The 70,476-nt window shown below is 46.7% G+C and overlaps 3 protein-coding genes, 1 long non-coding RNA gene and 1 pseudogene across 12 annotated transcripts; 3 read left to right on the plus strand and 2 right to left on the minus strand.

The window, feature by feature from the left end:
* The first annotated feature begins 15,600 nt into the window (after positions 1-15,600).
* LOC125517528 (secondary thiamine-phosphate synthase enzyme) lies at positions 15,601-18,307 on the plus strand. 2 transcript variants are annotated; one of them, XM_048682734.1, is made up of 7 exons: positions 15,625-15,911; positions 16,031-16,091; positions 16,928-17,022; positions 17,106-17,139; positions 17,295-17,349; positions 17,446-17,488; positions 17,935-18,307. In XM_048682734.1, exons 1-7 carry the CDS (start codon positions 15,837-15,839, stop codon positions 18,004-18,006), a joined length of 435 nt encoding a protein of 144 aa, XP_048538691.1. In that variant the 5' UTR covers positions 15,625-15,836; the 3' UTR covers positions 18,007-18,307. The 2 variants fall into 2 exon arrangements, with proteins under 2 accessions (XP_087383549.1, XP_048538691.1); XM_087527423.1 differs by having other exon boundaries at positions 15,601-15,911; positions 16,928-17,139.
* Positions 18,308-18,452: 145 nt separating this feature from the next.
* On the plus strand, positions 18,453-24,727 carry LOC125517526 (glycerophosphodiester phosphodiesterase GDPDL7). 3 transcript variants are annotated; one of them, XM_048682727.2, is made up of 10 exons: positions 18,453-18,745; positions 19,526-19,643; positions 19,774-20,070; positions 22,007-22,116; positions 22,213-22,711; positions 22,900-22,938; positions 23,031-23,318; positions 23,403-23,542; positions 23,628-24,108; positions 24,278-24,727. In XM_048682727.2, the coding sequence occupies exons 2-10, from the start codon at positions 19,544-19,546 to the stop codon at positions 24,571-24,573; spliced, it is 2,250 nt and encodes a 749-aa protein (XP_048538684.1). In that variant the 5' UTR covers positions 18,453-18,745; positions 19,526-19,543; the 3' UTR covers positions 24,574-24,727. The 3 variants fall into 3 exon arrangements, with proteins under 3 accessions (XP_048538684.1, XP_048538686.1, XP_087383545.1); XM_048682729.2 differs by lacking the exon at positions 18,453-18,745 and adding an exon at positions 18,973-19,126; XM_087527419.1 differs by lacking the exon at positions 18,453-18,745 and adding an exon at positions 19,115-19,253.
* Positions 24,728-26,965: 2,238 nt separating this feature from the next.
* Positions 26,966-35,384, minus strand: LOC125517529 (uncharacterized). Of its 4 annotated transcripts, XR_015607874.1 has the most exons (6): positions 35,060-35,384; positions 34,022-34,198; positions 33,681-33,837; positions 30,150-32,241; positions 29,423-30,049; positions 26,968-28,124 (listed from the first exon to the last, which is right to left on the minus strand). It is a non-coding gene; the product is annotated as an uncharacterized LOC125517529 (long non-coding RNA). The 4 variants fall into 4 exon arrangements; XR_015607873.1 differs by having other exon boundaries at positions 26,966-28,124; positions 33,681-34,198; positions 34,957-35,384; XR_015607875.1 differs by having other exon boundaries at positions 26,967-28,124; positions 30,185-32,241; positions 33,681-34,198.
* A 594-nt stretch (positions 35,385-35,978) lies between these two features.
* On the plus strand, positions 35,979-47,171 carry LOC125517527 (uncharacterized). 3 transcript variants are annotated; one of them, XM_048682733.2, is made up of 10 exons: positions 35,980-36,250; positions 36,624-36,953; positions 37,370-37,442; positions 45,703-45,815; positions 45,911-45,995; positions 46,075-46,147; positions 46,295-46,350; positions 46,446-46,511; positions 46,689-46,754; positions 46,842-47,125. In XM_048682733.2, the coding sequence occupies exons 1-10, from the start codon at positions 36,126-36,128 to the stop codon at positions 46,923-46,925; spliced, it is 1,071 nt and encodes a 356-aa protein (XP_048538690.1). In that variant the 5' UTR covers positions 35,980-36,125; the 3' UTR covers positions 46,926-47,125. The 3 variants fall into 3 exon arrangements, with proteins under 3 accessions (XP_087383548.1, XP_048538690.1, XP_087383546.1); XM_087527420.1 differs by lacking the exon at positions 46,295-46,350 and having other exon boundaries at positions 46,842-47,171; XM_087527422.1 differs by lacking the exons at positions 37,370-37,442; positions 45,703-45,815; positions 46,295-46,350 and having other exon boundaries at positions 35,979-36,250; positions 46,842-47,171.
* On the minus strand, positions 42,710-45,605 carry LOC147964700 (uncharacterized; annotated as a pseudogene).
* Positions 47,172-70,476: the final 23,305 nt, after the last annotated feature.

Genomic DNA, 70,476 nt, shown 5'->3' on the forward strand with positions numbered 1-70,476 from the left:
CGCCTCGAAGATGAAGATCAAAGGCGCAAGATGATATTGGCCATATCATGTCACTTTATGATTTGCATGTGATGTTTGTCATGTTTACATCTTATTTGCTTAGAACGACAGTAGCATAAATAAGATGATCCCTCATTAAAATATCAAGGATTGTGTTCCCCCTAACTGTGCACCGTTGCTAAGGTCCGTTGTTCCGAAGCACCACGTGATGATCGGGTGTGATAGGTTCTAACGTTCGCATACAACGGGTGTAAGCCAGATTTACACACGCAATACACTTAGGTTAACTTGACGCGCCTAGCATGTACAGACATGGCCTCGGAACATGGAAGACCGAAAGGTCGAACATGAGTCGTATAGTGGATACGATCAACATGAAGATGTTCACCGATGATGACTAGTCCGTCTCACGTGATGATTGGACACTGCCTAGTTGACTCGGATCATGTTTCACTTAGATGACTAGAGGGATGTCTAGCTGAGTGGGAGTTCATTAAATTATCAGATGAACTTAATTATCATCAACATAGTCAAAAGGACTTTGCAAATTATGTCGTAGCTTACGCTTTAGTTCTACTGTTTTAGATATGTTCCTAGAGAATATTTAGTTGAAAGTTGATAGTAGCAATTATGCGGACTGGGTCCGTAAACTGAGGATTGTCCTCATTGCTGCACAGAAGGATTATGTCCTTAATGCACTGCTCAGTGTGTTGAACCTCGAGCGTCGTTTGTAGATGTTGGGAAACATCTGACATACACGTTTTGATGACTACGTGATAGTTAAGTGCGTAATGTTGACAGTTTAGAATTATGGCACCAAAGACGTTTTTGAAACGTCGCAGAACATATGAGATGTTCCAAAGACTGAAATTGGGATTTCAGACTAGTGCCCATGTCAAGAGGTATAAGACCTCTAACAAGTTTCTTAAGCCTGCAAACTAAGGGAGAAAAGCTCAATCGTTGAGCATGTGCTCAGATTGTCTGAGTTCTGCAATCGCTTGAATCGAGTGGGAGTTAATCTTCCAGATGAGATAGTCATGATTCTCCATAGTCACTGCCACCAAGCTATTGGAGCTTCGTGATGAACTATAACATATCAGGGATAGACATGATGATCCTTGAGCAACTCATGATGTTTGACACCGCGAAAGTAGAAATCAAGTAGGAGCATCAATTGTTGATGGTTAAACCACTAGTTTCAAGAAGGGCAAGGGAAAGAAGGGATACTTCATGAGACGGAAAATCAGTTGCTGCTCTAGTGAAGAAACCCAAGGTTGAACCAAACCCGAGACTAAGTGCTTCTAATAATGAGGGGAACGGTCACTGAAGCAGAACTACCCTAGATACTTGGTAGATGATAAGGCTGGCAAGGTCGACAGAAGTATTTTGGATATACATTATATTAATGTGTACTTTACTAGTACTCCTAGTAGCACCAGGGTATTAAAATACCGGTTCAGTTGCTAAGTGTTAGTAAATCGAAATAAAAGGCTACGGAATAAACGAAGACTAGCTGAAGGTGAGATGACGATATGTGTTGGAAGTGTTTCCAAGGTTGATGTGATCAAGCATCGCATGATCCCTCTACCATCGAGATTGGTGTTAAACCTAAATAATTGTTATTTGGTGTTTGCGTTGAGCATAGACATGATTGAATTATGTTTATCGCAATACGGTTATTCATTTAAGGAGAATAATGGTTACTCTGTTTATTTGAATAATACCTTCAATGGTCTTGCACCTAAAATGAATGGTTTATTTAATCTCGATCGTAGTGATACACATGTTCATGCCAAAAGATATAAGATAGTAATGATAGTACCACATACATGTGGCACTGACATTTGAGTCATGTTGGTATAAACGCATGAAGAAGCTCCATGTTGATGGATCTTTGGACTCACTCGTTTTTTAAAAGATTGAGACATGTGAACCATGTCTATTGGTAGATATGCATGAAGGAACTCCATGCAGATGGATCGTTTGGACTCACTTGATTTTGAATCACTTGAGACATGCAAATCATACCACATGGGCAAGATGACTGAAGGGCCTCATTTTCATTAAGATGGAACAAGAAAGCAACTTGTTGGAAGTAATACATTTTGATGTGTGCAGTCCAATGAGTGCTGAGGCACGCAGTGGATATCGTTATGTTCTTACTTCACAGATGATTTGAGTAGATGCTGAGTATATTTACTTGATGAAACACAAGTCTGAATTATTGAAAGGTTTAAGTAATTTCAGAGTGAAGTTGAAGATCGTCGTGACAAGATGATAAAATATCTATGATATGATCATAGAGATGAATATCTGAGTTACGAGTTTGGCACACAATTAAGACATTGTGGAAATTGTTTCACAACTAATACCGCCTGGACCACCATAGTGTGATGGTGTGTCCAAACATCACAACTGCACCCTATTGGATATGGTGCATACCATGATGTCTCTTATCGAATTACCACTATCGTTTATGGGTTAGGCATTAGAGACAACCGCACTCACTTTAAATAGGGCACCACACAATTCCGTTGAGACGACACCATATGAACTATGGTTTAGAGAAACCTAAGCTGTCGTTTCTTAAAAGTTTGGGGCTGCGATGCTTATGTGAAAAAGTTTCAGGCTGATAAGCTCGAACCCAAAGCGGATAAATGCATCTTCATAGAATACCCAAAAATAGTTGGGTATGCCTCCTATTTCAGATCCGGAAGCAAAAGTGATTGTTTCTAGAAACAGTTCCTTTCTCGAGGAAAAGTTTCTCTCGAAAGAATTGAGTGGGAGGATGGTGGAGACTTGATGAGGTTATTGAACCGTCACTTCAACTAGTGTGTAGCAGGGCACAGGAAGTTGTTCCTGTGGCACCTACACCAATTGAAGTGGAAGCTTATGATAGTGATCATGAAACTTTAGATCAAGTCACTACCAAACCTCATAGGTCGACAAGGATGTGTACTACTTCAGAGTGGTACGTAATCCTGTCTTGGAAATCATGTTGCTAGACAAGAATGAACCTACGAGCTGTGGAAAAGCGATGGTGGGCCTGGATTCTGAAGAATGGCTCGAGGCCATAAAATCCGAGAGAGGATCCATGTATAAAAGAAAGTATAGACTTTGAAAGAACTACTTGATGGTCGTAAGGCTGTTAGGTGCAGATGGATTTTAAAAGGAAGACAGACAATGATGGTAAGTGTCACCATTAAGAAAGCTCGACTTGTTGTTAAAATGTTTCCCGACAAGTTCAAGGAGTTGACTACGATGAGACTTTCTCACTCGTAGCGATGCTAAGAGTCTGTTGGAATTATGTTAGCAGTTACTACATTATTTATGAAATCTTGCAGATAGGATGTCAAAACATTGTTTCCTCGACATTTTTCTTGAGGAAAGGTTGCATGTGATACAACCAGAAAGTTTTGTCAATCCTGAAAGATGCTGACAAGTATGCAAAGCTCCAGCAATCCTTCTAAGGACTGGAGTAAGCATCTCGGAGTTGGAATGTACGCTTTGATGAGATGATCAAAGATTTTGGGTTTATACAAAGTTTATGAGAAACTTGTATTTCCAAAGAAGTGAGTGGGAGCACTATAGAATTTTTTATGAGTATATGTTGTTAACATATTGTTGATCAGAAATGATGTAGAATTTCTGGAAAGCATGCAGGGTTATTTGAAAAGTATTTTTCAATGGAAAACCTGGATTAAGCTACTTGAACATTGAGCATCAAGATCTATAAGGATAGATAAAAAATGCTTAATGGTACTTTCAAATGAATACATACCGTGACAAGATTTTGAAGGAGTTCAAAATAGATCGGCAAAGAAGGAGTTCTTGGCTGTGTTATAAGGTATGGGTATTGAGTAAGACTCAAGACCTGACCACGGCGGAATAGAGAGAAAGGACGAAGGTCATCCCCTATGGTTTAGACATAGGCTCTACAGTATGCTATGTTGTGTACCGCACCTGAAGTGTGCCACGCCATGAGTCAGTCAAGGGGTACAAGTGTGATCTAGGAATGCATCACAGGACAACGGTCAAGGTTATCCTTGGTAACTAGTGGACTAAGGAATTTTCTCGATTATGGAGGTGGTAAAGGAGTTCGTCGTAAAGGGTTACGCCAATGCAATCTTTGACACTAATCTGGATGATTCTGAGTAGTAAACCGGATTCGTATAGTAGAACAGTTATTTGGAATAGCTCCAAATAGAGCATGGTAGCTGCATCTACAAGATGACATAGAGATTTGTAAAGCATACACGGATCTGAACGGTTCAGACCCGTTGACTATAACATCTCTCACAAGCATAACATGATCAAACCCAGAACTCATTGAGTGTTAATCACATGGTAATGTGAACTAGATTATTGACTCTAGTAAACTCTTTGGGTGTTATTCACATGGGTATGTGACCTTGAGTGTTAATCACATAGCGATGTGAACTGGATTATTGACTCTAGTGCAAGTGGGAGACTGTTGGAAATATGCCCTAGAGGCAATAATAAATTAGTTATTATTATATTTCCTTCTTCATGATAATCGTTTATTATCCATGCTAGAATTGTATTGATAGGAAACTCAGATACATGTGTGGATACATAGACAACACCATGTCCCTAGTAAGCCTCTAGTTGACTAGCTCGTTGATCAATAGATGGTTACGGTTTCCTGACCATGGACATTGGATGTCGCTGATAACGGGATCACATCATTAGGAGAATGATGTGATGGACAAGACCCAATCCTAAGCCTGGCACAAGATCGTGTAGTTCGTTTGCTAAAGCTTTTCTAATGTCAAGTATCATTTCCTTAGACCATGAGATTGCGCAACTCTCGGATACCGTAGGAATGCTTTGGGTGTACCAAATGTCACAACGTAACTGGGTGGCTATAAAGGTGCACCGCGGGTATCTCCGAAAGTGTCTGTTGGGTTGGCACGAATCGAGACTGGGATTTGTCACTCCGTGTAACGCAGAGGTATCTCTGGGCCCACTCGGTAGGACATCATCATAATGTGCACAATGTGACCAAGGAGTTGATCACAGGATGATGTGTTACGGAACGAGTAAAGAGACTTGCCGGTAACGAGATTGAATGAGGTATCGGGATACCAACGATCAAATCTCGGGCAAGTATCGTACCGATAGACAAAGGGAATTGAATACGGGATTGATTGAATCCTCGACATCGTGGTTCATCCGATGAGATCAGCGTGGAACATGTGGGAGCCAGCATGGGTATCCAGATCCCGTTGTTGGTTATTGGACGGAGAGTTATCTCGGTCATGTCTGCATGGTTCCCGAACCCGTAGGGTCTACACACTTAAGGTTCGGTGACGCTAGGGTTGTAGAGATATTAGTATGCGGTAAACCGAAAGTTTTTGGAGTCCCGGATGAGATCCCGGACGTCACGAGGAGTTCCGGAATGGTCCGGAGGTAAAGATTTGTATATAGGAAGTCCAGTTTCGGCCACCGGGAAAGTTTCGGGGGGTCATCGGTATTGTACCGGGACCACCGGAAGGGTCCCAGGGGTCCACCGGGTGGGGCCACCTATCCCGGAGGGCCCTATGGGCTGAAGGGACGTGGGAACCAGCCCCTGGTGGGCTGGTGCACCCCCCTTGGGCCTCCCATGCGCCTAGGGTTGGAAACCCTAAGGGGTGGGGGCGCCTCCACTTGGCTTGGAGGCCAAGCCACCCCTAGGGCTGCCCCCCCTAGATGGGATCTACAAGGGGCCGACGCCCCCCTAGGCCCCTATATATAGTGGAGGGGAGGGAGGGCAGCCACACCTGAAGCCCTGGCGCCTCCCTCCCTCCCGTGACACCTCTTCCTCCCCGCTTGTGCTTGGCGAAGCCCTGCCGGGATCCCGCTACTTCCACCACCACGCCGTCGTGCTGCTGGATCTCCATCAACCTCTCCTTCCCTTGCTGGATCAAGAAGGAGGAGACGTCTCTCCCAACCGTACGTGTGTTGAACGCGGAGGTGTCGTCCGTTCGGCGCTAGGATCATCGGTGATTCGGATCACGACGAGTATGACTCCATCAACCCCGTTCACTTGAACGCTTCCGCTTAGCGATCTACAAGGGTATGTAGATGCACTCCCCTTCCCCTCGTTGCTAGATTACTCCATAGATTGATCTTGGTGATGCGTAGAAAATTTTAAATTTCTGCTACGATCCCCAACACCCTATGCTTCAGCCATAGGCTCTATCATGTATGCAATGCTGTGTACCAGACCTGATGTGTGCCTTGCTATTAGTTTAGCAGGGAGGTACCAAAGTGATCCAGGAGTGGATCACTGGACAGTGGTCAAGAACATCCTGAAATACCTGAAAAGTACTAAGGATATGTTTCTCGTTTATGGAGGTGACAAAGAGCTCATCGTAAATGGTTACGTTGATGCAAGCTTTGACACTGATCCGGACGATTCTAAATCGCAAACCGGATACGTATTTATATTGAACGGTGGAGCTGTCAGTTGGAGAAGTTCTAAACAAAGCGTCATGGCGGGATCTATGTGTGAAGCGGATTACATTGCTGCTTCGGAAGCAGCGAATGAAGGAGTCGGGATGAAGGAGTTCATATCCGATCTAGGTGTCATACCTAGTGCATCGGGTCCAATGAAAATCTTTTGTGACAATACTGGTGCAATTGCCTTGGCAAAGGAATCCAGATTTCACAAGAGAACCAAGCACATCAAGAGACACTTCAATTCCATCCGCGATCAAGTCCAGGTGGGATACATAGAGATTTGCAAGATACATTCCTCTTCCACGAGCAAAACATGATCAGCACCAAGACTCCATGGGTGTTAGAATAATTACTGTGTAATCTAGATTATTGACTCTAGTGCAAGTGGGAGACTGAAGGAAATACGCCCTAGAGGTAATAATAAAGTTATTATTTATTTCCTCATATCATGATAAATGTTTATTATTCATGCTAGAATTGTATTAACCGGAAACTTAGTACATGTGTGAATACATAGACAAACAAAGTGTCACTAGTATGCCTCTACTTGACTAGCTCGTTAATCAAAGATGGTTATGTTTCCTAACCATAGACATGAGTTGTCATTTGATTAATGGGATGACATCATTAGGAGAATGATGTGATTGACTTGACCCATTCCGTTAGCTTAGCACTTGATCGTTTAGTTTTCTACTATTGCTTTCTTCATGACTTATACATGTTCCTATGACTATGAGATTATGCAACTCCCGATTATCGGAGGAACACTTTGTGTGCTACCAAACATCACAACATAACTGGGTGATTATAAAGGTGCTCTACAGGTGTCTCCGATGGTAATTGTTGAGTTGGCATAAATCAAGATTAGGATTTGTCACTCCGATTGTCGGAGAGGTATCTCTGGGCCCACTCGGTAATGCACATCACTATAAGCCTTGCAAGCATTGTAACTAATGAGTTAGTTGTGAGATGATGTATTACGGAACGAGTAAAGATACTTGCCGGTAACGAGATTGAACTAGGTATTGAGATACCGACGATCGAATCTCGGGCAAGTAACATACCGATGACAAAGGGAACAACGTATGTTGTTATGCGGTTTGATCGATAAAGATCTTCATAGAATATGTGGGAGCCAATATGAACATCCAGGTTCCATTGTTGGTTACTGACCGGAGACGTGTCTCGGTCATGTCTACATAGTTCTCGAACCCGTAGGGTCCGCACGCTTAAAGTTTGGTGATGATCGGTATTATGAGTTTTTGTGTTTTGATGTACCGAAGGTAGTTCAGAGTCCCGGATATGATCACAGACATGACGAGGAGTCTCGAAATGGTCGAGACGTAAAGATCGATATATTGGGCGACTATATTCGGACACCGGAAGTGTTCCGGATGGTTTCGGAGAAAACGGGAGTGCCGGAGGGTTACCGGAACCCCCCGGGAGAAATAGTGGGCCTTATGGACCTTAGTGGAGAGAGAGAGGGCTGGCCTAGGGCAGGCCGCGCGCCCCTCCCCTTCTGGTCCGAATTGGACTAGGAGAGGGGGGCGGCGCCCCCCTTTCCTTCTCCCTCTCCCCCTTCCTTTCCCCCTCCTAGTAGGAGTAGGAAAGAGGGGAATCCTACTCCTACTAGGAGGAGGATTCCTCCTCCTGGCGCGCCTACAGGGGCCGGCCGGCCTCCCCCCTTTCTCCTTTATATATGGGGGCAGGGAGCACCTCTAGACACACAAGTTGATCTATTGATCTATTCCAGTCGTGTGCGCTGCCCCCCTCCATCATAATCCACCTCAATTATATTGTAGCAGTGCTTAGGACGAAGCCCTGCGTCGGTAGCATCATCATCACCGTCATCACGCCGTCGTGCTGACGAAACTCTCCCGTGAAGCTCTGCTAGATCGGAGTTCATGGGACGTCATCGAGCTGAACGTGTGCTGAACTCGAAGGTGCCGTGCGTTCAGTACTTGGATCGGTCAGATCGTGAAGACGTACGACTACATCAACCGTGTTGTGCTAACGCTTCCGCTTTCGGTCTATGAGGGTACATAGACACACTCTCCCCTCTCGTTGCTATGCATCACCTTGATCATGTGTGTGTGCGTAGGATTTTTTTTGAAATTACTACGTTCCCAAACACCAACCCCCCACCGGAAACTGTTCATTCAAACCCCCCCAACAACGCTCACTGTTCATTCAGAGGCAGCATCGGTCGGCTTCAGTTAGCAGCAGTAGCGAAGGAATCACTCGGGTTCAGTTTACAGCAAGGGATCGATCACTCAGGTTCAGTAACGTAGCTAGTGCAATCGCTCGGGTTTAGTTAGAGCCCAACGCCTTGCTCGGGTTCAGTTAGAGCGCAATGCCTCACACACACGCGCGTACGTACGAGAGAAACGCGCATCGCTCGGCCTCCGACCACCCACCGTAACCGGGAACTTCCCCGATATTTTCCTCGCCCTCGCTTCTACCACGGTTTTTCCGTCATGGACGGCCTAAAGAATGTCATGCAGCTGCGGCTCCGGCCTGCCCAGGACGAAAAGCCCATTTTCTGTCATAATTTTTTTGTCATAGAAGTAGGAGCCCACTACATCTATGATGATACCGGGTTTTGTCACAATTATCGTCACAGAAGTGTCATAAGCATGACAGGAAAAAAAATTCGTTCGGCCCAAAATGTCACGGATGTGTCTTTTTTTGTAGTGGTAGGACAAAAGATGCCATGCAAGTTCTTTTCCATAAACACGTATGACTATATTCGGAATACATGCCTACATTATATTGATGAATTGGAGCTAGTTCTGTGTCACCCTAGCTTATAACTGTTGCATGATGAATGCCATCCGACATAATTATCCATTATTGATCCATTGCCTAAGAGTTCGTTTCATATTAATCTTTGCTAAGTTACTTTTCCATTGTCATTGTTATAATTGTTACAAAATTGCTACTATTACTTTTGCCACTATTACCGTTAATTCCATATTACTTTGCTACTAAATATGTTGCTGCAGATATTAAGTCTTTCAGGTGTGGTTGAATTGAAAACTCAGCTGCTAATACTTGATAATATTCTTTGGCTCCCCTTGTGTCGAATCAATAAATTTGGTTTGAATATTATACCCTCAAAAACTGTTGCGACCCCCTATACTTGTGGGTTATCAGTGACCAATTCCCCCTCCGGTAGAGTACCGAAAAAGGCCTCCAAATGGGGTCGCGGAAGAACAGAAGGTTGCGGCCGCGGAGAATGTGTTTCAGATGGCTCTCTGTTGGTGTGGGAATATTTGGGATTTTATAGAGGTGGAATTAGGTCAAACGGAGTTGCGTGGGAGTCACGAGCTCAGGGGATGCGCCCCACCCCCAAGTCGCCCCTGTGAGTTTGTGGCTCTCCCGTAAGTCTTCTAGCCTCCTTCCGAACCTTCTACGGCCCCTTCCAGTCAAGAAAAAATCACCGTAAAGTTTCATCGTGTTTGGACTTCATTTGATACTGATTTTCTTAAAAGCCAAAAACAAGCAAAAAAACAAGAAGTGACACTGAGCACTGCGTTAATAGATTAGTCCCCAAAATAATATAAAATAGTATAAAAATGCATATAAAGCATCTAAGATTGATAATGCAATAGCATGAAACAATCACACATTATAGATACCTTGGAGATGTATGAGCATCCCTAAGTTTAATTCGTACTCATCCTCGAGTAGGTAAATGATAAAAACATATTTTTTGATATGAAGTGCTACCTAACATGTGTATCATATAATTTCTTTACGGTATAAATATTCAGAAACGATGAAGTACAATATCAACATTATTGCATGAATATAAGAAACATAATCATTACTTTTTCAAAATATACGATTATTAACGAATGATAAATAAGGGAAGTAAAAAAGAAATAAAGTCTCGCATCAACACAGCTGATCAACGGGTAATGGAGAAGTATTCACAATATTAAAAGATTGTCTTGAGTTTTAAAATTATCCATGGTTTTATTTTGAACACGCCATGCATGACATGGGCCGACCCAATAACCGGAATCAGTCCAATTTTGTTTTTCTTTGATTTATCATTTTAAAGTAACTTTTTTATTTAACATATTTAAGAGAGATGTGAAAAATTCACAATCTAGAAAATGTTCCAGAAATTCAAAAAATGTTTGTGAATTTTAGTAAATGATTGTGAATTAAAAATATTTGCAAAATTAAAAAATATTCATGAATTTAATAAGTGCTATAAAATCTAAAAACATTCAAAATTTCAAACGATTTTCTTGAATTTTACAATTATTCATGATTTTATTTTTAAAAACTGTTCATGAATTCAAGAAAGTTCCTAAATTTTTTGTTTAAAAAATGACTTAGGAACAATGGGGCCGGAACAGAACCCGCGCGTGTTTCCGATTTGGAATTGGAGTTAGGCTCAAGGCCGTGCGCGGCGTCCTTTTCTCCTTCCTGAATTCTTGTTGCCTCCAAATTCACTACGATTCAGCCAGCGTTCACCAGCCGGCGTCGATCGAGGTGACACGCATGGTCAAGCCGGAGCACCAAGCGAGGCAGGGGCCAACGAATCGACAGCACCGTCGAATGCGCAGACGGAAGGCGCCCTCGGCGCCGCGGCGGCGCTCCCGGACGCCATGGAAGACAGGGGAGCTAGCGCGCCTGCGACTTTGACGTGAAAGGGGCCGGATTCGACTCTGCCAAGATGTACTCCACCGTGAGGCTGCAACTCCGGTCGGAGATTGGCGAGGTGCGTGGCTCCCTCAAGAGGATCAGCGTAGCAGAGCTCCTTGCCCACGAAGCTGCAGTCCAGGGCGGTGCCGCGTGTTGGAACCGCAGCCCTCTCTCTCACTCAAGACTAAAGGTAGAAGATGGATACACTGAAATTTCACCCGGCTGCACACACAGTCCCGTTTTTCTATTCGAGAGTATCAAGACTCTCGTACTTCATCGCCTGGCCTTTATATTCGAGATGACGCAGCGGCCAAGCATGCATGACTCCGCATGCACTACTAGCTACGGCCTAAACTCACTTCTTGACCCAAGTGACTCGGCAAGCACTTAACTAGCTGGCTATTGCACACATGTGCCACACACGCACACACGCTACACACATACGCCACGTTGCTGCGTCCCGCACGTCTCGTCCGCCGTCCCGCGCGCCACCGACGCGCCCGACGAACCCGACGAGCCCGACGGCACCAGTGTGTCTCGCCCGTCCCGCGCGCATCCGACGCGCCCGACGAGTCCAACCACACACGTCGTGGCTTATTCCAACATACACCCCCTAAGCCACGACCTAGAGGAGTGTGTCGTCGTCAACGTTGTAGCCGCCACCGTCCTGATGTCGCTGCCAAGCCTGCCACCGTGCCGCTGTGCCCTTCGCGTGCAGTCCCCACGTCCCCACACTCCCGGCCCGCGCTCCCGCCGCGCACGTACGCGATCTGCGCAACCAGGTCCAGCGCCTCGACGCGGTCCACTCCTGCGGTCCCGATGCGTCCGGTGCGCACCCATAACATGCACCGGTCGCATCCGGCTCGCCGCCGCGCTTATTGCCCTGCACCGCTGCGCCGTCAACCGCAGCGCAGCGCCTCCACGGTCGTCGCGCCGAGCCGCTGCGGCCTCTGCGACACCACGCAGGTCCTCCGCGACCTCCTCGTCTCCGCGACCGCCGCTGCTCGTCGCGCGCACGGCATCACGCCACACCGCCGTGGACTCGCCGCGCACCCGGCACCATGCCACACCGCCGTGGACTCGCTGCGCGTTGCCGACGCCACACGCTCACCGCACGCCGTTGCCAAGACCTTCATGTCCGCCGCGTACCGCGGGCACCGCGGACGCCGCCGTGCGCCACAGCCGTACGCCTGGCCTTTATACTCGAGGTGACGCAGCGGCCAAGCATGCATGACTCCCATGCACGCATCACACGGCCACCACTACCGGCCACTAACTCCAGGCCGGCTAACCAGCTAACTACCAATGCATGCACCCGCTACCAACTACATGCACGCAACAACCCAGGCATGCACTACTAGCTACGGCCTAAACTCACTCCTTGACCCAAGTGACTCGGCAAGCACCTAACTAGCTGGCTACTGCACACATGTGCCACACACGCACACACGCTACACACATACGTCACGTTGCTGCATTCCGCACGTCCCGTCCGTCCCGCGCGCCACCGACGCGCCCGACGAACCCGACGAGCCCGACGGCACCAATGTGTCTCGCCCGTCCCGCGCGCATCCAACACGCCCGACGAGTCCAATCACACACGTCGTGTCTTATTCCAACACCGCGGCGGAGCCCTTGTCGTCGCCGTCATCCAAGGCAGCAACGCGTGACGCGAACCCACCGCTCTCGGTCACGTGTGACTCTGCAGTCCATGCTGGCGCCGGAAAAGGCCCCTCGCCGTCGTCACCAAAGGCCCCTCCGCATGGGACGAAAAGACTGCTCCTGACTGCCGCCGAGCCCCGACCGGAGGCCTCCGCCACGCCGGTCTTGAAGAGGAGAAAGACGATTCCAAGCACAGGGCCTCCGACGAGCACGCCGCACGCTGCAGCTTTCAAAGCGTTTCACGAGGTACCACCAGAACGGCCCGATGCTGAACCGGACGTGCTCCTGCGGGCATCGCATCTCAAGGTCCGGTTCGCCGGCATCATCGCCAAGGCTAAAAAGACTCTCAGCATCCGCCATCGGCAGGACCTCGAGAGGCTGCCGGCGGCCGACATCGACGAAGGTAGCCGCGCGCTGGAGGCTGACACGGAGGGTCAAGCAGCTCGCGAGGGCGAGGCTCTCCTGCGGCAGGAGGAGGAGAGGAACGCCCGCGTCGCCGGGCTCAGGAAGGCGGCTCGCGAGGCGCTGCAGGAGGTGGAGAGGAACGCACGGCTCACGGGGCTCAGCAGGGAGACTATACACCCAGTGCACCTCATGGAGCTCGGCATAACTGCCGTGGAGCGTGCCGTGAGCCCGGAACGGCCTGGGGCGCCCAAGCATTGCCGTCCGTCCAACCCCTTGGAGGAGCTCGGGCTCTTCGTGAAACCGGTCGACGATGACGGCGAAGAAGAAACATAGGAAACGAGGCATGCGGTCCGCTGGTTCTGGCCTCTAGGAGATGCTCACTGAACGTAGGAAGCTCTCAACCTTCTCTTGATCTGTTTGACACTTTTCCAAACATCGTATGTGCCTAAGCCTTGCTGATTTAGGGAACATGATGAGACTAGCCGGACATGCGCAAGTAACCACATTGCTGAAATTTTATTCTCTAAAAATCAACAGATTTTTATGATCGTTACTAGAGTGATACTATTACTTTTCATCTCTGTTTTAGTTTAACACATATTGGGTTTGAGGTATTACTTTAGCCGGCGGGGCATTTCCATTTTTGGTCCATCTGTCCATGCTTGTGCTGTTGTGGGATCCTGCAATATGTGGCTATTTTAGATGCTGCTCCTCAGGTTTCCAAAATTCACGTTTTCTCTTAATGCACCGGAAAACACTAAAATCATTGACCATGCTAAAACCTAAAATCAAATTGTGCAGATCAAAATAAATATGCTTTTTTTCTATAACTGGTTAGTTTGGTAACCTTGTTGTATGGATGTCTGCTTACGGTCTTGCTATGATCAAATGTGCTAGCCTAGTGTTCGAATGGTAACCTTGCTACATGTGTTCATTTTGAATGGAATGCTAGAAATGAAATGCATGATCATACTAGGACAATGCACGCGCATGCATGCTTATAGTAGGACAAATATGCATGCATGATAACACTAGGACAAATGTGCATGCAATTAGGCATTGGCGCGATGCACTGGTCATGGCAGTTACAATAAGGCATTGCTGTCATCAGTGCATCATGGCATTGGTACTGTTAATTACGATGATCCTCTTAACTAATAAGGTTGTGAAGATGGAGTGGGATACTGCCAACCAAGGGATCCATTTCATAACTAACGCGAAGGACGTTGAGGACATGATTCCGAAGAACAGGTGGCCAAACAGGGTGGACGTGTCTTGCAGGATCGCCGAGATGATGAAGCCTCTAGGAATTGGCTACAGGCCAAGGGTGGGCCATGAGCCAGGAGCAAGGGAGCCACTCAGGTTTTACGCGCCCATCAAGAATGCTGAGGTACATTGTCATGCTCGTCAACCCCAAGGCCTTCCAGCCCGTGATGAAGAAGTGGCCCGTCATCAAACCTCCATGCCTCGCAAGCTGTCTCTGCCAACAAGTGATGCGAGTTTTCTTGAGATTTTGTTCTCTAAAGATCAACAAATTTTTATGATCGTTACTAGGGTAATGTTGTTACTTTTCATCTCTGTTTTAGTTTAAACATGTTGGGTTTGAGGTACTACTTCAGCCGTCGGGGCATTTTCACATTTGATCCATGCTTGTGCTGTTGTAGGATCCTGTAATATGTGGCTATTTTGGATGCTGCTTCTCAGGTTTCCGAAATTCCCGTTCTCTTAATGCGCTGGAAAATACCAAAATCATTGGCCATGCTAAAACCTAAAACTAAATTGCGCAAATCGAAATAAATATGTTTCTTTTCTGTTAGTTAGTTTGATAATCTTGTTATGTGGATGTCTGCTTACAATCTTGCTATGATCAAATGTCATGTAGGCACTATGAAAGAACATAACAGCACTTCCCTTCGGCCCTGACGACGTGCAGGAGTATCTAGAGCCAAAGCACTTTCCTGGTATGGGCTGGTGGTCGGCGTACAACAACGTCAGATCAGACATGAGTAGGATGGCCGCCGTGCTCATCAACACCCTGGATGGTTCGATCTCAGGGGGGCTGGCTATGGTGCACCAAGTTTTGGGCGGCGATGTCATAGTCTTCTAGATCTGCCCCCTCCTTGTTGCGGTGACTGAATTGGATAAGTGGCAACCCTAACAAATAATAGCTACGTCCACTTTTCGTGCCCCCTAATTACGGGCAGGTTTTAATGATGGTTTGCATGTTCTGTTTTTTTATTGGACGTATTGAGGGTACTAATCAACGACAAAACTGGCATGCGAGGTGGAGCCGGACGAAACGGGGCGGGGTGAAGTGAGGGTGAGCCATAAGCGGAAGTGGGACTAAGCGACCTAAGACAGGAGATGGATCCTTACTCTTTTTTTGGTAGTAGAGAAGAGATAATTTCACTAAAACTATGCGAGGAGCGTTGATCAGCTCATCCGACGGCCACGAATCCTTGAAGGCTGAATTGGTTCATCATCGGAAGCAGAAGCAGGGAACGAGCGATCCCCTCCCGGACACGACGCCCCTATCGCTCGCTGCTTCCGGTGCCGCGTGTCAGCGTGCGCAAAGCTCGCCCTCATCGCCGCCGCCACCGCCGCCGCCGCTCAACCCCATCCCGCCGGCCCCGCCCCGTTCCATGGCCGCCAAGTGGGCCCAGAAGACCGTCGTCATCCCTGCCCAGCGCCGCGGCTGCCACCTCATCACCCCCAAGGTTTATTCGCCCTCAATCTCACCCGAGCCGCGCCTCACCTCGCCGCCTCGCTCGTACAATCCAGAGCTTTCATCCTTTTGCTGATCGCGATTCTACTGCTGTTATGTCGAGCGCTGCAGGTTTTGAGGGAGATTGAGGGCGATCTCTCCGGGTTCAAGTGCGGCTTGGCGCATCTGTTCCGTACGTACAGATACACCTAACTGAATACGATCTGCTCCTTCTCGTTTAGAGACTTCAGCGTCCAGCAAGCTGTATTATGCTAGACGGTTTTCTATGTAGAAAGTGAGGTTTTTCTTAAACAGAAATAGATGTGATGGAAAGTTGCTGCACTGGGCTTCAATAGCTTGGTCAAATTTACTACCAGCCTTGGGGTTTGGTGCTTACTACTCCCTCTGTTCACAAATATAACATGTTTTGGATATTTCAATATGGACTACATACCGACTGAAATGAGCCAACGAACACACTAAATCATGTCTATGCATATCTGATTCACAAAAAAGCTAGAACATCTTATATTTGTGAACGGAGGGAGTACAATGTTAATAAGATTATGTTAGCTTGTATAGCATCATTACGTGTTTTTCGGGCCTTAGGGAGGGTTTCTTGTCTGTTGTACTGTAAAGAGTGTGTGTGCACAATTGTTAGGGAAGGAAAGCTTTGTGTGTTTGTCGAGAACTCAGACCTGTATCAAGGTTTCTTGTTTTGAACATGGCTTACATCATTTGGCACTGTTTTGTTTTGAATAACTTTATGGAAGTTCAGTATCAATAAATAGCACCATAATAAAATGGAGCACGATAATTAAACCAAAAGTGAGCACAGGAGCAAGACATCAGGATTCAGGAGTGAAACTTTATTGTAGACAGGTGAAACTAAAATATCAAATTGTCACCAATTAAGCATGTAGAGAACGATGCAATATTTTTTTTGTATGCATGTCGATAAGCTGATAACCGTGTAGAGCACACATACTCGAGGTATTTTGGCAGTAATGAAATTCCTTCGCTCTGCAGTGCAGCACACAAGTGCTTCCCTGACCATCAATGAGAACTATGACTCTGATGTACAGGCTGACACCGAAACATTCCTTAACAAAATTGTCCCAGAGGTCAGTGCTTTGATTTTTTTTCTTGTCTTATTCCAAAGTGTGAACACTTGCGTGTTGCTTAACTGTGTGTTGATTATTGCCAGGGCCGCTCTGCTCCTTGGAAGCATACTATGGAAGGTTAGTATTGTTATGTGTTTGGGTTCAGCTAAACCAGCAGAGGCTGCTGCACTTTAAATTACAGTGGCATGGCGGTGATTTGATTAGTGGAGACCGTACTAGTCCCTTTATTGCATTCAGATGATCAGATCATAATACTTCAGTTCTATTTCCAGGACCGGATGACATGCCAGCACATATTAAATCATCAATGTTTGGTTGTGCTCTGACGTATGTGTTTGCTACCTTCCTTTTTCTCCCATTTCATTTCTCTGCTACTTTGTCTAAAATAATAATAAGCTCTATTCTTGCTCTAAATTTCTTCAGAATTCCTATAACTGATGGACATCTCAACCTGGGCACTTGGCAGGTAAGAAAAATAAATATACATGTTCCAGAATTTATCATCTCTTACTATCTGGCCATTTCAGCCTTTGCTCATTAGCATATCATCATGGCTGTTTTGTTGTCACCTTTCAATCCTTAATACTACTCTCTTTATTGTTGGGTATGCCACAGCATGACTGGATTGCTTGCGTAGAATTCCCGGGTGAATGAAAAGTTATGAAATTGCAAGCAGTGTTGTATAGGAGGTTCATATTGACTATGCTTCGACTGAATTCAAAATCTATACTTAGTACGGACAAGCATCTTTGGTGTGCATTATAGTATCTGATGTTCAAGCTTAGTCTTAGTAAGAACATCAATAGTAGTTGAAACCCTGGGAAACGAACTGAACAGAAGAATCCATACTTATCGCAGATTGCATGTTTTGTTCTGGGATTGCAAAATCTCACCTGAACCTACTTTTTTCAGGGTATATGGCTGTGCGAACATCGCGATCATGCTAGTGCTCGTAAAATCGTGGTCACCCTCAACGGAATCTAAACGGAGTATTAGAAACCTGGAGGAAGGAGGAATGCTGGGCAGCTTTAAGCACCAGCACGGAAACTCAAGACCTGAGAGCTTTGAACATGTCGTGTACGGGTCGTCGATCTTGTATGTATGAATGAGTGGTGCAAAATTTGAATAAATTGGGAGCCAACATGAGTGTTCAAAATGTGGACGTACCCAGCTGTTTGGATAGAAGATAAGAGTTTCTCGTCCATGTAGTTGAAGAAATCTGTCTTTTTTCACTTACATGAATGATGAAGAAATAAACATGCCTTGCAACTGCGGTGACATTTCAGATTGCTTTTTCCCCCTCCTCGCAGACGGATCGAACTGAACAAGTTGTTGAATCACTAGCCGACTTCCGGCGCTCTGCAACTGACGAAGGGACAACGGAGTGCAGGTGCAACGATGGGGTGGCACCATTCATTTGCAAGGCCACCGGGCACGAACGGACGCTCGAGCGTACGTCGAGAGAAGCGAGGCAAAAATCGTGGCGGAAGAGTTCACCCCCCAAATCCCGAATCCACTCCGAGAAGCCATGGCGGGCGGCGACGCCGGCTCCTCGCCGCCGCCCTCTTCACTCTGGACGCTGGGCTCCCCCGCAACCTGCCACTACCAAGGGCGCACCCCGACCTCTCCGTCGCGTCCGCGCCTGCATGCTCTCCCGCCTAACCCCGCGCTCGCGCTCCTCGATGCCACCGCGCGTCTTGGCGCCCACGGGCGGAGTTACGAGGTGAGAGCCGTTAAGAACTGTTACCATCCCCCTCCCCCCTCCCGTTTCAATTCCATGGCATTTTAAAGCAAGGCAGGCGAAAGAGGGGGCGTTATGTGCTTGCTTCCTCCCTATCCCTGACGCGGATGAGGAACAAGAAAGAAAGAAACTGCCGAGCACGAGAGCTATAGCTAGATAGACGGGGCCTCTTCTCTGAATCTAAATTAAGCAAGCACGAGCATGCCAAAGGCTGCCCCGTCCTCCTAATTTTAGACCCCTTTTTCTTCACCTTCGTCTCCGCTCCACAATCTCATATGGGGACATTTTGCGAGCCTTGGCTGGGTGGGGCTGGAGATAGATCGCCGCCTCCTCTAAATTTTATTTCCCGTCGTTTCATGTGAGGTGAGGCGCCGCCCTCCTCTCTTTTTTTCTTTCCCCCCGTTCGTTCACCGCAAATCTTCTTCTTAGCTTGGGATTAGAATTTGAGGCCTGTAATTTTTGCATGTCTGGTGAGACGGTGATTGATCGGGTTTGTCCCCTGCAACTGTGCAGCTACATTACATTCATCTTTCCTTGTAGCAGATCCTTCCATCTTCTATTTCACACTTCAATCACCCTTTTGCATGCTTTTTTAATTTAATTCATGGAAATTGAGAGGATCAACCCTTCTGCCTCTTCATTTTATTCTTGTATTATTTTTGAGTGCATAGATATATCTCTTGTGTTGTTTTCCTTGTAAACAAATCCAAATGATTCTCGCGATTGCTTCTCCGGGGCTCAAGGGAGCGTTATGCTTTGCAGGGTGCTCCTCCTGGCTAAATGGGAGGTAGATATCCTCACATGCTTTTGATCCTCATACTCCTTCATGGAGCCAATGCCGCTATAGATGCTCCGGTAGAGAAATGGCAGACTCTGGATGGTAAACATCTTTTACCCTTTTTCTTCTCTTGCTCGACTTTCAATTTTTTCCCCACTCGATCAAGCATTTTGATTTGCCACCACACGGGCCATGTTGCCAAAGTGCTAATCATCCTATCATTGTCCTACAGGTCGTCCTCCTCTAGTCATCGCTCGTGGAGGCTTCTCTGGCTTATTTCCCGAATCAAGCAAGTTTGCGTATGAGTTTGCGATGACAGCTAGCTTGCCTGGAGTCGTTCTGGAGTGTGATCTGCAATTGTCCAGTGACGGTGTGGGCTTTTGCAGAAGTGGCTTAACGCTTGATAAGTCAACACTAATTGCTGAAATGTACCCTAAGAAGGACAAAACGTACAAGCTGGGTTTAGAAGATATTCATGGGTGGTTTGCTGTGGATTTCACCTCAGACGAGCTCATAAATAATGTCACAGGTATGCATGCAAAAACTCTTGAACCGTTTGAACTGCAAAGTAAAATATTCTATATTTTATCTGTGCTTCACGACGATTTGCAATGGTAAAGCATCAAAACTGTTAAACACTCGTCATTTTCTTCCATATTTGGAACACGTGAGATTGGAATTGTATCCTTGCCTTGTTGGAGCTGGTTTGCCATTTGAGCTCTTTTAAGATGAGACACGCCGACTTACCTCTTAGGACCTGTAAGAGTAGTATTTAATCCAAGCGGTCCATTGATCAAAGGCAGCTTTGGCTATTTGAGCATTCCACTAGCTTATAGCAAGTTCTTGTTCATGTTAAAACGGAAAGTTGTTTATGGACCTAATTATCCCTTCATAATGAACGATCTTTCATATATGCTAGTAAAGAACTAAAGGGACCAACATTTTTATTTATATTACATGAATGTATTGCAAGAACTATATAACTCAGCATACCTTTTCTCTTGCAACATCCAAAATGTATACAAAAGGGTCATTTTGTTTAATGTGTTTTGATGCTGTTTCTAATTTCCTAGGCCATACATCTAGACTAGGATTAATACTTGTAGCATTATTTTAGCACATGTGGCATCCAAAAAGAATATCTGTGATGTTATCTTTACATAACGTGTACCCCCTCCATTCCCATGAGTAGAGCGTAAATTTTTTCTCCAATTTTTCCGTTGAACAAGGCGCAGGGTGCGGCGTACACCCATTTCTCCCCAAACTACCCCTACTCTCTCGGTCTTATCTCCCTCAGTTCCAGTGATGTGCTGATCCTCCGCTCCATCTCTCCCCAATGGATAAGCGGTCCCTGCAGTGCTTTTGATATGCGCATCCTGTGGGACGTGGGGGCCTTGCGAGGCGCTGTGTGGGTCTGTGGTACGAGAAGCAAGGTACAACAAGTGAGGATGTCATTAACTAATGCTAGGAGAGATTTTTTTTCTCAGGGGTAGCATGGGTCAGTTTCGTCGCTTGAGGACTCTCCTTGGGGTTAGCGAACGAAAAATTACGCCGTATTTATAGGAACGGAGGGAGTAGCAGCTAACACAATATATCAACAATGCAAGGACGGTCAAATGATGTGTGTTAATTAAATCCATCTGTTTCCTTTCATGCTTCGTGCGGTGTATATATACTACCTACTTGAGTTATTGATGTACACACATATTATTATTATTTTTTGGAAAGTTTCCGAGTATTAATGGATGTGTTACTAATGGCACACGGACTATTTACATAGTCCGAAGAAAACCTAACACATTTTTTTACACGGGAGCTAGCTAATCGTGAATCCAAAACTAGAATAGAACCCATTGATTGGCCTTGTTTATTTCCTTATTTATCACCACACCTTAGTGAAGTCCGTATTAACCCTATGGGACTATCTACTACTTCCTTCGTTTTTATTTACTTCACATATTAGCTTTGGTCAAAGTCAAGCTTTATAAACTTTGACAAAATTTATAGACAAAAATATTAACGTGTACAATTACAAATCAATACCATTAGATTCATTATTGAACGTACTTTCGCATCATATAAAATTGTTATCGTAAATATTTATATTCTTTCCTATAAGCTTGGTCAAACTTTATGAAGTTTGACTTCAGTCAACTCTAATATGCAGAGTAAATAAAAACGGAGGGAGTATAATGTGCTAGTCATAGTGCGTTATGAGGTGCGTTATGTTACTAGCTAGTAAACAAACTTGCCTTGAGGTGCGTTATGTTACTAGCTAAGTTACTCCCACTATGGCCAGCCTAAGGTAATAATAATATTAGCATCCCCACTGCCCCCACTAGTTCACACAGAACTAACGGCTCATATCAGTTTGGGTGTACCTTGAAATTCCTCTTTTCGTTTAGCTTCTGAAACTTTTGTTGTTGCGGAATATTGACGTGTCCTGTTGCTTGATCGTTCCTTAGTGATCCAAACTATTTTTTCTCGCCCAAGCACATTTGATGCCATGATGGGAATGTATACACTTGATGATATGGCTGGACTCCACCCGCAACAAATTTGGGTTAATGTGGAGGTAAATGGGATTTCACTAATATTCAGATGTTCACCAAGGCTCCCATATTACTGCACTATGTTTTCTATCTAATAAAGTTCATGTTTCCTTTTGCAGTTCGATGGTTTTTATAGGGATCACAATTTAGATATCGAAGATTACCTATTAAAATTACCAAAAGATTATCCTATTGCCTACATATCCTCGCCAGATATTTCATTCTTGAAAAGTATTGGTGGAAAGCTTAAGGGCAGGGCTAAGCTGATTTTTCGGTGTCTCGCTGATAATGTTACCGAGACAAGCGTCAAGAAATCATATGGAGAAATATTGAAAGATCTGAAATCCATCAAGGCTTTTGCATCAGGAATTATGGTCCCCAGGAATTATGTTTGGCCAGTGAATAACAATCTGTACTTGCTCCCACCTACCAGTTTGGTCAAAGATGCACATGCCCTAGGGCTGGAAGTGCATGTAGGATCGTTTGCCAATGATATCCTTACGAGTTACAACTACAGCTATGATCCTGCTGCGGAATACTTGCAGTTCATAAACAACCCAGACTTCACTGTAGATGGTTTGATGACTGACTTCCCGCCCACTGCATCAGGAGCTGTCGGTAAGCACTGAGAACTATTCCATGTTGAAAAAGCCAAGTGCATATTTGGTTGATGCCTAGCATTGCCACAACCATAGGGGTTGTCACGACAGGTTAATTATCACATTACGCATGATAGGAACATACTGATTACGCATAATTTCTCATCTTTTATTTGTTCCTTGATAACATCTTGAGGATCTTTGCAGCGTGCTTGGCACATAATGAAGCAAATGCTCTTGCTTCAAGTAAGCTGTTTTTTCTTTTCTTTATATATCGCAGTATGCACTTTGTTAACTCATCATCATCCTACGATTGACTAATTTCTCTATTCAATTAGATGGAGAGAGGCCACTCATTATAACGCACAATGGCGCAAGTGGCGTCTACGCAGGCTGCACGGACCTTGCCTACCAACAAGCAGTGAAAGATGGTGCCGACATAATAGATTGCTCGGTTCGGATGTCAAAAGACGGTGTGGCCTTTTGCCTGGGCTCTGCAGATCTCATTGCCAGCACGACGGCAGCAACCACTTTCATGACAAAAGTTGTTACTATCAGTGAAATACAGAGTAAATCAGGCATTTTCTCGTTTGATCTTTCATGGAGCGAGATCCAAAGCTTGAAACGTAAAGAACAGAACAATTAAATTATTTCTTCATGTATTCTTTCTTTCTCATGCACTAACATCTTGTTTTTGTTCATCTGATCAGCCGAGCTTACTGGTCCATTTGCTCAGGCAGGCCTGAAAAGAAATCCTGCAGCGAAGAATGCTGGCAAATTCTTTACTTTGCCCGAATTCCTTGACTTTGCCAAAAGTAGCAATGTCTCTGGTATACTGATCGAGATAGAGGTAGCATATCCTTTTCACTGAAGTTACTATTTGCTCATGTTATCCCCGTAAATCCGTTGAACTGAACATTCTTGGCTGAGAGCAGGATGCTCCATACCTTGCAACCAGAGGTCTTGGCCTGGTAGATGCAGTCTCTGGTGCACTGGTCAATGCCAGCTACGACAAGGAGAGCAAGCAGCAAGTGTTCATCGAGTCAGACGACTCCTCTGTACTTTCAGCATTCAAGAAGTTCCCATCGTTTAAGCGTGTTCTCACTGTTGGCACCATAATAAGTGATGCTTCCAAGCCTTCAGTGGATGAGATCAAGGAGTTTGCGGATGTAGTGATGGTGACCCGCGGTTCGCTCGTGAAGGTCAATGGCTTCTTCCTGACAGGGTTCACTAATTTGGTGGAGAATCTGCACGCTGCAAACTTGACGGTGCACGTCGGTCCGCTCAAGAATGAGTTCACCAACTTTGGGTTCGACTACTTTGCTGATCCGATGGTCGAGATCGCCACATACTCTGCTGCATTGGTCGTCGATGGAATTGTGACCGAGTTCCCTGCCACTGCAACTACATACTTCAGTAAGTACCTGTTTGACGCTATGCACATTGAAAAGTTTCAGATTGCAGCTACCCGAAAGAGCTTCTCAGCTCAAGCAATCCCAGCAACTTTTGTGAAGACCGCATCGGAGCATGACTTGCACTAGTTGCCAGAGTAACAGTCCTTGTCTCTTGTCTGAATGAATTGCAGGGAGCCCATGCAGTGATCCGACGAAGAACCTGACCTACACAATCATGGCTGCAGCACCCGGTGCTCTGGTGAGCATGGTCCCCCCAGGCGCGCTGCCCCCAGCGCTCCCGCCAGCACCCTTGCTGGAACCCGCCGATGTTCTCGACCCGCCGCTGCCGCCTGTGTCGGTGAGCGGCCCTCCGGAGGCGGCACCCAAAGTAGCTGACAGCAGCTCCTCTCCACACAGCTCCAGTGCCGGCAGTTGCTTCCTGGTAGCAGCTGGCATTGCTGCCTTCTTGTACTCGGGCTTCCATTGATCATCTATTGCTGACTGGCATTGTACTACCACATGATATCCTCTTATGTTTCCTCCTCCTCACACCCTGAACTGTTCTGTAACATATTGCTGTTTAAAGTAGATACTTCCTCACCAACCTGCACATAAGTACACACCTTTAGAAAGTTTCATCCCATGCATGCTTGAATCTGAACTCTCAAAATGTTTAGGGAACTGTACTTTTACTCCCTCTCTTCGAGGAACTGGAATTTACCACCTGAAGTAAAAACAGCAAACAAAACAGTTCAAATTAAATAAACTAAATAATCAATTTAGTTTTTTATGAACGAATCCATCTCATAATAAGGGCCTGATCGGAACAAAGGAAAAGTACAGGAAATGTAGAGGAAACCGTTTCCTAAGGAACTGTTGCACTTTTGGGCGTTCGGGACGAAGTAATCCCTCCTCACTCATCCTTTAGAAAGTTCCCTTAAGTGCCATCCAGTGCTGCCTCATTTTCTTCGCGTAGGCGGAGGGAGTGGAAGGGAATAAGAGCGTCTCCACTCGCCCCCCCCCCCCCTCCCCCCCCTCCCCAACAGGCCCCCCAAGGTGCCTTTTTTAACGGCGGACGGCAAAAAATCGGTCTAGTCGCGCCCCCAGGTTATTGTTTATTGCTGATTTGGGCCAAAATAACAACCAACGAACCCGAGCCGAACCCAGCGCACCAAGGGCGCCGGCTGAAGCGAAAAGGCACGTGGGGCCGCGTTGTCAGCGACACCAGGCATATCCCCGTCTTTTTACCCGCCTTTTCCCTCCATTTCCCCATTGCTTCCCCCTTCTCCCCCGTCGTTCCCGCCATTTTCCTCATCAGACCCTGGGCGCCATGCCGCCAGAGAAATATGTGGCCCCTCGCGCCGCCGTCGATTCCACCCAGCCGAAGTAGAGGAAGGCGAGGGCGCCGATGGCAAGGCCACAGGGCATGTCGAACGCCGAGTGGAGGGCGGATGTTCAGCGCCAGGAGGCGGTCACTACCGACCGCCGGAACAGGCTCATCACCAAGAGGGCCAGGGACGCGACGGCGGCAGCGGCAGAGCAGGGAGAGGCGTCTCGCGCGGGGAAGACGAACCTTTCGCTGGCCACGGTCCCACCGAAGCCACACCGACGCCGAGCACGCCTGCTCCCACGCCGCCCCCGGCCAATCCCACGCCAGAGGAGCCTACCATTTGATGTGTTCCTTGTCTATATTTTCTTCCTTTTGATAGCCAAACTTTCGGGTTTGTTTGATCGTCGAACTGTGGCATGATTATCGCCGAACTTGTGGTGTTTTTGAGCAGCGAGAAAGACAAGTTTGATTTTTTTGACGTCTGCGTGGCGAAACCTGGGGCACGGCTGGGAACTCGATCGCCCCCAAAACGAAAAAACCGTCGGCGCAAACGCCAAAACACAATCGCCAGGTGCATTGAGGGTGAACGAGTGGAGATGCTCTATGCTACCGAGACATACATGCAGGGACCCACATGTGCTGTAAAAAATTGGTTGATCTTTCAACTTGAGGCCCACATACAAAAGCATGCAAGAAACTTGGGACCACATGTGCTTGATTCCTTCTCCTGTGTCCCAAACGCCAATGGCGTGGCTTCCTGCAGCGTTTTTCATCTTATGTTTTGCATCTCTCTTCTTTTTCGTTCCCCTGTTTTGTTCTAGGACGCTGATAACGCCCACACATATGGCATATTAGTCATCTGCCAACACGTCGTGTGTGGCGTAAACAGAAGGCAGCCCACCCAGGTCATGTGTGGCTGGACATTAGAAATGCTCACACGTGTGGGCACAGCTATTTCGTGCCACACGCCCAACAAACTACTACTCATCCTCACCCCGCTTGTGTGGCACGAAGCAGATCTGCCCACACGACTTGACGCACCCGTAGAATGACACTTTAGTTACCTCGAGGGATGGCAACTTTAGTCACCTGGGATGGTAAATGTAGTTGCCATGTCTAAGTAATGGTACTTGCCAGGTGTATTCAAATCATAGTTGCCATGTGTGATAACTACTTGCCCTACGTGGTCAAATAATAATGCCATGTGTGATTAATTAGTTGTTACGTGTGGTCCAACCATAGTTCTCATATATAATTAATTACAGTTGTCATGTGTGTTTATCTAGTTGCCATCTAGCAACGAATCATAGTTGCCATGTGTGTTTACCTAGTTGTCACGTACGCACAACTGCAGTTGCCATCTAACAACGTACGAGCATAGTGTGGACGAAGAGCAGTTCGCCCACACGCGAGTGGATTGGAGGTGACTGTGTGGGCATAAACTGATTCGCTCACACGACGCAGCTAGCAACCGCGTGTTGCGGGTCGTGTGGGCGAACTATCCAACGCCCACACACACGATGATGCCCACATGCACTGAAAATCTAACATATTCTTTTAAGACTAGATAGGAAATGCGGCTTGCTGCACCCGGCAGCACCGCTGCTGGTCCGGTAAACAATGCCATACACCAAATCATTATCTATGAACTGACCCAAGAAAAATTTAGACAAATAAGATGTGGTGTTGCCGGTCCGGTAAACAATGCCATACACCAAATCATTATCTATGAACTGACCCAAGAAAAATTTAGACAAATAAGATGCATCTATTCTAATAGAGCGTCAAGATATGAAGTGTAGGAACCATATAAGATAAAACATAGCAGTATAATACACTAATTGTAATACACTCTGTATTTTGCAAATGAGTTGAATGAAATTTGGTGCCTGAATGCGCCTTCCCTGTGTTAAAAAAAATAGTATATGAACTGAATCAAATTTGAAAGTGCCAGCTTGCCGCACACCTCCTCCAGTCATCCAGCCCAGTCAACGTTTTGTCAAGCAGGTAATGCTATGTTAGCAGTGATCCAGATTTAGCATATGCATTCATAAAATACACCTACCAAGCGATCCATTAATTAGGGATTTCATAATATGGAACATCAGTCACTTCATCAATCAGCATATACCCGGAAGAAACATAAGAACAATACACTTCCTACCAAAACATGTGTCCTCTAAAATCAGAATCGATATGGACAAACAAAGGAATTGTTAGACGAAGCAAATTATGCTAAGCCTACAATTGATAAGATGGCTGAGAACACATGCCTGCCACGCAACTCTGTACAGGTCAGCCGCTGAGTAATGTATGTAAATAGGGATATCAAAATTTGCAAGTTGTTGCATCAATATGTAATAGGAAAGATTTCATAAAGAAGAGCAAGGTATTACTAAAGGCAGGGGCAAGCATTATTCACATCTTGGCAATCGCTTAATATGTCAATCTTTTGATCATCATCTTCAATCTTCTTAGACATTCTGGACATCTTCTCTTTTAAATCACTTGAATGGTCTTCAAATAGCATTGCACGCGAGGAAGCTGCCGGTAGCTTGTGCTGACATAAATCATTGATTCATCTTTCATAAAAGGCCGGGACAGCCGAGATAGCTGAAGTAGTTGGAGTCGTCCTCCTCGAGGAAGGTGTTGTCCGTTGGGAAGATGAGGTATATCTGTCAGGACCCTGGGTTCATCAGCTCCCCATCCTGCAAATAAAAAAAAGAACAGTAAGCTCACTCACATAGGGAGGCAACCCTTAAGTCCTAAACAAAATATTGTTGCTCAATTTTTAATTTCAATGTGACAGAATCTACCCTGTTAACTGGCACAACAATAGTACTGCAAACAAAAGGTGGCACTATTAAAGCATGCCCCTGTTTTTTACTATAGCCAACAAGTGAGAAAATATAGTAGTTCATGTGGTCTTAGAGCTTAGACTGGAGAAGAATTTATTTTAGTACAGAACCACAATATGGTAATTCATGTAAGTCTAATTCAGTCACCAATTAAAGTCGACATCTATAGAGAACCACAATATTTCAATAATATAATTAATTTGACTAACATATTACAATTACAGCCATAACATTCTAAAGACCCGTATAGACTAAAATATTTCAGTATACGAACAACACAAGTGGCAAAAATGGAATGAAATGGCTACAATAGGCTAATAATCATGATGTAATTGCAAGGTACTGCATGTCTTTCTTTTGCTTCATATGAACATAATTTCTACTAAGTTACTTGGCGCAAGGGTGCCGGTCTCAACGTTTTGCCGAAGCATATAGCATTTGCACTTTACAGGATGATAATAAAGTAAAGAAACATTCGATTATGATAGAAGTAAAACACAGAAATGGTAGCAAGTACAAATTATCATATTCTGTCCCTGGTTGCTCTAAAGGGGTTTGTTGCTTTGCACCTAATTTGCTTAGTGATATTCCAGTTGTTTGGTCAATTTACACAAGGGTTGGTAATAAGCTTGTAGCTTGGTCAAACTGGATACTTTATCTTCTACTAAGTTACTTGCAAGTTTCACTATTGGTTGACCTAACAAACCATCCAAGAGGAAACTCTGAATCTATACAAAATCCACAACAGCATGGGCTTTAAAACCAAGAAATATTATAAGATACCTATCTCGAACAACCCAGCATAAATAGTTTTGCTGATGAATTATAATTAGTTATGTGCACCACAACCAAAAAAATTATGTGGTTATTTTCTCGAAAGAACAATTGGTAGCAGCAACCAAAAGCATAAATTAGCAGGTTCTCAGTCAAAAAAATGGGATGCATAAATTGTGCAAACGAAATGGAAAAAAAGCATAAAATCAGTGTTAGACCCGAACATCTCCAACAAATGCACATGTGAAGAGTAGAAACCAAGCAACAACTATATCAGATTGTACCAAGTGACGATTTTTTCACATGCCCCTGTACTCTCAACTCGATCGCTACATATTTACTGGTAGAAGTGTAAGGGTATTAGGGAAGCTCACTGTCTTATAATGGTAGCTCTGAATGACACCATCCTTCTCTCTTATATCTATGTCCCTCTGCCCAATCAATTCAAGCGACTGACACTTGGACATGTGCAGGTCTGAGCTTTACTTCAGACGCTCAATCTCGCCATCCTTTGCAATCTGTGCCATCAGCAACACCAAGTGGTCAGTGCAGGAAGATTAACCAAAGAAAATGACAAGCTAACCAAAGGAAATGCTACATGATATACCAAAAGGGCCAAGTTTTCAAAATGTTATACAAAAGAAAGCCATGATTCACCATTCATCAACTATTATCTCCGAATGATAAGTCACAGGAATGAGAACATCCATCATAGCTATACATTATTCAGTCATAATCCATAATAGTGTCCATGAGATCAAAACAAACTAAATATTTCCATCAAAAGAAACTGCATAGGATATGCACATGAAAGAGACCTAGCTACATGATAAATCATGAGACTGGGAGCAGGAAGATAGATCTGCAGATACTCTTCCTAATCCTCTTCCTAATTTTTTCGTCTACTAAATCAACATAGAAGAGGAATATGAGCTTACTCTTCTTCTTCTTCTTCTTCTTCTTCTCTGGAGGACTGCATCTCTGCCTCTTGGATCCAACCCCTTGCAAATGAACAGATTGAAATATCAGATCTTGAGCGAATGAACTGGTAAATCCACGTGTGAGAGAGACAGGGAAGGGGGAAGTGGAGAGGGCACTCACTGCTCAATTCGCACGGCAAATTGGAGGCTGCTTACCTCGGGTCTTCTTCCCAGTGGTGCATGAACGCAAGGACGAGAGTCCGACGCCCTCTAGCTGATGGCGATGCCTCTAGGCAGAGCTGCTGCTCCTCCCAGTGATGACCATGCGATGGAGGAGGAGTGGCAGGGGCCTCCTGTAAGTGGGTGGTGGTGGAGGTGGCCAAATCTGACCAGGGCGGCGACACCTCTCGTCAGGGCCGGCGGCGAGCGCACTCCTCCCGCTGAGCACCGAAAGGGAAGATACAGCCCCTTTCTTGCAATCTAGCTAGACCACTAATGTAACAACAAATTTTCTCAAAGAATCTAATACCAATCATATATAAACAAAGCGCAAGTAAATACAGCCACCAAGGCCGTCCTTATTTCAGAATTTGAAATAAATAGCGGTACAAAGAGGAGAAATAATGAAATAACATGAAGGAGTTAGAACTCGGAAATCAGTTGTAACTAAACTATGAGAAACAATGGATATTACCTCAGGAATCCATATAGACCTAAGCTTCTCTTTAACAGGCAAAAAACCAAGCAATGAAACAGATAACCTAGCTAAATCCAAGGATCTGCTTGACGGTAAGGCACCAACCAAACAAGAAAGCCCCCAACAAAACAAGAAAGCCCCCAACAAACAATAAAAGATCAAGAACAACTCATATGCAATAAAGGTATGAGAGAGAAGAAATCCTTACATAAGACGGTTATAAACACTGGAGCATAAATAAGCAACACCTTTAAATACAAATAAAAAGGGTTCAGGGTTCATTGCATAGTGGGCTCAGATTCAGCTTTCCTCGATCATATAACCTACCCGCCTCATCTCTTATCACCACATCAATCTGTTTATACAATGGAGCCGCCCTGGTTATCACTCAACAAGAATGACCATCCAAGGACAGGTCAATAGGTATCACAGGATCAAAAAGGAGTCTAGAGACAAGAGGGAGGATCCAACTTGATACCCACAGGTGCCTCGATTGCTTAAAGGCACACCTATTTCAGCCACGGTTAATCAACATCGCCCTAGCACGAACGCCACTAATCGATCTAGCAAATCCAGGAGCATAGCTATACGACCAGGGCATCCACATGTAAACCAGAGCATCACAGGAGCTCCTATGATAGCAACTGAGCATGAACAGGAGGTAGGGTGGTGGCGTGAGGGGCGGGAGGAAGAGAGAGGCAGCTAGGGTCACCATGGGCGTGCTGGTTTTATACGCCTATGGATGAAATGACAAGAACGACATCGGCGGGGCAGGCTATTCACGCGCGGTGGCGCGACCAGGGCATTGCAGCGGTCTCGTTTTCGACCCGACGGACGAGACCGGCCCTGTCTGAGATCCAACGGTCCAGATTGTTTCATCTGAAGATCGGACGGCCGGGATTCGTTTGGACAGACAATCGAACGGCCGAGAATCCAAACGAACGGGAGGGCTCCATTTTGCTTCGGACTCTAACAAGGGGATGGGATACAGTGGATCTGTCCTGGTTATCACTCAACAAGAATGACCATCCAAGGACAGAACAACAAGTATCACAATATCAAAAAGGATTCTAGAGACAAGAGGGAGGATCCAACTTGATACCGACAGGTACCTCGATCGCTCAAAGGCACACTTATTTCAGCCACGGTTAATCATCATCGCCCTAGCACGAACGCCACTGATCAATCAAGCAAATCCAGGAGCACAGCTATAGGACCAGGGCATCCACATGTAAACCAGAGCATCACAGGAGCTCCTATGATAGCAATTGATCACTAACAGCAACCTGCAAACCCTATAATAGCATGGATCGACAACTACAGAGCCCGAGTAGGAACCGATGCATGAGTAGGCCATAGAGCATCAATGAGAAGAGCACAACATCAATATAGCCACGGCCATGTCCCATGCAGTTGCCGAAGCAGAGGAGCAGGAGGAAGATGGATCTCACCGGGGGAGGTTATAGCCGAGGCAGTACTCAGTGGGCGCCGGGGTTGCGCCTGAACGCCGTCCAACCGGTGAGGAACCACGTCGGAGTTGCGCCTTGCACCCCAACACAATAATCATAACATGCACCTGTTTGTAAAATAAGAAAAAAAATCTTATTTATCTGCATTATTATAGTTCCCTTATTCAAGATTTCAATAAAGAATTTTCTGATAAATAATATTAGTGGGTAGGAAACAACCCAAAAGTTCCTTCAGAAGTACCCAAAAGGATAAGCATGAACGGACAAAATTAAATAACATAAGCATTCTACTTTCATCTTTTATCAGGTAATAATTGTTTCAAAATCGCTGTCAGAGCGGCAAGCGCCATGGAGAGATTACAAATGACCGAAAGTTCTAAAATGACCGAAAGTTCTAAGATTACAAACACGCAGATCCTTCAATTTCTATCAGCAAAGTAGAAAGTAACGGAGTGGAAACCAAATGGGTCATCTGGAAAAGAAAATCGTTGATCAGGAACGAATGAACACAACAAACGCAGAACTTGCTTTGTGTCTTGGGCCAACAAAGAAAGTATATGAACTTGGAGAGGGAAATGGATAGGGCGGTCAGTAGCTGGTAGGTAGGTCAAGAGCGCAGCTAACATTTTTTCCTATCATTGAGTAACAAAGCATCTACAACCCATCTAGCTGATTTAGTACTGTTATATTCTGATTTAGAAAGAAGGGTCTATGATTATTTTTGTTAGATGTTTTACAGGTGCACTGAATATTCTTTTTGGATGAGTGATTGCAATAGAAAAGTAAATGAAACATGAAACAATGCTTCTTTGGACCTCGTGTGCACTGATGCAACTATTGTCAAGAACACCGTCAGTTCAAAACTTATCATCATGCAAGCAATGGGCCTATCTATTAGCTGCCTGTAGTGCCTAAGGTAAAATCGAAAGGCCTTTTACTGCCACATTGCATGAAGAGTTTATATTCACACATGCATACTGCTATATGAACCTGCACATGTTGTGTAAATTAAACAACAAAAGCCACTGAGATGTGAACTGACTTCTCTCTAATCAGACTCTCTAGATACACCAAGAAGCATCGATAAATAATCCCTGCTGGGCAGAACACATAATCTAATATGGTACAACACATCCAGACAACACTGACTATACCGATTGCTGCAGGATTAATCCTAGCATAAGTCAAGTCAGAAATCATCACATATATGTATCACTTTAATGCAGATGAAAATTTATAAATATATAGGAAAGCGTATATGGAGCATAGGACGCTGAGCAAGATATACAAAAATATAAAAATCTATTCGGTGGCAGCCAAGAGGGCCGAGGAAGTAACTAAGGGACCAAGTGAACATATATAGCTAAACATATTGGAACGGTAGAGATGCTATATAAATGAAGATATACATTAACTTGCTTAGCAAGACCAATGGGAAAAAAGCTAGGGGGCACAACTTTGTACCTCTACTTTTATTATTGATTCCTATTTACACAGTATAACCAAATGAGTAGCTCATATATAACCAAATGAGTAGCTCACATACATTTAGTAGAGAGCAGATGATTGATTCAGATGCAAACATGCAAAAGAGTTAATATCGACAGCGACTATAATGAGTAGCCCACATATAGTTCTTGATCCCTTTTTGTAGATATATAGGCTACGTATATTTCAAGCTTAGAGAAAACCAGCATAACAACCTGCAAATCAGAGACAGAAGACATGTACATAAACATGGATAACTGGGATTGTAAGGAAGAGTACATAAATAGAAGACACTTTATCACTATGTAATAAGAAGCACAAGCAAAGATTAACATAAACAACTCATTTCATAAATCATGGTATAGATCATATTGAGTGGTTGAGGTGCTCACGGCCCACCTAAAAATGATGGTAGCCAAAATAGATCATAGAATGACTATATGCAGCTACATCAATAATAGCTGACGTTGAGCTGTTGAGGTGCTCACAGCAGAACTAAAAAGTGATGTTGTGAGCTGGGACTTGGACCATCAATGTGGTTACGGTGATGCTGTCCACAGCGCTGCCATGAAGTACCTGATCGACAGAATAAAAAGAACATGAGTTCAAGAAAAAAAGAACTTCATAAATATATGATCATAATTTCAGAACCAGCATAGTCTCCTAGTAGAAAGGTCGGAGAGGTCCCCATATGCACAGAAATTTGGCAAGATAAATGTTTCAGGCCTAATTAAGCATCACACAATCCTTGATATTTCTAAAATTCTGCATCTTACATTAATTAATACTACGGTGAAGCAAAAGGTCACATATGGCAAAATAAAAAGAACACGAGCTCAAGAAAAAAAGAACTTCATAAATATATGATCATAATTTCAGAACCAGCATCATCTCCTAGTAGAAAAGGTCGGAGAGGTCGCCATATGCACATAAATTTGGCAAGATAAATGTTTCAGGCCTAATTAAGCATCACACAATCATTGATATTTCTAAAAATCTGCATCTTACATTAATTAATACTACGGTGAAGCAAAAGGTCACATATGGCACAATTTGACATACGGAAAACATGTAAGAACCACTACTTGATAGCAGAAAGTGGTGGCATCACAGATCCAGAGAGAGTGCATTTTCTTAGCCCAAACAAATCCATTGGTAAGATAAGAAGAAACAAGAGGAGCATTGCATCCAGGAGACTGTGCTAACAACCTAGTCATCGCAAACCCAGCTGGTCTTGTCAACACAGACTTAATCGATGCCATCGCAGGCCCAACCATTAAGAAACTACTCATTAGCCCGCCCTCACAATTTATCGAGCACCTATCATGCAATACCTTCATGATGAACCAGGAGGTGGCGCATCAGTGGCAAGAACCAGGCAGAAAGGGGACTGAGAGAGCAAGAGAGAACTGAGACGGGCTAAGAGGAGAGCTGCACTTCTCCTGCCGAGTGCACGCGAGGACGACGGCGACGGCGACGACGCCGGGGATGCGGACGACGGGATCCGGCAGGCCGGGAGAAGGAGCCGACGGCGGCGTGGGGGCAGCTAGGGTTGGCGGGTTGAGGCTGAGCCCCTTGCCGCCCCGCAACGCCCTTGGGCTTCTGGGCAGAGAAGGAGCACCTGGAGCTCAAGCTCGTCCATGGCGATGGGGAGGAGCGCCGTGGTTGGTAGGAGGAAGAATGCGGGCACGGGAGCCGCCGCCGCCGCCGCTGTCGCCAGATGAGGAGCGAGCGAGGGAGAGAGGCGGCTGCGTGGGAGGAAGGGAGATGCGGGGGGAGGAGGAGCGAGTGCGGGGAGCGGCGGCCGGCGGCGGCGGGGCAGGGAGGGGCGTGGGAGGAAGAGGGAGAGAGGCGGGCGCGGGAGGGAGAGAGAGAGGCGGGCGCGGGAGGGGGAGAAGGAGGCGAGCGGGCTGGAAGGGGAGGGGAACGACGGCTCTACGGTCTCGCCTCTGCCTGCGCTACAGATCTTTTCCCAGCCAAGTGAAATGACGAGAATGCCCTTGGCGGGGCAGCGTAATTACGCGCGGTGGCACGGCCAGGCGGGACACGGCTGTAGGGAAAATATCCGACGGCTAGAGACGACCGAGTAAACATCCGACGGCCGGAGACGACCGAGCCCGAGATCCAACGGCCAGAACGCAATCACGAAACCGATCCAACGGCCCAGAATCCAAACGCACAGAAGAGCTTCATTTTGCTTCAGACTCTAACAAGGGGATTCGTGCAAAAAAAACAATGTGTATCAACGCGTGTGAGCGAAGTACAAACATGCCACACGTTTGAGTGTCCGTTGTTCTAAACCTATGTTTTCTATTCCTCTAATCCGAACAGGCCCTAAGAGAAGAAAATTATACTGTAGACTTGAAAGTTTCATGGCATACGCCATTTGCACGCATCATCATCCTCCAGCGACCAACCTGCTTTGGCGCCACACAAAACATACGCCGATAGCCTGGTCCTGACACGCGCGACGCCGCCACCGCCGCCGCATCCTCCCAGGCTCATGGCGACGGTCCACGCGCGCTTGGGCTGCCTTCCGCCACCGCCTCCTCCTCGACTCCCCCGCCGCCGCGCCACCTTCTCCGCCGGTCCCCGCCGGTCCGCCGCGGCTCGCAGTCGCGTTACGAGGTCGGGTTCTCCTCCTCCTCCTGGAGCTCCCTCCCTCTGATAGTAGGATCGGGGTTCGAGGGTGGCGTTTTTCTCAGTAGGCGTTTGTTGCAGGCGGCCTAACATTTCTGCCGCCTGGACGAATTTGGAGCAACCTCTGCTAGAAGAAACGACGCTTTCTTACCAATAGCCGACTCATCGCTGTAGCCTCTGTAGATTAGATTAGATGTTCCCAAGTCAAGTCTCATATGTTCCTCACTGAATTTAACAATCTATAGGTTTTCTGCAGTCATCTTTTATAGATTTAGGGCTCAGTTTTCTTACAGAAGGGTGTGCTTTGGGGAAAACTGGTGGGTTAAGATGTCTGAAACTTCTTTCCTGCAAACATAAACAGTTTGCGCAGGGCGTCCCGTTTGGGTCCATGGACTGCGCAGGCGCTGTCTGGGGCAGAACCTTCTGCTGGTGTCGACGATGCAAGTGAGATCATCGATGCGGTGGAAGTCGAACCTAGCAGCAATGCTGGCGCTTCCTTGCTTGCAAAAGTGGCAGTTGCACTGGGTGTTGCGGCTACGGTCACCGCGATATCCATCTTCATGAAGCAACCTTCATCTGGTCCTTCTTTCAGCCTGCCACAGATTATTGATGCTTCTGCGCAGTCAGATACTGTCGGATATACATTTTCTCAGTTCGGGAAGAAGGTCATCATTCCGGAATATACACCAGGGTATGTGTATTTGACCATCTTTTTGTTTCCTTGATGCTAAATATTGTGTTCTTATTCTAGGAGCAAATAGATGCTGAAGTAAAAATATTTATTGTTGAAACGTATTCATGAACCACTTTCAGTTTGTGAGGTGTCAGATCTATTCCTTCATGGACGGTGACTGAATTGAACACTACGCACAATGGTTCATGATTGATCTATAGAAATAGCTTTTGAGATGACTCTGTAACCTCCAAGCATCATTCCCTTTTTATCATTGCAAAATTTAGAATTGTTTATACAACCTAGCTTTGTTTCCCTCCTTCACCCTTGCAAGGTTTCAAGAACATGACATTTATCACTGCAAAATTATTTGACAACTAAATAATTCGTTATTGAAACTTCTGTAAATATATTGAGTTTCCTATTTTTTTTAGGTGGGTCTACTTCTGGTTGCTCATGGCTGCTGGATTTGGACTGTTTGTTAGTGAAGAAGCTTTAAACGTTTGGGTCTGTCTCTGTACTGGTACCTAAGACTATGCTCATCTAGTATTCCAACTCTATTTCACATATGCACAAATTTATACCTGTTCATACTTCATAGTGGTTTCATTGTTGATAATTTTTTTTGAACGGTCACCGGGGGGGAGAGCTTCCCCACCTGAATATATTACCACTCAAAAGGAGGAGTCGAGAATTACAATAGTAGTTTGGTTACAACATGATCATTAGGGTACAGCTGAAGAGAGGAAGTGAAGCCATTGTCTAGCGGAGATATTGTCTTCTTTCTTTTTGAACCGAAAAACCCATAGAGAGAAGTCAGCAACAATGTTCCGTATGGTGGTTCTGTGTGTATGATCGTCATTCCTGAAGACGAGCGCGTTTCTGGAATCCCATAGCTTCCAAGAGATAGTCAGAACCACCGAAGGCCAGATATTGGGGTTGAGGCCATGAACCGTTGGGTGTTGGAGCAGAGCAGCAAGGGAGGTCGGGGCCGGCAGGCCCAGGGAGGACCAGACCTGTGTAGCGTAAGAACAGTTGGAGATGAGGTGGAGTGCATCTTCATGAGGGTCTTGACAGCGCGGACATGCGGCAGATTGGGCAATGTGTTTGTGGAACATGTTTGCCTTCGTGTTGAGCCGGTCACGGAGGAGGAGCCATGCGAAGATCTTGACTTTGATCGGGACTTTGGAAGACCAGACAAAGTCGTGGTGAGGGTCTGTATCATCTTCAGCAGTAATGGAGGAGTAGGCGTTCTTGGCAGAGAACGGTAGTCCGTGGGTGAGGGATCTTTCGTCAGGTTGGTCCGTTTGCTGGAAATCCTGCAACAACAACAACACACAATCCAACTCGCGAGCAGCAACATTAGATAGACGGTTCCGTAGGTTTGCCAAACAGTAGCCACTAAAACCTTGTCATCAATGGAGTGTGAGAAGAGGTTTGGGAAGACGTTTTGGAGGGGAGACTGCAGTAACCATTTATCAAGCCAAAAGAAAGTGGATAGGCCATTGTATGTGAGCACAAATGAGTGCTCAATTAGAAGTGGCAAGTTGTTGTTGATGATCTTCCAGAGGAAGGAGGGTTTTGAGGTTTTTGCTGCAATGCCAAGAGGGTATTGGTGGTGGTATCATTGGGTCCAGGGGATGTTTGGGTGTTGTAGAATTTTGGAGGAGAATTTCATAAGCAAGCAGCGGTTTTGAACTTCCAGATTTTTAATGCCTAGACCACCAGTATCTTTAGGTTTGCAAACGTTTTTCCACGCGACCAAGCAGCTCGCCCCAGTGCAGGTTGGCTCGTTAGACCAGAAGAACGCCCTCCGGATGGCGTCTAGTTTGGCTATGATCGATTTTGGTAGGCGAAAGACGGACATAAAATAAACTGTTAAGGAGTCAAGAACCGCAGTTAGCAGGGTGAGACGTGCCCCCCGAGAGAGCAAGCGGGCCACCCAACCGAAGAGGAATTTTCGAAAGCTGTCTATGATTGGGTCGAAAGTTGTGAGAGGCAGTTTGGTGGGGGAGAGTGGTAGACCTAGATACACTAGCGGGAAGGAGGATAAGGAACAACCAATCGCTGTGGCAATGCTGTTTTGCGTGGAAGAGTCGGTGGCTATGGTGAGAAGAGCCGTTTTTTGGAAGTTGATGACTAGCCCCGTTGCAAGGGCGAAGTCATGAAGGGTGTTTTTGAGGATAATGGTGGCGGCGTCGCTAGCCGCAGCAATTATCAGTGTATCGTCAGCGTATTGAAGTGTCACAGGTGGTTCGTTAGGCCGTAACGGGTGACAAAGAACGTTGGTTTGGAACGCTTTTGCGATTAGACGTTGAAGGACGTCGGCAACGATGATGAATAAGTATGGCGAGAATGGATCACCTTGGCGGAGGCCACATCTACATTGAATCCAGGATCCTGGAATGCCATTTAAAAGGATAGCTGTTTTCCCAGTGAGAAGGATATTTTGTACCCAAGAACAGAAGTCAGAGGGAAAACCGCGGGCTTGTAAGATTTGTATGAGGGAGGACCAGCATATGGAGTCAAAAGCTTTCCTGAAATCGAGCTTGAAGATCATGGTCGGGGCTTTACGGGAGTGGCATGCACTGAGGATATCGGCAGCGTATATAAAGTTTTCAGCAATGTTACGTCCATGAAGGAAGCCAGTCTGGTCATAATGTATGAGCAGTGGGATGAGAGGTTTAACTCTATTGGTGAGGACTTTGGCAACTGCTTTTGGCGTGCAGTTTTGAAGAGATATGGGTCTAAACGCGTCTGGGGTTGTTGGTGCCTGAGATTTTGGAAGAAGGACCATGTAGGCCCGGTTGAATCGTTCTAAAGAAGCGGTTTGGTCATGGAAGGCAGCGAAGAAGGTTAGGATGGGTTGTTTGATATCATTCCAATATTTTCTGAAGAAGATGGGTCCAAAGCCATCTGGTCCAGGGCTAGCATTGGTGTTCATAGAGAGGAAGGCTTGGTATATTTCGTCATTAGAGAAAGGTTGTGCAAGATCACTGAGCTGGGGAAGGGGTGAGGGGTACAGTTGTTGCAAGCTGAAGTTCCATGTTGCATTTTTTGAGGTCCCGATGAGCTGTTGGAAGAAGTCCTTTAAGATGTCAGCTTTTTGTTCGTGCAGAAAAACTTCGGAAGTGTTGTGTAAAAGCATGGGAATCTTGTTTGATCGAGAGCGCTGCGTAGCCGTGGCGTGGAAGAATCGAGTGTTTTCGTCACCGTCAATGGCGACCCTGATCTTTCCCCTCTGTTTCCAGAAGGCGATTTTTTGTTTGATGGTATGTTGTAGCAAGTTGGAGAGCGTGAGCCTCAGTTTTTGTTCGATCGGGAAGAGAGGAGCGAATTCCTCGTTTAGGTCAAGGGCCTGGAGAGCGAGTTTGCAATTTGTTTCCCGTTGATAGATGGGCCGCAGCGACTTGGCCCAAGACTTTAGGGCCGATCTTGTACCTTTAATTTTTTGAGCGAGCGAAGCCGCCGGATCAATGAAACGCCCACCGTGGCGCTGTGGGCCGGGCTGCCAGCAGCCGCGCACAATGTTAGAACAGGCTGGGAAGGAGGTCCAAAATCGTTCAAATCGAAAAAGGCGGGAAGATGGGACGGATGTGGATACGGTGACGAGGAGTGGAACATGATAAGAGACAAATCGAGTGAGGGAGGTGAGGTGTGAGTTAGGGAAAAGAGTATCCCAAGATAGATTGATCAGTACCCTATCTAGGCGAATCAGCGTGGGGGATAGTCTTTTATTTGACCAGGTAAATTCTCTATCAAGGAGCGGGAGCTCTAAGAGAGCAAGTTGGTCGATGGTGTCGTTAAAGGCATCAGCCTCCGATCGTCTAAAGTTGTCGTTGTTGCGTTCATTGGGGAATCGAGTCAGGTTGAAATCACCTATTAGGAGCCAAGGAGATTGAGGTGGTGGTTCGATTTGTTTCAGTTCGTCAAGGAAGACTAGTTTTAGCTCTCGTTGCGAGGGGGCGTAGACATTAGTGATGAAGATATTATGTGGCGATGCGAGACATGATAGCGTTAATGTGGATGTGAAACGCCTGTGTTGGCAGTTGAGAAGCGAGAAGCAACGTGAGTTAGAAGCCGAGAGAATGCCGCCCGCTGTTCCGATTGCGTCGAGGTGGTTATTAGAGTCTAGGAAGCGCAGCAAGATCGATCGTAGTTTGATTGTGTCTGGTTTTTGTAATTTGGTTTCTTGAAGAAGGGCAATGGATGGGCATAGGAGATTGATTTCAGAGAACACATTGGAGCACTTATCATTATCTCCTAGACCGCGAACGTTCCAGAACACGATAGAGTAGGTAGCGTTTTTCATAATGGAAACTTAAGTTGACACCTTACATAGGGGTATTGACCCAACAAGCAACCATTTTGGGTCAAGGTACAGTACGGCACACTGACAGAAGCAGGCATGAGCACCATTACAAGTAGATTAAACCTAACACAGCGACTACAGGTCGGAGCGAGGCCCTGGATACATGGCCAGACATGGCCGCCACACACGTGGCCGGGGAGAAGAGAGCACATCATGGCGATCCCTGGCCACCAGAACCGGAAGCGAGGTCCGCCAGCATCTCCGGCGTGGCGCTGCAGGCAGCAGCGACGGCGGCCAGGTCCTCAGGCGAGGCAGGACCGTGCGCAGAGCCGTCGATGAGCCCAGAGTTGTCGCAGAGCCGAGCGTGGATCAGGGCGTCGGAGAGGTCCTTGGAAGCAGCAGATAGGTCGAGCTTCTTTGCCTTGGAGCGCATGGCCTTGGAGGTCATGGAGGAGTAGATAGGCGGCTCTATTTCAGCCAGCCTAGCGCTGCGTCTAGCCTTGATGCCGGAGTCAGCAGCCATCTTGGCGCGCCTGCTGATGCGCCTGGCAAGGCACTCGTGCGTAGGCTCTGGGGGCAGGTCCAGTGGCTGGGCGGAGAGATCCACAGGAAGGGGGAGCGGCTGAAGGGCAGGTGGGGATGGTGGAGGAGGCGGCGTAGGTGGCAGAGGAAGTGGAGATGGTGGGGCTGGCAGTGCAAGCAGGGGGCGTGCATGGCGCGAGCGAGCGTGCAGCTTTTGTGGAGAGGGGGAGCGAGCGGGAGGGGTCCATGGGGCATGAACAAGCATGGCAACGGGCATGCCGTCAGCCATGACTGCGAGGATTGGGATGCCGTCGAGCGGCCTGTCAGTAGTGGGAGATGGGGGAGGGCCCAAGGGCGACTCCGGGGTGCATGCAAATGGTGACATGGCCATGGCAATGTTCCTGATTTGAGTAACAGTGGAGGGAGAGAGGCGAGGGTTTGATGAGAGGGAGGATAGGGAGCCATCGTCCCCGTCCTCAGAGCTGAAGGGCAATGCCCCGGAGCCGTGACGGAAGAGCGCGCGGCTCTCCAGCTTGACAACTACGATGTCGTTGTCGGGGAGACGCACCGTGAGGCATGGAGGGAGGACAAAATCGCGGGCAACCATGACGAGCGCGCGAACGCTAGAGTGGTCACCCTGGAAGCAGTGTTGGTCGGCAGAGACAAAGTCACCAAGGTGGGAGAAGTAGTCTGCCCCCTCCGGGTGCCAGAGCTCATCGGGATAATCGAAAGCCTCGATCTCAGCCATGTGAACGAAGATGGCCGTAGATCTATTGTCAGCGTGTTCAGGCCTTTCGAAGAACAGGGTATTGCCCTGGTGGTGGATCGGCCCATGACTAGTGGCCGCGAGGCGCTCGTCTGCGTTGGCAAAGGAGAGACGGCCGGCGCCACGTGCGGAGGAAGTGAGGCCGAACGTGGGATTGTTGCGGTGTTGAGCGAGGGCCTGGCGGATGAACCTAAATGGGTTAGGCATAGAAGTGGCAAGGTGTACGTAGGCAAGGTTGTCCACCTGGTGGACTAGGCAGCTTGGAGGGACAAGGAGAGGGATGTGTGGTGCCGGTGGAGGGAAGCATGATGTTGCGGTGGGAATGGTGGCTGGGGAAGGGGGTGGGGGTGGAGCGAAGGACGGCGTCGGGGGGAGGATGAGGAGGTGCGCGGTCCGAAGATGAGCGGGAGACGGAATGGCGGCAGATCGTTGGTGAGGACGCAGTGGGAGCCGAACCAGATTGGTGCGCCATCGGAGCACGTGGAGCCGGCCGACGAGCCGGAGGCGGTGTGGGTGCCCGTCGTGTGTGCCATAGAGCTGCATGGCGGTCGCACAAAAGCAGGGTTAATACGCGGTGAAGGGGGCATAGGAGGGAAGAACGGGAGGAAGCGGATGGCCTTGCACCTGTAGCTCCGGTGGCCGGAGCACCAGCAGCGAGAGCACCGGACGGGGTCGCGGCAGTCTGCGATGGTGTGGTCGCTAGCAAGGCACCGAAAACACCTAGTCTTCTTCTTGCGGCTGTAGTGGTGGTGGAAGTGTTTGAGGCGGACCATCTGGGAAGGAGGCGATTTATAGGCTGGAGATGGCGATGGGTGGGGGAGAGGGGATGCAGGGGCCCGAGGCGGGGAGCAGAGCAAAACCTCCCGGTAGCTGCGCGGGTCTTGCAGCGGCGTGGAGATCGAAGAGCTTAGCGGACTGGCAGCGGTGGCAGGGGCGTGGCACTGGGTAATGGCGATCTCGAGATGGAGCTGAGGGGACTGGGCGGAGAGTAGGCTGACGGAGGTAGGGGAGGCAAGTGGTGGAGTAGACGTGATGATGGTCGCATGCGTGCGCATGCATGCGTTGGTTTTGTCACGCGGTGAGAACGAGCGGGGGTGCGATTGTGGGACCTGTGAATCAGTGTCTGTTAGGTAAGATATGGGGTGCGTGTTGGAACCTGGGGGATCGAGCAGGCCGAGCGGCCGACCGGGGGGCGGCTGTGGCGACGCAGGTGGGCCGGATGCGTCAGTGGCATGTGATGGGTGGCGTGAGGTCGGGTGGTCTATGGTTGGATTGTTTAACGAACTAGGCTGGTCGAGGGGGTGTACAGTGCGGTCGTCTACACCGTCTTGTTTTTTCTCTGGAGAAAGGATGCGGGGAGACTTGGCGGGGGAGGCCGAACCAGATGAGCGGCACACGTGTCCTAGGCCATCGATTGCGTTCCGGTCAACCGAGGCAGCAGCAGTGGAATCCACGCATGGAACAGTGTGTTGTATCTTGGTGTGCAGGTGAGAGAGATCTTGCGGTAGTTTTTTAGTTGACGGGTGTGGTCCAAGCAAGGACGTGCGGTGAGTGGGCAGGATGGGTGCGAATGGATCGATTGAGTCCGGTTCAAACACTACAGGCAATGGTACCGATCGCACTATTTGAGATGCTTGGTCAAATGAGTCAAATAGTTGAAGTTCAAAATTTGAAAAAAGGATGGGCGCGCAACGGAGGACCTCAGATCTGACCTTGACCGAGTACACATGCACTAAAAACAAGTTCGGAGCGAGCGTGATCGCATGGAAAACCCGTTGGAACGAAAACTGGTGATCTAGAGCATTATTAATCAGAGTTTCGTTAGCGCAAACTGACTTAGAAGAAAACACGATCCAAATAGGAGTATTTGGTTGGTGTGTTAGGCATGTGGTAGGAGTGATGACAAGGCAGTGGTACTTAGAAAAAATCAGCTTATTGAACGAAATGCCAGGCCGGAACGGTCGTACCTTTGAATGCGATCGCAGAGTGGAGCTAGTTGCGGGAGTTGCAGTAGGTCCAGCAGGCAGCTGACCGTTGGTGAGAGAATGACCCACCTGCATGGAGGCCATGCACGGAGAGGAGCGTGCTGAGTCGTCGACGACGACGCGAGGAAGCGCCAGCGCATCATGTAGCGGCGAGGATGGCCGCGCCGCCAGCATGGCCGGCGAGGCATGAGGCGCCACGGTGATGGTGGCGAACATGCGAGGCGTCACAATCGGGGAGCAGGCCGCCATGAGCGTGGCAACGTGGTGGGAGGCGACCGGTACATTGAACGCAGCGTTGGAGAGGCGTTGAACTTCGATAGAACGCGCAGGTCCACCAAAGCGGAAGGAGAGAAGCGAGGCGACGAGAGTTTCATCGACCATAAATCCGTTTTATGGACGAAGAAGATGATTGAGGTGAGCGAGGCCGAGGCAGTTGGCGCTGCAAAAACTTTGGACGAGCAGAAATCATGAATGTTGCGCGCGAAGTCGACGCCGGGAGAGGGGAAGAACCCGATCTGAGAGCGCAGGAATGCGTCGGCATGGCCGAAGCGGTCGCCGATGTCAAGGGGCTTTGTTTGGTGGATGGGTGGACGGTGTGTGGAGGTGGGTGGCGGTGGAAAAGGGAGAAACTGGATGGAGTGACTTGTGGCGACGAGGATGGGCTCGGCAATGAGAGCTTGAACAATGCGCATATCGGATACAGAGATGCGAAAGAATTGATCATGGAGGCGAGTCACCTGGAAAGCGGGGGCGTTGCCGCCCAGGCAGGCTTGCATGAGGACGGCCACCAGCTCTTCGTCAAGGACGAGCGAAGAATGGTGGACATGCACGGAGAGGAAGCATGGGGGTTCATGGCGACGCGGATTGATATGCTTGGAAAGGCACCGCCAAACTTGCGCCTGGAAGTCGTCACCCATAGCGTCGCCGATGCCGAGCGCGACCCGCAAGGCTTTGGCGGTGGGGGAGTCATGCCGTCGGAGAGGGTCATGGAAGGTGGCCGTCGTAGGAGGCAGGGGAGGGGTGGAGGCGGTGGGTGGGGCTGGGACGCCGGAGGGGAGAGGGGGGCGAGGGGGGACGGGAGCCATCCGCAGCATGATGAAGTCAATACAATTATTAACAATGAAGAATCAAGCAAAAGAATTCTTCATTGTTGATAATTGTATTGACTTCATCATGCTGCAGGTCGGGATCTCGTTAGCACGCACCCTTTGTTTGGATGGAACTTGGCAATCTCTTGTTAACTCGTTCTCGACGAATGCATCTTATATAATTTCTACGGTGTTGTGGGTTTACTGGTATGCCCGTCCTCTGTCTTTATAGACCATTTCGTCAGAAGATAGTACAGAACAGACTAATAGAAATTATTGTCTTAAACTATCCTTTCGTGCAGGGGTGTTTGTATCAGCGATATGGTACCATTCTATCTTGGTAAGCTTTTTAGACAAACAAGAGCATCTGAAGACATATACAGCAAGGTTAGACAAGTATTTATCAATCACTGACATAAATCTTTTGTGCATTATAGTGAGATCTAACTACAGTTCTTTTTTGTAGCTTGGAATTAGCAAGGATAAAGCCCTGACTGTATCTCGTGCTATACAAAAGTACGGGAACCTGATTGGCTTTGGTATGCATCTGAACTAGCAGTTTCACAATCATTATTAAGCTTTGGGTAAACAGCGCGCATGTTGGAACTCCACAAAATGCACCTTCTGTGTATGTAGACAATTGTTTTAGCAGTTTAAGTCATCATTATCTGTTCCTTTTACTGCAGTTGAACGGTTTTCAATCGGCGTAAGGAATCCGACAGGATTTCTGGCAGGCGCAGTAGTTAGTCATTCAGGCTTCACTCTCCTGCCAAGTTTTCAACGAATATACTGGTCAATGCTTTGTCACTGACATTATTGGTAACTAACTATAAACAGGGCGTATCAGCAGACTGTTATTTCGCTGGAGTTTGTTGCGGCTGTCTGTTTACTCTTCCTATCCAGGTAAAGTGACATTGACCCCATTATTTGGTTTCAGAACCGTTGTCTGTTACGTTCTGTAAGTTACCAAGTGGCCACTTTGGTACGGACATTTGATTTATCATCACAAGAACTTGCCACATATCAATGGATGAGAACCTGTCAATCCTTACTCATGACATTCAAGATGTTTCACTGCAGTTAGCGATTGGATTTCTTCTCAGAGAACACCCCGTCGTGGCGCTCGCGAGCGTTGCAGCTGCCGTGGTACATGTTCCACTCCCCCAACACCACCCCCCACAATTCCATTTCTCCTTCTCCGTAATCCCACTAATCCAAATTATGCTTCCTTAGGGCATCTGGACTGTGTTCCCTTACGCGGCAGCGGCGTGCACGGCTTTGTTCCTCTACCTCCGGCGACGCAGGCCCAGCAGCTGACTGCGGTGATCCCTTCTGCAAAAGTTCATGGTGCATGCCACCCTCAGTCCAGGAGTATTCCCCAGTGGGACTCCAAAATACATGCTTGTAAATTTTTGGAAGCTTTCAAATCGATTATGTTGATGGATTCTAATATTATTCCACAGCGTAGGAATTACTGTAAACAGAATCTAAAAATATAGTAATGTAGATGCCTGTCATTCTTGTGTTTTTAACAGGATAAAAGTGCCAAAGTGGTTGGAACTAGTTGCACGTGGCTTCAACCTCTTTACAGTTATTATCGCCAAAAAAAGAACTCTTTCCAGTTCATCGGCTCATGTGTTCTGGTCTCAAGCAGGCAACACCAATTTTTCTTTTTTTCTTTTTGAGAGAGCAGGCAACACCATTTTATGATGATGCGTACATGTGCTTTGGTTTGACAACACTTCGTTGCAAGCACAGACATACACCATCTTCTTCAATGTAAAACGCGGTGCCCTAAAAACCATTATAGAGCAGGAGAGAGAATGTTTTTGAGCACCAGTCTGACTTCTGCTTTAAATAATGTACTGCCCTAAAATTTGAGAACCGCATGAAACATGATGATCTAATGGTGGGAAGGTCGAGAGGCGGACCCCAACGACAGGAAGGAGGAAGGAGTTCAACGGGGACGTCGATGGTGATATCGGACTTCGGTGGTGGGGTAGTTTAGGGATGATGGTAGGAGCTCGGGGACAACGATGAGCGATGCTTGTGGATGGCGGCACGAGCTCGACGATTGTGACGGACGACACCGAGGGGTGGGATGGGGTGGACAATGGCACAACCGTGTAGCCAGCTTGATGCAAACATCACCATGTCAAAAGTTCATTCGGTAAGTGACACGTGCGATATCTACTTCACATACACAAAGGTGAATCATCTTCTTTACACGTGTTCACTTGACCCTCTCGAGGATGGTATACTACTTGACACTCCTCCCGTGTGCATGCATAGGTATTGTCGGAGCTTCACGAATGTCGAGGAGGAGTGCAAGCGCCAAGGAACAACTACACCATCCGCGAGGGAAGCGTGGAAGAGAAGGAAGAAGAAGCGTGGACAAGTTTCTGGAAGGCCCGGAACTTCCGGCCGCTGCCCGGAACTTCCGGCCACCGGAACCTCTGGCCATTCTGGAGCTTCCGGCCCTGCTGCACCGAAACCGTTCAAGAGTGTGCCAACTCTCTGGATAGCCCGGACCCTGCCCGGACCTTCGCCCGGAACCTCCGGCGCCCGGACCTTCGCCCGGAACCTCCGGCGCCCGGACCTTCCGGCCGTCCCCGGAACTTCCGGCCCTACCCGCGCGCAGAGACTCGGGCCAAGGCCCATGTACCCATTCGCCCCTCACTTACCCCTTCGTGGCTGCTACTATATATACTCACCCCCCTCCTCCATTCTAGGGTCAGCAAAGGATTAGCTCATGTTTGTGTGAGAGCTTTGCTCATCCACTTGGTTACCTTCTCCACGGAGATCGTGCCTCCTCGGAGAAGATCCTCCCAAGCGGATTCAAGACCCCCTCTTGGGTGGCCCCCCTCAAGACCTCCTCACGGAGATGAACTCTAAATTGTATCTTTCCCTTTGTTGTTCATGTACCTTGTGGATCTTGTGTGTTTGATTGTCTAGTGGATGTGTGATTGGACTTGTTCTTGAGTGTTTCCCCTTGTGTTTTCTCTCCTTTCTCCCCCGTGTTCTTCGTGTTATTCGCGGGATCCGCTCCTTTTGTGAAAAATCGGGCCATTAGGGTTCTACCCTACATCATCTTGGTATCATGAGCAAGGTTGATCATGATTTCGGAGCCCCCCTCTTTGTTTTTTAGACTTCTTTTGCTTGATTTCGTCCTAAATCCGAAAATCCCCACCAAAAATAGCCCCAATTTTTTTGTGATTTGTTGGTTTGGATGATGTTTTGTTGATTTTGATCCATGAATTTGCTTGGTTTCAAGTGGATCTAGCATATCCCCAAGTTTCCCCACTTTTCATCCACGAAATCGTCTCAATTTTGCCTCGGGAAATCGAGTTTTTCTGCCCCCGTTCTCAGATCTGGAATTTAGGGTTCGTCCCGGAAGAAATTCCACGACCCCCAGAACTTCCGGACTCCCCCGGAACTTCCGTCCCAACCCCGGAACTTCCGGGCTAAGCAGAAAGTTTACCCCAAAAAACCCCAGACTCCCCGCACTTTTTCCGCGACCCCCGGAACTTCCGGCCACCCCCCCGGAACTTCCGGAGCCCGGAACTTCCGGCCTAACCCGAAACATTACACATAATTTCAGCATCAGCCTTCTTCACCGTTTTGGTCACAACTTTTCACTCCGAACTCCGATTTGAGTGTTCTTTGGCTTGTTTTGAAGCTATCAACGTGCCCGAGGACCTCACCTTGGTTTCACAACCTTTTGACCCCATCAAAATTTTGGAATTTTGGCATCTTTGTCTAGGCCTTCCACCATATCATCCGCTACACCACCACCGACTTCCGCAACCTAACCCATTTTGATCCCCATAGCATTTGAGGTTGTTTGAGTAGTGACTTGAGTCTCCTAAGGTGTTTCGGCTACTTAGGGACGGTTGCTTCTTCATCAACCACCACCACCACTTCCGCATAGGCTTACCCACCATACACTTCGCCACCCCAACTTAACCCAATTTTGTTTGTGTTGTGAGTTGTGTCTCCTAAGGTGTTTTGGCTACTTAGGGACCGTGCTTCCAACTGCGACACCGTGTATAGTACACCACCTTACCCTCCATTTCCGCATTGCCTACTCGCAAAACCCATCATTGCATTTCCGCAATGTAACACCCCGGATGCAATTTACCTTATTTGTACTCCAACTCTTGCCGTTTCCGGCACTAAGTTATTTTATTTCCTCGGTGTCGGGTTTTTGTCTCCGTGTGTTTTGTCTTTGTCGTGCATCTCATATCATGTCATCATGTGCATTGCATTTGCATACGTGTTCGTCTCATGCATTCGAGCATTTTGTTTGTTGTCCGTTTTGCATTCCGGCGCTCCTATGTCACCCGGTGTCCCTTTCTACCTCTTTTCGTGTGCGGGTGTTAAACGTTTCCGAATTGGACCGAGACTTGCCATGCGGCCTTGGTTTACTACTGGTAGACCGCCTGTCAAGTTTCGTACCATTTGGACTTCGTTTGATACTCCAACGGTTAACCGAGGGACCGAAAAGGCCTCGTGTGTGTTGCAGCCCAACACCCCTCCAAGTTGGACCAAAACCCACCAAAACCCTCTCCATCATCTAGGGCGTTCGATCACGATCGCGTGGCCGAAAATCGCACCTCATTTGGAGCTTCCTAACTCCCTCTACCTCTATAAATAGATCCCCATTTCCAATTCCCGGATCTTCTTTCCGAAACCCTAGTCTCTCCGCTCCCCGCGCCGCCGGACACGTCCGGAGCGGATCGGACGTGTCCGCCCGCCGCCGCCGACCAACCAGGCGACACCACCTGTCCCGGGAGGGACCGCATCGCCGCCCCAGCCCCGCCGGCCCACGAGGCCTAGGCCGGGCCCTCCCGTCGCCCGTCCGGGCCCGAGCTGCCCCGCGCGCCCCGCCACCTTCTTCCTCCTCGTGCCCGACGCCGGCGCCGCCTCTCCGCCGCCTCTCTGCCGCCGAAGCCGCCGGTCGCCTCCGCCGCCCCGTCCCGCGCCGGCGAGCGCCGCACCGCGCCCGACCGCACCGCCCTGCTCCGGCCACCTTACCCGTAGCCCCGTCGTCCTCCTCCTCGACGCCGGTGCAACTTCGGCCACCTCCCCCAACTCCGGCGCCCTCAGGCGTCTCCGGCGAGCACTGTTCCAGCCGCCTCGGTTTGCGTGCCGCGAGATCCAGATCCATCCCCTCTCGGTTGACTTTTTCGTCCCTAACCCTAGAATTTTTGCATTCTTCCACATGCCATAACTCTGCATCCGTAGCTCCGATTCATGCGTGTAGCATATCAAAATGTTCGTCTCGACGAGTACATCATTTCATCTCACTGCATCATTTTCATTTGAGCTCATCTTGATGCCTGAAATGCTGTTGGAAGAGGGCTATATGATGATTATGTCAGATCTGTTTCAGCAAATGACCTTTTGTCATTTTTGCCATGATTAATGTGTGCATGCTATGATCCTGAGCTCTACATTGTTTTGTAGAATGCCATGCCATCTTTACAGGGGTGTATGCCATGTATTTTTTGTGATCTTTGTGGTGACTAGCACAAGCATGCAAAGTAGCTTACTCGATGATGCTGATTTCCGGGACTTAAATTTCACTAAGTCCTTGTCCTGATATTGTTTTTATGCCATATGTTCATGTTGTTTCCTAGTGAACCGTGCCTCTTTTGAGGATGATCAGTAAGGATGTTTTGTTAATATTATGATGCTCTATCCATCCATGTCTTTGCTTGCAATTATGGAGCACCCTAGCTTGAGTCAATCAAGCTCTACTTTTGCTATAAAATGTTCCTAGCAGATTGTTAACATGTTTTGCAATTTTGCCAAGCTTGTTGTTGTTGATCCGTGCATGCTATGTTGTTATTCTTGCCATGTCTATTTTCTGGGTGTATGCTTAGTTTATCATGCAATGCCTCGTGGTGAGTGCATCGAGCTCGTAAACATGCCTAGTCGTTATCTGTTTTGCATGCTCCAGTTTTTCACTAAGTCTCAATCTGTTTATGTTTTTGCTATGTTCACATGCTTGCAATTGTATTTTCTGATCCCTTTTGGCTCAAGATCACTAAGGGACTTTTGTTATGTGCTTTGAGTAGCTTCATGCCATGCCTATCTTTGCCATGATATGTTCCTGTAGCATGTAGTTATCGTACTCTAAACATTGCTTCCTGATGATAAATTCCTGACTTGTGTTAATTTCACTAAGTCTGAAACCTGTTATCATTTGCACTTTTGCTATGCTTGTTTGAACCTGTTAATGAGTGAATTAGCTTCAGTGTTCATATTTTGTCAAGCATCATGAGAGGATCCCTGCCATGTATTTTGTTGTCATGTTTGAGTGCTGTAGCATATTTATCTTGATGCATTTAGATGGCTACTTGCTGTTTATCGCAGACCGGTGCCATATTTGTTTTGCTCGCCATTTCCAAACCGTGCATCCGATTCCGGTGATCTTTATATCGATTTCGACCGAAATCACCTCACCTTTCCAGTGGCACTCTTGGTTTTCCAAGTTGAGGTCAGGTTCAATCATTCCTTTCCAAATATTGCATATGCATCACATATCGCATCCCGCATATCATACCATGTTTGCATCATGTTGTTTGAGCATTGCACGTGGTTGATTGTGTTCCTTTTGCTTGTTGTTCTTGCTTGGGTAGAGCTGGGAGACGAGTATGTGAACGAGGAGCCCATTGAGTTCGCTTACGAGGATCAAGGCAACTCTGAGAACTTTGCAGGCAAGGTGACCATACCCTCGAAATCACTTCTATCTTTGTTTGCTAGATGCTCGCTCTTTTGCTATGTCTATGCTGCGATACGTACCACTTTCTTATCATGCCTCCCAAATTGCCATGTCAAACCTCTAACCCACCATGTCCTAGCAAACTGTTGTTTCGCTATGTTACCGCTTTGCTCAGCCCCTCTTATAGCGTTGCTAGTTGCAGGTGAAGATTGGAGATCGTTCCTTGTTGGAACATGTTTATTGTTGGGATATCACCATATTATCTTGTTTATCTTAATGCACCTATATACTTGGTAAAGGGTGGAAGGCTCGGCCTTATGCCTAGTGTTTTGTTCCACTCTTGCCGCCCTAGTTTCCGTCATATCGGTGTTATGTTCCCGGATTTTGCGTTCCTTACACGGTTGGGTTACAATGGGAACCCCTTGACAGTTCGCCTTGATTAAAACTCCTCTAGCAAGGCCCAACCTTGGTTTTACCATTCTCCACCTAGCCTTTTTCCCTTGGGTTTCACGGACTCAAGGGTCATCTTTATTTTAAACCCCCGGGCCAGTGCTTCTCTAAGTGTTGGTCCAACCCAAAGCACCGTGCGGGGCCGTCCCTTGGCAACTTGGGTTACGTTGGCTTCCGTACGCTTAGCTTATCCGGTGTGCCCTCAGAACGAGATATGTGCAGCTCCTATCGGGATTTGTCGGCACAGCGGGTGGTCTTGCTGGACTTGTTTTACCATTGTCGAGGATGTCTTGTAACCGGGATGCCGAGTCTGATCGGATTGTCTTGGGAGAAGGAATATCCTTCGTTGACCGTGAGAGATTGTGATGGGCTAAATTGGGACTCCCCTGCAGGGATTTGAACTTTCAAAAGCCGTGCCCGCGGTTATGGGCAGATGGGAATTTGTTAATGTCCGGTTGTAGATAACATGAAACTTAACTTAATTAAAATGCACTAACCGCGTGTGTAACCGTGATGGTCTCTTCTCGGCGGAGTCCGGGAAGTGAACACGGTGTTGGAGTAATGCTTGACGTAGGTTGTTCTAGGATTACTTTTTGATCATAGTTGTTCGACCGTGCTTTTGCCTTCTCTTCTCGCTGTCTTTTGCGAATATGTTAGCCACCATATATGCTAGTCGCTTGCTGCAGCTCCACATCATACCTTTACCTTACCTATAAGCTTAAATAGTCTTGATCGCGAGGGTGTGAGATTGCTGAGTCCCCGTGACTCACAGATTACTTCCAAAACCAGATGCAGGGACCGATGAGGCCATTCCAGATGATATGACCGAGCTCAAGTGGGAGTTCGATGAAGACTCTCGTCGTTACTATGTTTCTTTCCCAGATGATCAGTAGTGGTGTCCAGTTGGGGCGATCGGGGACCTTGTCGCATTTGGGGGTTGATCTTTATTTTGGTTCCGTAGTCGGACCTTGAGTGTTTTGGATGAATGTAATAACTTATTTATGTATTTGTGTGACATGGCGAGTGTAAGCCAACTATGTACCTTTCCCCTTTATTTATGTACATGGGTTGTTTGCGAAGATTACCTCACTTGCGACATTGCTTTCAATGCGGTTATGCCTCTAAGTCATGCTTCGACACGTGGGAGATATAGCCGCATCGAGGGCGTTACAAGTTGGTAATCAGTGCCTTCCCCGACCTTAGGAGCCCCTTGCTTGATCGAATCGTTGGCGTTGTTGAGTCTAGAAAAATGTTTTGAGTCATTTAGGATTATATATATCGGAGAGTTAGGAATTCTTTTTACTCCTCAGTCCCTTCGTCGCTCTGGTGAGGCATCCTGACGTACAGTTTTGACTCTTCTCTTCTCAAATTTCACTAAAAAAAATTTAGGATCACGCGGGTATCTTGGAATCGTTTCGATGGTTTTGTGACGAGAACATTGTTCTTGGTGCCTCCTGACATTTAGGGGTTGTGGCAGTGTCCCGGGGAGTTGAGCTCCGAGGTGTTGTCGTCACAATTTTATCTTTGAGATTCTGGAATACCTGAGTTTCGCCGACATCGAAAATCTCTTTTATGCAGTTGTTGGTGAGATAACCTCGACGCCACCCAGTACTGGGGCGGGAGTTCGGGAGTATTGCCATAACTTGTATAACGGATGCTTTTCGAAGGTTGAGGTAAATGATTTCTGAAGTTTTTCTTGGTTATGTGTTGAAGGATGGATACAACTGGATGTAGGATTTGCTAGCTTTGGGTGTGAAAGTGCATTATATCGACTAGAGGAGGGGTGAATAGGCGATTTTTATGAAATTCTTCACTGAGGAATTTGCCCGTGAGGAAATTCCTTAGCAAAGAACTACTAGTAGCGGAATAAGTACTCAACAGTAAACATAACAGAATACAAGCATAGTCATCATGATGAAATGAAGACAGGCACATAGTACAGGAAGCGTAAGCACATGATAACATAGGATGAAGACAAACAGATTGAAGAAATTGAACTGAGGAAATTGAGAAAGTCTTCAGTCAAAGTCTTCAAACACAGATATGAACAAGCACACAACACAGTTATAAGGAAATGAAAGAGTTGAGGAAATAGAACCAGTAAGCTTGGTGAAGACAATGATTTGGTAGACCAGTTCCAACTGCTGTCTCAGTTGTACGTCTGGTTGGAGCGGCTGAGTATTTAAACTTGAGGACACACAGTCCCGGACGCCCAGTCCTGAACACGCAGCTCAGGACACCCAGTCCTCACCGTATTCTCCTTGAACTAAGGTCACACAGACCTCGTCCAATCACTCGTGGTAAGTCTTCAGGCGACTTCCAAACCTTCACAAACTCGGTCACTTGGCGATCCACAATTCCTCTTGGATGCTCTAGACCATGACACCTAGCCGTCTGGAAGAAGCAAAGTCTTCAAAGGTAACAAGCGTCGGATCCACGCAAGATCAATCTCTTTAGTGATGCTCAATCACTTGGGGTTTGTAGGTGTTTGGGTTTTGGGTTTTTCCTCACTTGATGATTTTCGCTCAAAGTCCTCGGAGGATGGGTTGCTCTCAAATGACAAGTGTCAGTTTCTCTCAGAGCAACCAACCAACTAGTGGTTGTAGGGGGCGGCTATTTATAGCATAGGGAGCAGCCCGACATGATAAGACATAAATTCCCTTCAATGATATGACTGTTAGGTGGATAGATATTTTGGGACAGCTGGCGCATAGCACAGCAACGGTCGGAATTTTGAGTAGCAAAATCCTCAGGGCTATCATGTTCCTCACTGTGTAGGCAATCCGCACTGGCGAATTCCTAACTCCTCAGTCAGGACAAATTCCTCAGAGACCAGAAGAACTTCGTCTCTGTCACTGAAGAAATTGACTGAACTGTATGAGATTTCCAATGGCTTCACTCGAAGGGATTCGTAGGTGTAGGATTTTGAGTTGAGCATCACTTGGAAATTTTTTCTTAGTATTTCCACGACCCCCATTAACAGTACGATGTTTCCTATGACTCAAGAAAGAGAAAATGAAACTACGAAAACAAAAGTCTTCACGCTTCATGTTCCTCGAATGAATACCAAGTCTTCACGGTCACACCAATTTCTTCACTTTCAAAGTCTTCAGAAAGTCTTCAGAGATCCAAAGTCTTCAGTCGAAGAACTTCATTTTTAGGGGTCAACTTTCTCTGTAAATATCAAACTCCTCATAGACTTATAAACCCGTGTACACTCACAAATGCATTAGTCCCTTAACCTATAAGTCTTCAATACACCAAAATCACTAAGGGCCACTAGATGCACTTACAATCTCCCCCTTTTTGGTGATTGATGACAATATAGGTTAAGTTTTCAACGGGGATAAACATATGAAGTGTAAATACTGATATTGAGGAATTTGATTGCAAGATATAGAAGAACTCCCCCTGAAGATGTGCATAGTGAGGAATTTGCTTTTGAAGCAATGCACACTTGAAGAGTTGAATCATGGAGATCTCCCCCTATATCTTGTAATTCATACACGCATTTGACATATAACAATGAAGAATTTGAAATGCATGATGAAATATGGTGACTGATGTAATTCATCATGCGTGCAATAATATTAACGAGGAATAAGCATGCAGAAAAACGTATCAAGAGTATCAGAGCACCATCGGGTTTAAGTTTACAACTCGATCCAATAAAGTCTCAGAAGAACGAGAGTTGTAACTTAACAAAAAACGCCCATATAGAAAGATCCGCTTGAAGACTAACTCAAAATTCTCCCCCTTTGTCATCAAATGACCAAAAGGATCGAATATGAGGACTAACGCCCCTAAAGAATATCAAGTTGATGAAGGAGCGCCAGCGTTGTTGGGGTCGTTTGTTGTAGTAGGGCCTGCCACAGTGTCGTCCAAGTCTTCATTTTCATCAGTGTCGCGCGATGAAGAATATGAGCTGGCCACCAGAGAAGGAACCTTGACCTTATTGAATTTCTTCGGTGGAGGTGCAGACCAGTCAAAATCTTCATTGAGACCCATTTTCTTCAGATCTTCTTCACCATACAGATGTGACAGGATTGCCCAGGTGCGACCGAAGACTTGATGGAGGTAGTAATGGTTTTTCTTCACTGCATTGTGTTTCGCAGTCATGTTGTGAAGAAGTGAACCAAACTGACGCTTAACCCATTTGTGATTTCAATCCACCTTCTGGTGAAGACTAAGCAGAAGTTCACGGTCAGTCATCACGCGCGGAGAAGTGGCTTGAGGAGTGGACTTGGGTGCATTGGCAAAGTCATGTGTGGCAGAGTCATCATTGGTGGAACAAGATGCAGCTTTGCGAAACTAACCATCCAATGGACGAATGCCTTCATCTATTACAGCTGGTTCCTTGCCCTTTCCATCAACTGAGGAATATGTCTGCTCGAGGACTTCAATTGGGGGCAAGTAGCTGAGGTGATTCTGGAAATCAGCTATGTAGTTGAGTGAAGACCTTGTCCTGAGGAATCTCATAATCCAAGGTGCATAAGGCTTCAGCTCAAACGGAGACAGTGCAACATTTGCCATAGTCCTTATGAAGAAATCGTGATAATTGACAGGAATGCCATGAACGATGTTGAATACCAGATTCTTCATGATGCCAACAATTTCCTCATCAGATGAGTCGTGGCCTTTGATAGGACTGATTGTCCTTGTAAGAATACGATAGACAGTTCTGGGCACGTACAGTAATTCCTTCACGAGGAATTTGGTTCTTGGTGCTTGACCTGGCTTCAAAGGTTTCATTAGCACCTGCATGTAATGATGTGTGAGCTCAGGTTCACTGTAGATGCAGTGAGCTTCCTCAAGGGGAGGACTGAGTGGTAGAGCACGAAGCAATTCAGAGGATGGTGCAGTGTAGTGAGTGTTTTCAGACATCCAGTCCAGCACCCATGAATTCACATCTTCAGCATCTCCGGTGATGTGCAGCGTTGCATAGAATTGAAGAATCAGTTCTTCATTCCAATCACAGATGTCAGAGCAAAAGTTTAGCAGTACAGCGTCGTGAAGAACACTGAGGACTGGTGCGAAGCACGACAGAGATTCCATATCCACGTGAGGAATATGCTCATGGTAGAAGATTTTCTCCTTGTTGAACAGCACTGAGGAATAGAAATTGGCTTGACTAGCAGTCCAGAAACGCCTCTTCCTAATGCGAGCAGAGTTATATGGGTTGTAATCTTCGAAGAATACGTGCTCGCCGAAGAAATCATCAGCCTTGAACTTTTGCTTGCGTGAGAATGGATCCTTTGGCTTCGGCAGAGGAGTGTCAGTGAGTTGCATCACGACCTCAGGAATCTCAATCGCAGGTTCTTCAGGCTGAGAAATTTCGGGTTCCTCCTCAGTGGCAGTCTGCGTCATTGGTTGTTCAGCAGTAGCAGTTTCTTCAGCGCTAGTGGCTGGAATTTCCTCATGGACAGATGCAGTGGGATGAGTTTCTTCAGAGCCCATTTGAACAGTTGGTGCAGGCGACTGAGGTATTTGCTGCAGCGGTGTGAACATTGGAGAGTTTGGATGTTGACTATCCCAGAATTCATCACTGATTACGGGTGTGGAGCAGCCAACGTCCACATCTTCATCTTCCATTTCTTCAATGCCAGCCTCTTCAGGTGTGAACTGAGGCATGGGCGAGGAGATGACATGTGTTGAAGGGATCGCATCCACTTCAATTTCTTCATCAATCTGCTCTGACGAAGCAGCAGAAGGAGTTTCTTCATCTGATCCGCTGGGGATCACATATTCTTCATCAAAAGGAACAAGGTCCTTTGATGGCCTGGTTGAGATGGGAACAACATCAATCGGATTAGCAAATGAACTCGTCAAGGGCTTCATCTTCTTCGGAGCTGAAGAATTTGAAGTAGCTGATGCTTTCCTTTTCTTCACAGCAGCACGCTCTGCAGCCTTGGTCTTCTTCACATCTGATGTAGATGGAAGGATTGGAGTTGAAGTTGGCGCAGGAGCAGCTGAGGAATTTGGTTGATTTTCTTCAGGCACAACTGATGCAGTTGCCCTGATTTCTTCAGTTTCTTCAGGCGCACCACTAGTGGATGCCATGGCAGTTTCTTCAGCGGCTGGAATGCAGTCATCAGCCCTGTAAATCACATTTTCTTCAGCAGCCTGATTTTCATCAGTAGTGCTGGCATGTTCTTCAGTAGGTTGAGCAGATGCTTCAGCCTGAGGAATTTCCTATTGCGTTGGGGCTGCAACATTGGAAGTGAAGTTATCCGCAAGTTTCACAAAATGAACCTTGGCTCCAAGTCAATCAGCGCGATATGCGTCAAAGTCATCACTGAGTTTCTTGATCTCAGTCTGAATAGTGACAAGTTCTTCAGTTGTCATAGAGACAACGTTTTTCTTCAGATAGCGCTCTTTCTAGGACTATGCTTTCTTGATCTGCCTGTCCTTCTCAAATTTCCACTTTTCTTCTTGAATGAAGTGGGTCAGCATGTGACTTTGGCCAGGAGTCAGCTTGAAGTCAGGCATGGGAGTGTTGGGGTCCTTATGCCAAACATCAATGTAGTCGAGGATCAACTTGGGATCCAAAATCAGTGGCACATTTGTTCCCTTGGCTCTAGCGGCCCTGACTTGCCTGTCTCTGATGATTTCTGCAAGTTCATCATCATCAGCTTCGTCTTCTTCAGACGGCACTTGGAAGGCGACTTGTTTCTTCTAAGGACTTGGGCGAGGACCTCGTCCAGCAGTGGCCTTTGTCTTCAGCAGTGAGGGGCCAGCTGAGGAACTTGATGCAGCTGAGGAACTAGCTGAGACACCTGAGGCAATGGTGTAACACCCCGGATATGATTTTCCCAATATGTACTCCAACTCTTGACGTTTCCGGCGTTAAGTTATTTTATTTTCTCGGGTTCGGGTCTTTGTCTCCGTGTATTGTTGTCGTTGTCATGCATCTCATATCATGTCATCATGTGCATTCCATTTGCATACGTGTTCATCTCATGCATTCGAGCATTTTCCCCGTTGTCCATTTTGCATTCCGGCGCTTCGTTCTCCTCCGGTGGTCATTTCTATCTTTCTTTCATGTGTGGGGATTAAACATTTCCGGATTGGACCGAGACTTGCCAAGCGGCCTTGGTTTACTACCGGTAGACCGCCTGTCAAGTTTCGTACCATTTGGACTTCGTTTGATGCTCCAACGGTTAACCGAGGGACCGAAAAGGCCTCGTGTGTGTTGCAGCCCAACACCCCTCCAAGTTGGACCAAAACCCACCAAAACCCTCTCCATCATCTAGGGCGTTCGATCACGATCGCGTAGCCGAAAATCGCACCTCATTTGGACACTCCTAGCTCCCTCTACCTCTATATATAGACCCCTCCTCCAAAGTTTCGGATCTCTCCCCCGAAACCCTAGCCCTCTTCTTCCTCCGTGCGCCGGACAACGTCCGCCGGCGCCGGACGTGTCCGCTGCGCCCGCCGCCGCCACGTGGCTCCTCCCCATTCGCCCGGCCGCCTCCCTCCACCGCCGGCCCGCCGGGCCCAAGGCCGGCCCCCGAGGCCCGCGCGCCGCGTCCCGTCGCCCGGATGCTCCCGCGCCTCCTTCCTCCCGGCCGGCCGTCGCAGACGCCATCGCCGGCGAGCTCCGGTGCTCCCTCCGGACGGCGTCGCACCGAGCCGCCGCGGCCATCGCCGGCCCGCGCCGCCCGGCATCTTCCTCCGGCCACCGGCGCCGTCCGCCGCCTCCTCCGGCCACCGGCGCTGCGGATCCGGCGTCCCTACTTCCTCCTCCGACGAGTTCTTCAGCTCCGGCCGGCCAACCTCGTTTTCCGCGCCGGCGAGATCCAGATCCAGATCCAAATTGGATCGGTTGACTTTTTTGCCCGAAACCCTAATTATTTTGCCCCTGTTCATCGCATCGTAACTCCACATCCGTAGCTCCGTTTTGGGCATATAGCATATCAAAATGTTCGTCTCAGAGAGCACATCATTTCATCTCATTGCATCATTTTCATTTGAGTTCATCTTGATGCCCGAAATTCTGTTTGAAGAGTGCTATTTGAGTTAATTGTCAGATCTGCTGCTCCAATTAGATATTTGTCATTTTTGCCATGATTATTGTGTGCATGATATGCCCAGGAGTTCTACATGAGTTTTGTTATATGTTTTGCCATCTATCCAGAGGTGCAACCCATGTATTTTTGTGATGTGTGTGGTGACTAGCACAAGCTTGCAAAGTGGAGCATTCGTCAATGCTGATTTCAGGGACTTAGCATTTCCACTAAGTCCTTGACCTGTTTATCTCATTATGCCATATGTTCATGTTGTTTCCTAGTGATCCGTGCCTCTTTTGAGGATGATCAGTAAGGATGTGTTGTTAATCTTGTAGTGCTCTATCCATCCATGTCTTTGTTTGCAATTATGGAGAACCCTAGCTTGAGTCAATCGAGCTCTACTTTTGTTATTTCGTGAATCTGGGCAGATTGTCTACTTGTTAGCAATTTTGCCGAGGATGTTGTAGTTGATCCGTGCATGCTATGTTATTGTTCTCGCCATGTCTAGCTTGTATTTTGTGTATTATTTATGGGTGTATGCTTAGATTGTCATGACTTGCTCTGTAGTGAGTGCATCGAGCTCGTAAACATGCCTACTTGATATCTGTTTCAGCATGCTCCAGTTTTCACTAAGTCTGAGAACTGATGATGTTTTTGCCATGTTCACATGCTTGCAAATGTATTTTCTGATCCCTTTTGGCTCAAGGTCACTAAGGGACTTTTGTTAAGCTCTTTGAGTAGCTCCATGCTATGCTTTACTTTGCCATGTTCAGGTCCTGTAGCATATAGTTTTCATGCTCCAAAGTGTGCTATCTGATCTGAAATTCCAGACAAGTGTTAATTTCACTAAGTCTGAAATCTGTTTACCAAATGCATTTTTGCCATGCTTGTTTGAGTCTGTTAATGGATGAATTGGACGTAGCTCAGTGCTAGTCTTTTGTTAAGCATAATGAATGGATCCCTGCCATTTATTTTGATGCCATGTTTGGGTGCTGTAGCATGTTCATCTTGTTGCATTTAGATGGCTACTTGCTGTAAATCGCAGAACGTGGTCATATTTGAATTGCTTGCCATTCCCAAACCGTAACTCCGATTCCGGCGTTCTTTATATCGTTTTCAAGCGATTTCATCTCATGTTTCCAGTGGCACACTTGGATTTCCAAGTTGAGGCCAGGTTCATGCATTCCTTGTCAAATCTTGCATATGCATCACATATTGCATCCCGCATAGCATACCATCTTTGCATCATATTGTTTGAGCCTTGCACGTGGTTGATTGTGTCCTTGTTGCTTGTTTGTCTTGTTTGGGTAGAGCCGGGAGACGAGTTCTCTAATGAGGAGCCCGTTGAGTTTGCTTTTGAGGATCTAGGCAACTTTGACAACTTTGCAGGCAAGATGATCATACCCTCGAAATCACTACTATCTTTGCTTTGCTAGATGCTCGCTCTTTTGCTATGCCTATGCTACGATGCCTACCACTTGCTCATCATGCCTCCCAAATTGCCATGTCAAACCTCTAACCCACCATGTCCTAGTGAACCGTTGATTGGCTATGTTACCGCTTTGCTTAGCCCCTCTTATAGCGTTGTTAGTTGCAGGTGAAGATTGGAGGCCGTTCCTTGTTGGAACATTATTTACTTGTTGGGATATCATTATATTATCTTGTTATCTTAATGCATCTATATACTTGGTAAAGGGTGGAAGGCTCGGCCTTATGCCTAGTGTTTTGTTCCACTCTTGCCGCCCTAGTTTCCGTCATATCGGTGTTATGTTCCCGGATTTTGCGTTCCTTACGCGGTTGGGTGATAATGGGAACCCCTTGATAGTTCGCCTTGATTAAAGCTTTTCCAGCAATGCCCAACCTTGGTTTTACCATTTGCCACCTAGCCTCTTTTTCCCTTGGGTTTCCGGAGCCCGAGGGTCATCTTATTTAAACCCCCCCGGGCCAGTGCTCCTCTGAGTGTTGGTCCGACCGAGTAGACTGCGGGGCCACCTCGGGGCAACTTGAGGGTTGGTTTTACTCGTAGGATGTCTCATCTGAGTGTGCCCTGAGAACGAGATATGTGCAGCTCCTATCGGGATTTGTCGGCACATTCGGGCGGTGTTGCTGGATTGGTTTTAACTTGTCGAAGTGTCTTGTAGAACCGGGATGCCGAGTCTGATCGGAATGTCTCGGGAGGAGGTCTATTCCTTCGTTGACCATGAGAGCTTGTCATGGGCTAAGTTGGGACTCCCCTGCAGGGATTTGAACTTTCGAAAGCCGTGCCCGCGGTTATGGGCAGATGGGAATTTGTTAATGTCCGGTTGTAGACAATTTGAACCTAAATGAATCAACAGTGTGAGTTACCGTGATGGTCTCTTCTCGGCGGAGTCCGGGAAGTGAACACGGTGTTGGAGTAATGCTTGCCGCAGGATGTCCTCTAGTTATTCGTTCGCGCTTTGCCTCCTCTTCTCGCTCTCTTTTGCGAACAGGTTAGCCACCATATATGCTAGTCGCTTGCTGCAGCTCCACATATATTTTACCTTGCCCCTTACCTATAAGCTTAAATAGTCTTGATCGCGAGGGTGCGAGATTGCTGAGTCCCTGTGGCTCACAGATTACTTCCAAACCAGATGCAGGGCCTGATGATTCCGTTCCAGATGACGCGCTTGAGCTCAAGTGGGAGTTCGACGAGGACTCACGCCGTTACTACGTGTCTTTCCTGATGATCAGTAGTGGTGCCCAGTTGGGGTGATCGGGACCGTGTCGCATGTTGGGTTATCTTTTATTTTGGCGCCGTAGTCGGGCCATGAGTGTTTGAATGTTGTAATGCTATTTATGTACTTTGATTGATGTGGCGAGTGTAAGCCAACTATGTATCTCCCCTTTTATTATCTATATTACATGGGATGTTGTGAAGATTGCCTAACTTGCGACATTGCTTTCAATGCGGTTATGTCTCTAAGTTGTGCCTCGACACGTGGGAGCTATAGCCGCATTGAGGGCGTTACAAATGGAGATGCCTGCAGTCCTTTGGCACGAGGCGAGATGCACAGGTGCTGAGGATTTAATCGGAACATCTGAGGGCTTTGGCGGAGGAGCTGAGGACTTTGGAGGAACAGGAGAAGCATGAGGAATTGGCCGTGAGGGCTTTGAGGATTCTGGCCATGAGGGCATTGCTGAGGAACTTGGCCTTGAGGGCATTGTTGGTGAAGCACTTGGCTTTTGCGCAGGCTTCTTTGACATAGCCTTCTTTGGCTTGACAACAAAGGCCCCAGCAGAGGCAGCAGCAGCAGCAGAGTCTTCATTGAATTTCCTCACTGCTTCTTTGGCTCACTTAGCCAACTTGGCTTGGCGCTTGGCCCATTCATTAGGATAGTCCTCACCGCGCTTGAGGCTGGTGGGATCAGCGATTTGGCCAGGTGCCAATGGAGCTCTTGGGCATGGAGGATTGAGTGCGAATTTCTTCATGCACTTTGGAGTTACATACCTGTACTCCCTCCACTCTCTTGCCCATCTCCTTTCTATCCTCTGTATGCGCACCTTGCGCTGATTTTTGTCCTCTTTTCCAAACTTGGCCTCATCAGGAGTGCAGTAATCTTTGTATATGTCCTCAGGAATCTCAAAGGCAGTCATGACCTCAGGCTTCTTTCCTCCTTTCTGTGGCCTTTTACCATCAGCCATTTTCTTCAGTTGAGGAATTTGAACAATTGAATTCTCTGAAGAAGTATGCAACTTTTCTTTGAGGAACGCTGCAAATGAGTTAAGTTGATGAGAACCTAGTGATTCAACAGCTGACATGTGTACCTGTGAACAGAGTATAGTTGCGAGGAATTTGGATAGGTCATATGCGTTCTCAGAGGGTTTTTCAAAAAGAACAAGTTTGAGGAATTTGACCAGATGTCTTGAAGAATTTCACTAAGTGTTCTTTGTCTTAGGTTCCAGAGTTGTATAGATCGAAGATCCACACAATTGAGGAATCTTGAAGAAAAATGATGCTTAGAGAAATGAATCAAGAGCAGATGACTTGTGAGGTGTTTAGTGTGTGAAACTATGAAGAAAAACACCTTTGAAGATTTTGTAGATAATCATTCGAATCAACAAGGGCAATAAAAGTAACTTTTAACTACCCTGGACGAAGAACACGACGAAAAATGAGGTGTAGAGATGAAGTTCGTCTGTGTAGATCTTCCACGCCCTAACTCGGCCGAGGAAGACGGCTACGGCGGCGGCGGAGTGAAGATTTCCGCGGTCGGCGTGAGTACGTCGGTGACGAGGTCGAGGCAGTGAAGCTCTTCCTCACCGGCGGCGATGAAGTAGCGGCGGTGCTAGGGTTTGAGAAGCTCGAGTTGGAGAGAGAGGTCGAGCGGAGTAAAAGAAGTGAGGAAGGGACGGAGGGGTATTTATAGCCACGGTGAAAAAAACTGCTCGCCCGAAGAAATTGGACGAACGTGCCCCTGACCCTTCTCATTCGCTTGACATGTGTCACCCACGTAGTGAGAGGTGGAGATCGTGTTAGATCGTGGGTGAGTGGATAAGTATAACGTGGGATGCAGAATGGTTTGAGCGGCAAAGCCGAAAAATTTAGATAAGATAGGTTTTAAAGTTCCGTTCGCAATTTCTTCAGCTGACAAGGACACAGTGAAGATTTTGAACGAGTTTCAAATAGAACGCACATGAAGAATTTGTGAATAGTTTGGGTTGAGTATAGCATAGAGGGGGAAGGGTCCGATCACATTCACTTAGCAGAAAAACCAACTTGAAGAATTAGCAATAAGTGAATGCTGTAGAGGACATAAACTTATATATATTAGCCAATGAATAAAAACGAAGGAAATAGTGAATACAATGCAAAGTTGAAGAATATGAATAATTGAGGAATTTCAACTTTTGGTGGTGGCATGACCCACCGTATAAGAATGATGATTTCAGACACCGCGTACAATTATCGTAGGGTTCTGAGAATCAAATTCTTCGTTAATTTCTTCACACTAAGAGTGTTGTTCTTCATTGAATTGAAGAAAAACGTTTCTTCATGTGTTGCACATCTAAGTCATCAATTTTGCATAAGTGTTAGGATGAGTGTCCTTTTCAAAGAACATTCGAAGATTCTAGGATATTTAGCTCATACCGCAACTTGCTAAATCTCTTCTCATCCAAGGGCTTTATGAAGATATCGGCTAGCTGTTCTTCAGTCTTCACATGCTCAATAGAAATGTCGCCCTTCAACACATGATCACGAAGAAAATGATGACGAATCTGAATGTGCTTTGTCTTCGAGTGCTGAACTGGGTTGTGAGAAATCTTGATGGCACTCTCATTGTCACACTAGAGAGGCACATTCTTCACGTTGATGCCGTAGTCCTTGAGAGTTTGCTTCATCCATAGCAATTGGGCACAACAAGAACCAGCGGCAATATACTCAGCTTTAGCAGTAGATAGTGATATGCAGTTCTATTTCTTCGAGGACCAACAAACCAAAGATCGTCCGAGGAAATGACATGTACCAGATGTTGACTTGCGGTCCACACGATCACCAGCATAGTAAGAGTCAGAATATCCAATGAGATCAAAAGCCGAGCCCTTGGGGTACCATAATCCAAGTGTTGGTGTGTGAGCTAGATATCGAAGAATATGCTTCACAACCTTATGGTGTGATTCCTTCGGTGTAGCTTGAAATCGGGCACACATGCAAACACTAAATATTATATCTGGCCTAGATGCACATAAGTACAATAAAGAACCAATCATGGAGCGGTATACCTTATGATCGAAGTCAATACCATTTTCATCAGTGCACAGATGGCCATTTGTGGGCATAGGAATTTTGACGCCTTTGCAATCTTGCATGCCGAATTTCCTCAGTACATCCTTGAGGTATTTCTCCTGAGATATGAATATGCCATTGCGTTGTTGACGAATTTGAAGACCTAAGAAGAATTTCAACTCTCCCATCATAGACATTTCATATTCTTTACTCATCATATAGGCAAATTCATCACTATAATGTTGGTTAGTACAGCCAAAGATAATATCATCAACATATATTTGGCACACAAACAATTCACCATCATAAGATTTAGTGAAAAGGATAGGGTCGAGTGAACAGGGTTTGAAGCCTTTCGTCATGAGAAATTCCTTCAAATTATCATACCACGCCCGTGGGGCCTGCTTGAGGCCATAGAGGGCCTTGTTGAGTCTGAAGACTTTGTCAGGATTCTTTGGATCTTCAAAACCTGGGGGTTGAGCAACATATACTTCTTCATCAAGCTGACCATTGAGGAATGCACTTTTCACATCCATTTGATATAAAGTGATATCATGATGGTTAGCATAAGCAAGTAATATGCGAATAGCCTCAAGCCTAGCAACAGGTGCAAAAGTTTCATCGAAATCAATTCCTTCAACCTGTGTGTAGCCTTGAGCTACAAGCTGTGCCTTATTCCTCACCACAAGGCCATTTTCATCTTGCTTGTTGCGGTAGATCCACTTTGTGCCGATGCTATTGTGCTTGCGAGGATCTGGACGTTTGACCAGTTCCCAGACATTGTTGAGCTCGAACTGATGTAATTCTTCTTGCATGGCCTGAATCCACCCAGGCTCCAGAAATGCTTCATCTACCTTAGTGGGCTCTGTAATAGAGACAAAAGCATAGTGCCCACAAAAGTTAGACAAATGTGAAGCTTTTGAGCGTGTGAGAGGACCTGGCGCTTTGATGTCATTGATGATCTTTTCAACTTGCACTTCTTTTGCAATGCGAGGATGAGCTGGTTGCCGTTGAAGAATTTGATCACCGTTTTCTTCAGCACCATTTTCTTCAGCATTTTCTTCAGGTGCATTAGCTCGACGTTCTTCATGTTCTGGAATGAATTCTTCAGCAGATTCTTCAGTAGGAATGACATCCTCAGTAGCCTTGAACTTGATAGTTTCCTCAGGTGCTGGTTCATCTATCACAGTAGTTAGGTGCTCTCTTTGCGAGCCATTAGTTTCATCGAACCTCACATCTACAGTTTCAACAACCTTGTGAAGAACGTTGTTGAAGACTCTGTAGGTGTGCGAGTCCTTTCCGTAACCAAGCATAAAACCTTCATGTGCTTTTGGTGCAAATTTTGAGTTGTGATGAGGATCTCTAATCCAACATTTAGCACTGAAGACTTTGAAATAACTTACATTGGGTTTCTTATTAGTGAGGAGTTCATAGGTAGTCTTCTTGAAGAATTTGTGAAGATATACTCTGTTGATGATGTGGCACGCAGTATCAATTGCCTCAGTCCAGAAATGACGAGGCGTTTTGTATTCATCAAGCATAGTGCGAGCCATCTCAGCAAGAGTCCTATTCTTGCGCTCCACGACGCCGTTCTGCTGAGGAGTATAAGGAGCAGATAACTCATGAATAATACCAAGTTCATCAAGATAGTCATCGAGACCAGAATTCTTGAACTCAGTGCCATTGTCACTTCTGATGTGCTTGATCTTCACACCAAAGTTGGTTGAAGCCCTCGAGGAAAATCGTTTGAAGACTTCCTACACTTCATGTTTGTAAGTAACAAGGTGTACCCATGTGTAATGAGAGTAATCATCAACAATAACAAAGCAATATTGAGATGCTTCATTTGAATTCGCAGAATAATGATTAGGACCGAAGAGATCCATGTGAAGCAATTCAAATGGGCGAGTAGTGGTCATGATAGTCTTTTCTGGATGCTTGGCCTTCGTCATCTTCCCAGCTTCACAGGCTCCACATAAGTGATCCTTGAGGAATTTGACATTCTCAATGCCAATGACATGCTTCTTCCTCGCAAGCGTGTGCAAATTCCTCATGCCTGCATAACCAAGTCGTCGATGCCAGAGCCAGCCTTCTGAAGCTTTTGCAAGTAAGCACACGGTTGGTTGTGGTCCTGTAGAGAAATCAACAATATACAGGTCTCCTCTCCTAAAGCCTTCGAAGACTGGAATTGTCAGCTTCCATAACCACAACACAACAGTACTTGCCAAAGACAACAACCATACCAAGATCACAAAGCATTGAGACAAACATAAGGTTGTATCCTAAGGACTCAACAAGCATGACTTTGTCCATGTGTCGATCCTTTGTGATCGCAACCTTACCTAGACCCAATACCTGACTTTTGCCTTTGTCAGCAAAGATGATATGCTTCAGATGCGACGGAGATAATGGAGCATCCATCAATAGATTCTTGTCACCAGTCATGTGGTTTGTACATCCACTATCGAGGACCCACTCAGTGGCTTTGGGTTGATCATCCTGCAGATGAATTAGTGCAGCTTACAAACTCATATACTTCATCAGTGAAGACTATGACATCAATTCATCAGATCAATTTCATCAAGTAAAAGAACAGATAAAGCAATATGAGGACGTGAGAAATGAAAGTTCATTTCTTCATGATTAGCCTGCGTCCTATCAGGCATACTCAGGTCTCCAGCAAATTCTTTAGACGATTACGTACGTCTGGATACCTGACCCTGCAGAAGAGATTAGTTCTTTTTCTTCACCACCCACATCTGAAGGGGTGGCAAAGAGTTCATCATTCTGCGAGCTCCATATGAGAAGGATGGCATAGAAGCCAGTCCATTTCGTTTCACATAAGAGGGGTTAGAATAAGCATAAGAGTAAGCAGAGAAATTCTTCGAGGACTTATGGACATAATAATTTGAAGAATAATGCACATATCCATAATCCTTAGATCTTCCCTGTGAAACAGACGGGTTAGTACGATGATGTTCATATGAGGACTTTGATCCTTTTGAGGAATTTAATCCACGTGAGGAGTTTGGTCCGTATGAGGACTTGGATCCATATGAAGAATTTGGTCCATATGAAGAATTTGATCTGGGGTTCCTATTCTTCACAGGTGGCGTCATGATGACATTCACCTAAAGATTTTCAAGGCATCTTTTGGGAACCCAAATTTTCTTCATAGGGGGACTGTTCCTGCAGTTAGTGCCAACATATCTAGCAAATACTTCACCATTCTGATTTTTGAATAGTTTGTAGTTGGAGTCAAATGACTCATCATCAGAATGAGGAGATTCACATGCATATCCAGATAGGTTAGATGGATCAACTGGAGGTCCCTTTGCAACAAACCATGTAGTTTTGGGGTACTGCTCAGGCTTCCAATATGTACCATCAGCATTGAGTTTCCTCTCAAAGGCAATACCCTCTTTCCTAGGGTTCCTGTTGAGGATCTGCTTTTAAGCACATCACAAAGAGTCTGATGCCCTTTGAAGCTTTTGTACATGCCTGTCATGTACAATCCCTTCAGCCCTACATCATCAGTGATACTAGCAATGTCCTCAGATGAGGAATTAGTAATAGCAGAGGCATGTGAAGAATTTGAACCATTAGCAGCATTTGAACATTCAGGTGAAGAATTAGCAGATTCACGTTCAATGCATTTCAAACATGGAGGAACAAATTCTTCCTGAGAAGCACCGATTTGTTGAGCAAGTAACGAATCGCGCTCCTTCTGAAGATCTTCATAACTCACTCTTAACTTCTCAAGGTCTTGCTTTCTTTGAAGAAATTCATAAGAAAGCTTCTCATGATCCGATAAGAGAGTGTTATGATGACTTTGAAGATTGTCAAGCTTGGACTGAAGTCTCTGAAGATTTTCAGTCAAAGTTTCAGTGCGATCCATTTCTTCACCCAACATATCATCACTTTTGTCTAGCA

Source organism: Triticum urartu, chromosome 6A (assembly GCF_056163025.1).
Source record: "Triticum urartu cultivar PI428250 chromosome 6A, HENAU_Tu73, whole genome shotgun sequence".
NCBI lineage: Eukaryota > Viridiplantae > Streptophyta > Magnoliopsida > Poales > Poaceae > Triticum > Triticum urartu.

Excerpts from the sequence above, each read along its gene's own strand:
- LOC125517528 (XM_087527423.1), top strand. The coding sequence starts at position 15,612 with ATGCGAGGAGCGTTGATCAGCTCATCCGACGGCCACGAATCCTTGAAG. Across the intron at positions 15,912-16,030 it reads GCCACCTCATCACCCCCAAG|GTTTTGAGGGAGATTGAGGG; the intron begins GTTTATTCGCCC and ends CGAGCGCTGCAG. Across the intron at positions 17,140-17,294 it reads TTGGAAGCATACTATGGAAG|GACCGGATGACATGCCAGCA; the intron begins GTTAGTATTGTT and ends TTCTATTTCCAG.
- LOC125517526 (XM_048682727.2), top strand. The coding sequence starts at position 19,544 with ATGGGAGGTAGATATCCTCACATGCTTTTGATCCTCATACTCCTTCAT. Across the intron at positions 19,644-19,773 it reads GAAATGGCAGACTCTGGATG|GTCGTCCTCCTCTAGTCATC; the intron begins GTAAACATCTTT and ends ATTGTCCTACAG. Across the intron at positions 22,939-23,030 it reads AGCAAATGCTCTTGCTTCAA|ATGGAGAGAGGCCACTCATT; the intron begins GTAAGCTGTTTT and ends CTATTCAATTAG.
- LOC125517527 (XM_087527420.1), top strand. The coding sequence starts at position 36,126 with ATGGCGACGGTCCACGCGCGCTTGGGCTGCCTTCCGCCACCGCCTCCT. Across the intron at positions 36,251-36,623 it reads GCTCGCAGTCGCGTTACGAG|TTTGCGCAGGGCGTCCCGTT; the intron begins GTCGGGTTCTCC and ends AAACATAAACAG. Across the intron at positions 46,512-46,688 it reads TGTTTACTCTTCCTATCCAG|TTAGCGATTGGATTTCTTCT; the intron begins GTAAAGTGACAT and ends GTTTCACTGCAG.